General features: G+C 45.7%; 1 protein-coding gene and 2 long non-coding RNA genes across 5 annotated transcripts; all 3 read left to right on the top strand.

The window, feature by feature from the left end:
- The first annotated feature begins 4,884 nt into the window (after positions 1–4,884).
- LOC130540684 (uncharacterized) lies at positions 4,885–10,470 on the top strand. Its single transcript, XR_010108970.1, has 2 exons — positions 4,885–7,588; positions 7,938–10,470. It is a non-coding gene; the product is annotated as an uncharacterized LOC130540684 (long non-coding RNA).
- Positions 10,471–19,034: 8,564 nt separating this feature from the next.
- On the top strand, positions 19,035–29,722 carry LOC117975219 (uncharacterized). 2 transcript variants are annotated; one of them, XR_004665454.3, is made up of 4 exons: positions 19,035–22,130; positions 24,207–24,610; positions 24,951–25,008; positions 28,126–29,722. It is a non-coding gene; the product is annotated as an uncharacterized LOC117975219 (long non-coding RNA). The 2 variants fall into 2 exon arrangements; XR_004665453.3 differs by lacking the exon at positions 24,951–25,008.
- A 1,643-nt stretch (positions 29,723–31,365) lies between these two features.
- Positions 31,366–50,048, top strand: MAP1LC3B2 (microtubule associated protein 1 light chain 3 beta 2). Of its 2 annotated transcripts, none has more exons than XR_004665452.3 (2): positions 31,366–32,900; positions 33,344–36,093. XR_004665452.3 is itself a non-coding variant. In XM_003832422.5 (2 exons), the coding sequence occupies exon 2, from the start codon at positions 49,388–49,390 to the stop codon at positions 49,763–49,765; it is 378 nt and encodes a 125-aa protein (XP_003832470.3). In that variant the 5' UTR covers positions 32,847–32,900; positions 49,287–49,387; the 3' UTR covers positions 49,766–50,048. The 2 variants fall into 2 exon arrangements, 1 of the variants encoding a protein (XP_003832470.3); XM_003832422.5 differs by lacking the exon at positions 33,344–36,093 and adding an exon at positions 49,287–50,048 and having other exon boundaries at positions 32,847–32,900.
- The last annotated feature ends 21,450 nt before the right edge of the window (positions 50,049–71,498 follow it).

A 71,498-nucleotide genomic window follows, 5' to 3' on the forward strand; every position in this document is an offset into this window, starting at 1 on the left:
GTGTCTGGAGTTGGAAAAGGAAGTCCAAAATTGTTCAGAGAAACTAGCATCATCTGTTTTTTCTGGGAGCCTGACGACTTTGTATTTTTTCCTCCTTCTTCCTTTCTCCTTCTCTGTCTTTTCTCTAGGGATCGCCTACCCATTTTGGATTTAATGCATAACCCATGGGGAAAAAGCAGAAATTTTAATCCCCAATCCGGCCCATGGTAGGGGCTCCATAAATGTTAGTTGAGTTAAATACTTTTTTATAAAAGAAGTTGGGGCCAGGCACGGTGGCTCATGCCTGTAATCCCAGCACTTTGGGAGGCCGAAGCAGGCAGATCACTTGAGGTCAGGAGTTCGACACCAGCCTGGCCAACATGGTGAAACCCCTGCCACTACTAAAAATACAAAAATTAGCCGGGTGTGATGGTGCACACCTATAATCCCAGCTACATGGAGGCTGAAGTGGGAGGATCGTTTGAACGCAGGAGGCAGAGGTTGCAGTGAGCCAAGATCGTGGCACTGTACTCCAGCCTGGGTAACAGAGCAAGACTCTGTCTCAAATCATAATAATAATAAATAAAAGAAGTTGAAAGTCAACTTTTTTTGTTTGGTTCTGTGAAGTGTCTTGCCTGGGCCTGCAGAACCTGGGCTCATATCCCTCTGAAAGCACGGCTTGCATCCCATATAAACACTTGTGTCTGTTCTCAAGTTACATCTTGAGCTATTTGAGGGCAGGGACTCTTCTTCCCTCCTTGACTCTTTCTTTCCACAAATATTTATTGAACACCTACTGTGTGCCATCATTATCTCCCTTCCACTCCACCCTAACTCTTAGCATGTCTGTCTTTGAATGTTCGGGTCTCAGTGTTACATGAATAAATAAATGAATGGAAAAATGGAGTTTTAGGTGGGACTCCAGGAAGTGGACCAGGGTCTGAGGTTCTCCTGGAAGGCTTACATGTTGTTAACATCTTAGAATTGGGGCCAGGTGCAGCGGCTCAGGACTGTAATCCCAGTGCTTTGGGAGGTTGAGGCAGGAGGACTGCTTGAGGCAAGGAGTTTCAGACCAGCCTAGGCAACAGAGTGAGACTCTGTCCCTACAAAATTATAAAAATAAAATAAAATGAATTAGCCAGGCATGGTTATGTGTTCCTGTAGTCCCAGCTACTTGGGAGGCTGAGGTGGGAGGATGCCACGAGCCCAGGACTTCAAGGCTGCAGTGAGCTATGGTTGTGCCACTGCACTCCAGCCTGTGTGACAAAGCAAGACCCTGTCTCTGGAAAAATAAAAAAAATCTTAGAATTGGGATGGAAGGCAACAGAGAGACAAGCTGGTCTCGGGTAGGAATAAGGACTGATAGTGATCAGTACCAACTTGGCTGCCATTTTGCCTTATGACTGGAAGATGTAACTCTTTGGACTGCGGTTGTTCTATCCCTAAAACGAAAGCAACCTCAAGATTTCTTGCAGATTTAGAGTTCTAGGGTTCTCCAGAAACATTTACCCCTAAAACCAATAAAGTCAGATCCTTCCATAAAAGAATTATGACACCACCAGATTCGTTCCCTGCACTTTCTCTTCTTGGACTGTCTCTTCTTAGTCTCCCTTGGAACTGGATTTGTCTTTTCTTGTTCAAGAATCTATACTGGCTCCCAGTTGCCTATCATATCTAATGTGCCTTCCTCTCCTTGGCTTTCAAAAAATACACAGTCTGTGCACAGCCTACAAATCTCTCTGACATGCATCCCAGCACACAGCAGTGGAAATCCTCCATTCCAGCGAGGCTGTTTCCTCTCTGCCCCGACTTCCCTTCAGACCTTTACATGTGGTTCCCTCATGGAGTGCCCCTTCCTGTTCCTTTTATGATATCTCAATCCTCCTGATGTCATAAAGTTTCCAATTGGAGCCAAATTTAAGTTGGTTTTGAATAGAACATCCAAAACAAGGACTTACTCCAGGAAAAAAAAAATTTACTCATATTTCCAGGCTCAAAACAAACTCTGTGATTCTCTTGGTTAATTTCCTTCCAGTCTTTTTTCTTTGGAGATCTGAGCAGAATTTTAAAGGATGAACTCCACAGCTTACATAGCCATCACCTTTGGTTGGTTGGACATGGAGGTTGCTTCTAATCTTTCACCATAATCTACATGTCATGACGAACATCCTGTAACTAAATCTTTTTATATGTCTTTAATTATTTCCTTGGGCTAAATTCCTAACAGGTGAATCATCAGGATTAAAGGCTCTTTGATGATGGGGGTGTAGGGTTGGAGGAAGAGGAACCACGCTGTGATCTAAATCCTTCTGTGAGTCCATGGGGCACACTGAGTGAGAAAGTGACAACCTCCATCTTTTTCTTTGGGAACTGGCTGGTTGAGTGGGTGTCCCAGCACCTTTGCATCCCTGCCTATCATTTTTCTGCCCAACATCAAGTTTCTAAGACTTCTAGAAGGTTCTTCAAAGGCAATAGGTAATGGAAAATAAACAGCCAGCATAGCTTTAGTCAGTGGCAACATTTGCCATGCAGTGGCTGAGGATTCTGGAGCTGAGACTCTGCTGAGTCTGTCCCCTCCATTATCCCCACCCCCAAACACCCCCATTCCCCACTCTTGGGTTGATGGACTATGGCACTTGGACAGACACATGTGATTGACTGTGGTATTAAGAAAATATGTATGACACAATGGTTTTTAGCTTTTTCCAGAGATATTTATATCACACAAATGGCATGTTGGTTTCTTTTTTTTTTTTCCATCTCAACCGCTAAGAATGAATAAATCAATTGTCTTAATCAGGCTAATGGAGAGTGCATGGGCTAGAAAGATAGGTGGGAGGGGCTCTTCATCTGAGCCTGTTGCTCCCTTAGCAGGGGTAGAGGGGCCTGGCAAAGTCCCATCATTATCTCTGGGCCTCTGTTTCCCTGTCCTTGGGATGGGCATCTGACCACTCATGACTTTGCAGGATAAAGATTGTCAGAAGCATTTGGAGTTCCTTGGAAGAAAGTAGCTGCATGAATTTTTAATCCTCTATTTTCAGCTCTTTGGAGCCGTGTGTAGGAGCAGGGCTGTAAACACAGAGAACTCACCGCTACATTCTAGTTTATAAGGTTTTTGTCTCACACAATCCCACAGACCTGACCTTAAGAACAACTCAAAATGTGGGCGAAACGCAGTTTGTTGTGGTCGTCGTTATCACATAAAAATTAATGGCTTGGCAAACACAAGGATCATCCTGTCACGCTGAGGTCATGTTTACACCAAGCAAATATATTTCAAGGTTCCTAGAGTTTCAGCAGCACTGCGAGGCAGAATCAACACAATTCCCAAACAAGACTCAGAATCCGGTGCCAGATTCGCCCTGGTTCCAGAGGGAGACATTAGTGAGTATTAATTCTGCAACTAGAATGCCATCCATTTCCAAATTCCTTATGGCTGAAGCAGGTTTTTTTGTTTTTGAGACAGAGTGTTGCTCTGTCGCCCAGGCTGGAGTGCAATGGTGCAATCTCGGCTCACTGCAACCTCCATCTCCCGGGTTCAAGTGATTCTCCTGCCTCAGCCTCCTGAGTAGCTGGGACTACAGGTGCCCACCATCATGCCCAGCTAATTTTTGTATTTTTAGTAGAGATGAGATTTCACCATGTTGGCCAGGCTGGTCTTGAACTCTCGACCTCAGGTGATCCACCCACCTTGGATTCCCAAAGTGCTAGGATTACAGGCGTGAGCCACAGTGCCCAGCCTGAAGCAGGTTTTTTAGTTCCTAACTTATTGAGGCCTGCTAGTGCCACTGATCAGTGAAAAAAAGAAAAGGAAAATTCATAAGGTCATAGGATCCACACTTGGATCTCATTCATTGCTTATGCATTCATTCACCAAATATTTATTGAAGTGGGCCAGGGCCTGAGATTCTCCCGGAGGCTTACATGTGGTTAACATCTTAGAACTGGGGCTGGGTGCGGTGGCTCAGGCCTGTAATCCCAGTGCTTTGGGAGGTTGAGGCAGGAGGACTGCTTGAGGTTAGGAGTACCAGACCAGTCTGGGCAACATAGTGAGACTCCATCTCTACAAAAAAATTAAAATAAAAATAAATTAACCAAGCATGGTTGTGTGTTCCTGTAGTCCCAGCTACTTGGGAGGCTGAGGGGGGAAGATGTTATGAGCCCCGGAGGTCAAGGCTGCAGTAGCTATGATTGTGTCACTGCACTCCCTAAAGTCTCTACCAGGGACTGTGCTAAGTGCTGGGGACACAGTGGGTGGCAAAAGCAGAATGGTCCCTTCCTAGGGGAAGGCTGTAGTCAGGTCAAGAAGATGGACATTAATCAGTAATTGCAAAAGGAAATGTAAAATTACAACCAAATTCGGAGCTGTGAAAGGAAGGCTGGGGGACAGATCATTGTCAGAGGAGGATCTGAGGTAGCCTTGGGGTACAAGTGGGCAGAACCCAGTGGGAGGATGGGAAGGAGGAAGGCACTGCATAAGCCAAGGTCCATGGTAAGACGGAGGGGCAATTTGGGGATATGAAAGTCCAGAGTAGCAAGAAGGAAGGGGAGAGAAGTATAAGATGGATCTAGTCTATGGCCATACCACCCTGAACTCACCCCATCTCATCCAAAAGATGGAGCTAGGCACACCCACTGGGATGGCAAACATTATTATTGTTACTATTATTTTGAGACAGAGTGTTGCTCTGTTGCCCAGGCTGGAGTGCAGTGGCACAATCTCGGCTCACTGCAATCTCCATCTCCCAGGATCAAGCAACTTCTCCTGCCTCAGCCTCCCAAGTAGCTGAGACTACAGGCACACGCTACCATGCCCAGCTAATTTTTGTATTTTTAGTAAAGACGGGGTTTCACCATATTGGTCAAGCTGGTCTCGAACTCCTGACCTCAGGCAATCCACCCCGCTTGGCCTCCCAGAGTGCTGGGATTACAGGCATGAGCCACCGTGCCCGGCGCAAACATTTTTTTTTTAACGGAAAATAACAAGTGTTGGTTGGCAAGGATGTAAAAAATTGGAGCCCTGGTGCACTGCTGGTGAAAATGTAAAATGGGACAGTCACTGCGGAAAATAGTGTGGCGGTTCTTTGACAAGCTAAACACAGAGTTACTGCAGAACCTAGCAGTTCCACTCCTAAGTATGTACCCCAAACAATTGAAAACAAAGGTTCAGGCCAGGCGCGGTGGCTCACACCTGTAATCCCAGCACTTTGGGAGGCCAAGGCAGGGGAATCAGGAGTTGAGGTCCTGACTGAGGTCAGGAGTTCGAGACCAGCCTGGCCAACATGACAAAACCCCTTCTCTACCAAAAATACAAAAATTAGCCAGGCATGATGGCGCACTCCTGTAATCCCAGCTACTCGGGGGGATGAGGCAGGAGAATCGCTTGAACCCGGGAGGCAGAGGTTGCAGTGAGCCGAGATTGTGCCACTGAATTCCAGCCTGGGGAACAGAGGGAGACTCTGTCTCCAAAACATAAATAGATAGATAGATAAATAAACAAATAAATAAATGCAAATATTCAAATGAAAACTTACCCACAATTGTTCATAGAGCACTATTCACAATAGCCCAAAGGTGGAAACAACCCAAATGACCACTAGCCAGTGAATGGATCAACAAAATGTGGTCCATCCAGGCAATGGAACAGCACTGAGCCATAAGAAGAAAGGAAGCACTGGCATGCGCTACAGCATGGATGAGCCTTGAACACAGATGCTGAGTGGGAGAAGCAGACACAAAGGTTATACATCGTAGGATTCCACTTACATGAAATATCCAGAACAGGCAATCCATAGAGACAGAGAGCAGATTGGCAGCTGCCAGGGGCCAACGGGAGGGCAGAATGGGAAGTGACTGCTAATGGGTACCAAGATTCTGTTTGGGGTGATGGAAAACTTCTGGACCTGGCCAGGCATGGTGGCTCACCCCTGTAATCCCAGCAGTCTGGGAGGCCAAGGTGGGTGGATCACCTGAGGTCAGGAGTTCAAGACCAGCCTGGCCAACATGGTGAAACCTTGTCTCTACTAAAAATACAAAAATTAGCCAGGCATGGTGGCAGGCACCTGTAATCCCAGCTACTCAGGAGGCTGAGGCAGGAGAATCACTTGAACCTGGGAGACAGAGGTTACAGTGAGCCAGGATCATGCCACTGCACTCCATCCTGGATGACAGAGTGAGACTCTGCCTCAAAAAAACAAAACAAAACAAACAAATTTAAAAAAAAAGATGGTGGCAGCTCACACCTGTAATCCCAGCAACTGGGGAAGCTAAGGCAAGAGGTGTGGCGGCTCACACCTGTAATCCCCAGCAACTGGGGAAGCTTGAGGCCAGGAGTTCAAGACTAGTCTGGGCAACATGATGAGATTTGATCTCTACAGAAATAAAAATAAAAATTAACTGGGCATGGGGGCAAGCACCTGTGGTCCCAGCTACTCAAGAAGCTGAGGCAGGAGGATTGCTTGTGTCCAGGAATTCAAGGCTGCAGTGAGCTACGATCACACTGCTGCACTCCAGCCTGGGCAACAGAGGGAGACCATGTCTTTAAAAAAAAAAAAAAAAAAAGATGGCGCTAGAGAGACAGTTGATACAGGGTATGGATGGTGACCATCATTGATCATCATGGCTGCTGGTGGGGAGTGGATGGGAGTGGGAACAGCATTAAGAGGAAGGCCAGTGATGAGGCGGGGACAGTGGTCCAGGAGGAAGATGCAGGTGGCCTGGACCAGGGGGCACACAGTGAGCCACGTGTGTCAGGCAAAACCAAGAGGGCTTAGTGACGATCTGGATGCACAATCATTCAAAATAGACTCAACTCTGCCCCTCCTATTCAGCACCTGTATGCACTTATGGATGGGAGGAGAGTGTTGGAGGGAGAAAGTACATGTTCTCATAGGGATGCTGAAGAACAGGTCAGAAGACCCCTGGCTTCAAATTTTGACTTTTTCATTGCCAGATCCCGAGAGAGTAACTTCGTTTCTTTGTGCCTCTGTTCCTTCCCCTGTAAAATCAAGGCCCCAACATGCACTTCATAGGTCGTTGTGAGACGGGGACAACAGCACCTGCCCTGGCTACCTCCTAGGGCTCTTGGGAGACCCAAATGAGTTGTTAATCCTTCAAGGACAACACAGATCACGTTGCTAGGCTGATGTCATTGCTTTTGGAAAGCAGGTCCCTTGAACAGATTCTCCCAAAGCAGTGACTTTAGGAACATCTCGAAGGCGACAGATTCCAGTTGTTAAGGCTGCGATGAAATAGCAGAAGACTCTGGGAAGCAGCGTGCGACGAGTGGCAAAGTAGCCCCTAAGGCTCTTTCTTCTGTGTTCGCCCCGCCCCCTCCGGCGTGGGCCCCGCCCCGACTAAGCCCCACCCAGGCCCCGCCCCCTATGTTAGCGCAAGCCACGCCTCCTCAGCTCCCAGCCTTCTGGGTCGGAGGCTCCCACCTGCGCTAAGCGCTTGGTACCAGGGAGGGAATGGGAGGACGCTTGCGGGATAGGGAGGCGGGGGCTGGAAATTGGCAGGGTGAGAACTGGGGAAACTAGTTTGGGACGCAGCCCTCCTTGTCCCCCTTCTTCATTCACCCCCTTGTTGAGGCCCTTGGCTTTTGCATAATGTAAGTACTTATTTAATGCGTGTGCTGGCTCGAGAGCTCTGCATTTGTCTTTCTGTCCTTCATATGCCAGTGTACCTCCGCCTTCTGTCTGTCTAGGTGGGAGCTCCTGGAGAGGAGGGTGCTTCCCAGCAGTTCCTGTTCGACCCCCAGCCCCGGGCCAAGGGCACAGAGAGAGAGACAGAGAGGCTGGGGCTGCGGTGGGGGTGGGGAGGTGGGAGCTGGGGCGGGGCGGGGGGAGCGAGGGGGAGGAATGAGAGCACCATATGACAGGCTTGTGGAACCACATCTGATGCCAACTTGGATGCTGTCCTTTTCCTCCAATAAAAGGAACTTTTCACTTGTTTTTCAGACACCCTTTAAAAAAATGTATTTAAAGAGGCTGGTTCCTATCCATCCGACTGGAGGCATCTCAGTGCAAGAGCAAAGCTAAGTCCTGCACACGCACCTCCCCTCCTCCTCCTCCTTCTCCCCCCAGGTTTTCCCGAATGTATCTACTCCGGTTACAACTAGACGCGGCCCCTCCCCCACCTGCCTCCCCCCTTCCTTCCCTCGATCGTGGAGGGAGCGTTCTCTGTGCCTTCCCAAGTCCCCGTGGGGTCCTTCTATGTTGGAGTGGGGTGAGGGGGGGGAGGTTCATATAACGAAGGCCAGAAAGAACAAATTAGATAATCAAAAGAATTATAGTAATTGCTTTCACTTTCCCCCGCCCGCTCAGCGGATTCCCTCCCCCGCCCCTCCCCTGGTTTTTCTGTCTGTCGGGAATACTCGGTCTTTCCGACCCCCTCCCCTCCCCCAGGTTTCTCCTCTCCTCTCCCCTTGCTCGCGCGTTCCCTCTCTTCCTCCGTTTTCTGGTGTGCTGGAACGTTCAGCGGAATATGATGAATGATCACCTGTCACAGCTTGTTTATTATAATGCAGGCAATCAATTACACATCCCCAACGCTGGCCGGCCCGCAGGAAATTTATATGCTCAGCACAAACCAATGTGAAAATGGAATCTCATTTGCCAAATGTCTTTCTCCCCGTACAGCACGATGATTACAGTCTGTGTTTGTTTCAACAGTCGTGTACAACTGACAGTGCCATCATTTACTGCCTGGCTCAGGTCACGTTACTCTAAGGCTTTATTTATGGTGTTACGAAGGGCAGCACAGGAAAAGGACAAGGGTGTCTGTCAGGGATGGCACTGTGTTAAAAAGTGGGCGTGCAAGGGCCGCATTCCCGGGCAGCCGCTGCAACCTCAGCCCCTGGGCCCTTACCTCCGCAGCCTCTCCCAGCATCCAGCTACCCAGACTCCAAGGCCCCAGCCGGGAGCCAGCTCTCGGTACCTGGAGCTCCACAGGTCCCAGAATCGGGGTGGATCAGAATTCAAATTCTGGTTCTGCTACTGTCTAATTGCGTGCTGCAGGGACTCAATCTCTTCATCTGGGAAATGGGAGTAATAGCCCTTGGCAGGAATGTTGCGATCTCTGGGATGTCAGAGGTGTTGATGAATGTTAGTTCCCGGGACTTCGGAAAGAGGTCCCGTTGGAAGAGATGTGAATTGGAATTCACACCCTATATTAAAATCTCCTCCAATCTTCACCTCTGAGACATGGCTGTCTCAAGACTGTTTTGTTTCCCTTCCTGGTGGAATTTTGCACTTTTATGTCCTGTGTAGCAGCAGGTAGTGTGGCTTTGAAAAAATAAAATGGCCACCTTGCTCCGCTGTTCTTTCTTTGTAAAAAAAAAAAAAAAAAAAAAAAACCGCATAGCAATCTTGGCCTTTCTAGCTGTGTGACCCCAGGCCGGTCAATCCCTCCTCCTCTCCAAGCCTCGGATTCCTCCCCTGAGAAGTAAAGAAAATAACTCCTAAACTGCCTCCCTAGGCTTGCTGGCAGGATCCAAGGTGTCCAGAGATGTTAAAAAAAAAAAAAAAAAAAGCCCAGTAAATGGGAAAGTGAGGCTGTCACTGCTGAGTGGCATCCTGTTTTCAGGAGTTCTGGTTGGTCCCCAGAGTTCTGCTACACAAAATGTTGACCCAAATTTGTGCCCCCACAACACTTGGTGTCAAGTGGGAGCTCAGAAACTGAGGGGCAGGCAGATGCTTTTATGTGTATTAGGTTGTCTTTTATTGTATTGTATAGTTCCCTTTTTTTTTTTTTGAGATGGAGTCTTGCTCTATTGCCCAGGATGGAGTACAGTGGCACGATCTTGGCTCACTGCAACCTCCACCTCCTGGGTTCAAGCAATTCTCCTGCCTCAGCATCTCAAGTAGCTGGGATTACAGGCACGTACCACCATGCCTGGCTGATTTTTATAATTTTAGTAGAGACAGGGTTTCACCGTGTTGGCCAGGCTGGTCTCGAACTCCTGACCTCAACTGATCCACCCACCTCAGCCTCCCAAAGTGCTGGGATTACAGGCTTGAGCCACCGTGCCCAGCCTGTACTATATATTTCTTTATTATTTGACACGTGTATTTGTTTAATGGCCCTCTGCTCCACCAGTATGGAAGCTCCAAAAGGAAAGATACCAGATTGATCTTGATCACCTTTGCCTCCCCAGCACCTAGTCTTCCTTGGCACATCGTGAGTGCTCGGTAAATATCTGTGGCTTTAATGGATGAATGAATGAATGACTACATGGCTAAACTCCATTCTAGGGCAACATCTGTGGTGCAGTGGGTGGGCCCTAGTGAATGGATATTTAAAGGATATCGTACTATTCCTCATCTCCACAGGGTCAGGCTGTGCCACATCCACCCGGCCTTGCCTGGGGTCATTCATCTACATGTACTCAGATCACGTGAACTGGTGATGGGCCACCCATGTGCCTGCCTGGAGACTCCTATTCACCCTTCAGATCAATATCCCCCGAATAAACTCCCAGTCACTCTGGCATCCCATGTTGGTTTGTAATCTCTGCCTCTCTCTAGACCATTTGGCTCCTATGCACAGGCAGCTATGTCTTTTTCATATTTGGGTCCCCAAAATGCACAGTGCGGTGCCTGCCTCAAAACAAATGCTTTTCAATCCGTCAATCAATCAGTTGACATGGATCATCTTTTCTCAGCACTGATGTATGGACTACAACTTGGAATTCCATTAAAGCTCCTGGGGTCAAGAAAAAAAGTGATTCAAGTTTATTTATTTTTTTTTTTTTTGAGACAGAGTCTCATTCTGTTGCCCAGGCTGGAGTGCAGTGGCACGATCTTGGCTCACTGCAACCTCTGCCTCTGGGGTTCAAGCGATTCTCACTCATGCCTCAGCCTCCCAAGTAGCTGGGCAAGAGCCAGCACACCCGGGCTAATTTTTGTATTTTTAGTAGGGATGGGCTTTCGCCATGTTGGTCAGACTGGTCTCGAACTCCTGGCTTCAAGTGATCTGCCCACTTCAGCCTCCCAAAGTGCTGGGATTACAGGCATTTAATCACTGCACCCGGGTGAGCCACTGCACCCGGCCAAGTTCATATTCTAAAAGTGAAACATTAATGCTGCATTGTGTATTTTTTGGTCAAGTGCTTCAGATGTGTGGAAGGAATTTCTTTGTATAAATGCAATTATTCGTCACCATGATGATAATTATAACGAGGGTGACTGCACAGAACTGTGCCTCCCCAGCAAGCATGGGCTGGGCAGGGCCGGGTATTCCCTTCGCTGACTTGCTTCACTAGTTGACTAACAGACCTTATTCCCGGGCCTGAGCTGATGATATCCTGCCAATGCCAGCTTCCCAACATGGAGGGGACGCAAGAGCGAGCGCCATGGGATCCTGGGGGAAAAGCAGCCTGTGTTTGCTGCTGCTTTGACAGTTGAGGCTCTGAGAGGGACTGGCAAACAATGGGAAATGAAACATTTGAGTGGTTGCAAAAAATTCCATGGGAAATCTCCCCTGGTGGTATTTATGTGCGACGGCTGTGACAAGGAGAGCGCAGGGGTTTCGATTTCAAGGGTTCCTGAGCAGACCACAATGGCCTTCCAAGATGGCAATCCCCGGGAACAGCTCTCTCGGCCACAAAAGGCCAGTTTGTCTGTCCAGGGAAGATCTGGCCCCATGCATCAAGTTGGCCATGAGCTGCAATGGCTTCTTTGGGGCATGACCCACATTTATAGGGTCTGGGCCTCTGAACCTTCTGCTCCTAAGACAGATCTATCTCAGTTGTCCCTCTGGTTTTCCCAGGCCTCAAGGACCTGGGGGCTGATAGGGGCTGAGGGGTTTCCCTCGGGCTCAGCTTCCATCTGCAGAACTGTGGGAACCTCAGCCTCCATCAGACCCCTCCCCATTTTCTGGTCAGCACGTGGCCTCCTCCTGTTTCCTCCATTCCCGTTGGTAATGGACATTTATTTAACTTTTACTCCCCCTCCATTCTCATTTAGAAAAGAAAGTGAACTGATATTAACCAATCCTTGTTTTGCCTTCTTTAACACTAACACATATGCAAAATAGTTACCACTATTGATAATATCTTATTGCTGCTGTGATATATGTGTGTATATGTACAGATCTGCTTGAAGGTAAGCTTTATATAGATTTTTAGAGACACTTGGTAAATGAGAAAATGGAAACTGAAAGAGGTTAAATAAACTGCCCATGTGTATTGGTCATGAGGTTTCAGTTGCAAAGTGACAAAATCCTGACTTAGATGAACTTAAACCGGATGGAAAATGTACATTGTATTATTTGAGAAGCAAGGTCTGGATAAGCTTCAGGCATGGCTGGATCCAGGCCCTCAGTTAAGTCTTTAGGAATTTCCCTCTCTCTAGCTTTTTGGCTTTGCTTTTCCCTGTATTGCTTTCATGTTTAGATTGGCTCACTTCACCTGTTTTACATCTTTCCAGAGTCAAATCCAGCCTTTTTCCTGGTTGCCTCCATAAAAGTCCCAGGGTTAGGTTTAGTGTGCTCTGATAGATTCAGCTGCCCATTGCTGGAGCAGTGACTCTGGCAACAGGGATGGACTGATCTAAGTGCCCAGGTTCCAGTCACTGCTGAAGCCTGGCCAGACCACCTGGACACAGTAAGAGTGAGTGGTTCCCCCAAAGAAAACTGGGGTGCTCTTACCAGAAGGAGGAATCGACAAAAAGACCTGATGTCCTAAACTCCCGTGTCACACTGTCACTAATGGGCAGGCAGACCCATACAGCAGCTCCTCTGCATCTTCATGCTGCTAGAGACCACCACCGGGACCACCTCCCTCCTCCATGCTCTATCCTGCCCTGTGCCTCCAGCCCCGCCCCTGCTGCAGGAATTCACTCTAGTCAGTAGTTTTCAAAATGTGCGGGAAGGAGGAAGCCAGTGGAAGAGAGCAGGTGGCTGGGTGACCTGTGGCTATGGGATTCCCCTCCTCTATTTCAACCATCCAGCAATTCTTGTGTCTCTTTGTAGATTCAGTTTCCTTGTACACTTTTATTTAAACAAAGGACACCCCAGATTTTTTAAACTTGCAAATCAGCAATTTTTCTGGAATCTATGTCTACTTACCCTAAATTAAGGAACAATAGCTCAGAAAGAGGCAGGAAACTGACAACACGTCAAATGAGTGCCAAGTGGATCTGAGAAACCACACCTCCCGATTCCCATCTCTTGCCCTTTGCACCCGCAGCCTCGCAGATGGGGTCAAGATTTGTGGGCTTCTGATTTATTGGCCAAGGATGCAGAACTTAACATGTAAGTGGAGCAGCTTCCCAGAAAAGAGAAGGAAGAGGATACCTTTGCACAGTTTTTTTCTAGTCTCTGGGTTCTGTGCCCCCAGGGCAGGCAGCCTCTGGGGACTCCCTGTAGGTAGGATCCTGCCAGAATGGAGAAAAACAGCCCAATTCCTGTTATTCCCTCCTGGTCCTGGGAGCTTACATCACCATTCCAGGAGAACTTACATGAGCAAGCCATGTCATGCTTCCGTTTAGGAGGATGTTTACAAACCACTGTTCTGTCCTCTGAGTGTCTGGAAAGCTGGTGTCTGTGTACCAGGCCCTGCAATGCATTTCAAACACAGCTTTCTGCTGCACTGATCAGTGCTAATCCTCATAGGTAACCTTTCTGAGCACTTCCAGCATTCCTGGAACTGTGTGCTAAGTGCTTGACATGTATCATTTCATTGAATCTTCCCAACAACCCAATACCATAGGGAGCAGTATTATTTTCATTTTATAGCTGCAAATAAACGAAGGTGCAGAAAGGTGAATGAATTTGTCTGAGGTCCATCAGCCAGGTTCAAGCCCAGGCAATCAGAGTCAAGAGAATGAACTAGATGCTACGGTACATTGCTACGCTTAGATGCACCAGGAAAGCTTTGGACGAGGAAGATGTAGGTTGTTGCCAGCACCTATGCATGGACAGACAGAAAGTCCTCTGCTTCCTTCAGGCCCTTCCTTCCACTTCCCCGGGGCTTCCAGCTGAGCCTGCATTTTTCTTTGACTTCCCCCTCTTGCCTGGCGTTTTCAGCAAACACACACGGGATTACGGGGAGAAAACTATCATATTACCAAGTGGACATGGCTCCTAAGGTGCCAACTGAACACAGGTAAGTCGGGTAAGGAAAGGCACACAGTCTCATTACTTAGACTACCCCGCAGCCGCTTATTGAATTAGTGTGATTCTTAACATCTTCAACTTGGATCTCCTCCAGGCCAGCCAGCTGGTGCATTCAGTACGACTCAGCTCGCCTTAACTCAATTAACAAAGCCAGGCTGAGCTGGGCTGAGCTGAACTCAACAAGTTTTTCTTAAGCACTGAGCTGGCTGCAGAGGGGAAAAAAAAGCAACAAAGGAGAGCAAGACGCTGCCTTGGCCCTTTAAGAGTTGCCTTGCGCGCTTAGTGGATAATACAGTGCCGTATTTTCTCAGTATCACCTTGGTGGTTTTTGCCATACCTGCACTCCCTCTGTGCTATTATTTACTTCATATTTTTCTTTAAACAAATTCACTTCCTTTTTCAAACTTATTTTTTTTAATTATTGAGGTGAAGTTGACATACCATAAAATTAACCATTTGAAAGTGAATTCTTAGATCATGATGTTCATCTGAAGAAAAAAGTAAAAATAAAGTGAATTCGGTGGCATTTAGTACTTTATAGCGTTATGTGACCATCAGCTTTATCTAACTCCAAGACATTTTCATTACGTCAAAATGAAACTCCATAACCTTTAAGTAGTCACGCCCCATTCCCTTCTCCTCGACAACCCCTGGTAACCATCAACCTGCTTTCTGTTTCTGTGGATTTATCTATTCTGGATGTTTCATGTAAGTGGAATCCTACAGTATCCTTGTGGTTCTGACTTATTTTACTTAGCATAATATCTTTAAGGTCCATCCATGTTGTAGCATGAATCAGTGCTTCATTCCTTTTCATGACTGAATAATATTCCATTGTGTGGATAAACACAACTTGTTTACCCACCCACCCATTCACTGATGGACATTTGAGCATTTCCATCTTTTGGCTATTGTGATTAGTTAAGTAAGTTTAGTTTAGTTTAGTTTTTAAGATGGAGTCTTGCTCTGTCTTCCAGGCTGGAGTGCAGTGGCATGATTTTGGCTCACCACAACCTCCACCTCCTGGGTTCAAGCAATCCTCCTACCTCAGCCTCCCAAGCAGCTGGGATTACAAGTGTGTGCCACCATGCCTGACTAATTTTTGTATTTTTAGTAGAGATGGGATTCCTCCATGTTGGCCAGGCTGGTCTCAAACTCCTGACCTCAAGTGATCCACCTGCCTCGGCCTCCCAAAGTACAGGGATTACAGGCATGAGCCACCGTGCCTGGCCCAAATAAGTTTACTTTAAAAGGAAATTCTACATCACTACAGTAAACGGGAAGCCAATATTTTTATAATACACAATACAATACCTACATAACTATTAGAAGGACAAATTTCATCTTTGTAGGTCATAAAAATCATCCTGTGAACTATCAGATGCAATCGTAAAAAGGCTGGGCTCAGGGAGTGGTCGGACTTGAGTTCAAATCCTGACTTTGCCATCTGTGTGACTCTGGGCAAGTGTCCTGTCCTCCCTGAACCTCAGTTTCTTTATTTGTAAAATGATAAGACTTAATATTCCTTCCTCCTGTAGTGGTTATGGGAATTAAGAACATGAGTGGCCTGGCAGAGTGGCTGCCACCTGTGATCCCAGCACTTTGGGAGGTCAAAGCGGGAGGATGGCTTGAGGCCAGGAATTCAAGACCAGCCTGGGCAACATAGCAAGACCCCATCTCTACAAAAAGTTTAAAACATTAACTGCGTGTGGTGGCACACACCTGTGGTCCCAGCTACTCGGGAGGCTAAAGTGAGAGGATCACTTGAACCCAGGAATTTGAGGCTGCAGTAAGCTATGATCATGCCACTTCACTCCAGCCTGGGCTTAATAGGGCAAGACCCCATCTCTAAAAAATAATATTTTAAATAAATAAATACAACCATGTGTAAAGTGTTAGAACCATGCCAGGCACATAGCAAGCCCTTCGAAACACAAAAGCTGGTAGGTAAAACTACAGGTCATACACCCACTAGCGGTCAATATATTAGCAGCTAACAAAGTAAATATTTGTTGTGTGCCAGAAACTGGGTGAAGCACCTTCCAGGTGTTATGTCATCTCCTCAGGGTTCTAAGAGGCAAATATTATTATCCCCATTTCATAGATTGGAGAACAGAGGCAAAGAGAGGTGGAGCCAGTAGTCAAACGTTCATGAAAGATTAGGCCGGGCACGGTGGTTCATGTCTGTAATCCCAGCACTTTGGGAGGCCGAGGTGGGTCGATCACCTGAGGCCAGGAGTTCGAGACCAGTCTGGCCAACATAGTGAGACCCTGTCTCTACTAAAAATGCAAAAATTAGCCAGATGTGGTGGTGTGTAGTCTTAGCTACTCGGGAAGCTGAGGCAGGAGAATTGCTTGAACCCAGGAGGCAGAGGTCGCAGTGAGCTGAGATCATGCCACTGCATTCCAGCCTGGGCGACAGAGCGAGACCCTGTCTTGAAAAAAAAAAAAAAAAAGTTCATAAAAGTTCATACAGTGCAGGACTTGAACTCCAGGAAAGTTAAACGACAGTATGAGAAGTAACTAAGAATCACCTCCAGTGGAAAGTGGCCCCGGGGCAGGGGTGATTCATCGCAAAACGGCTTCCTGAGCCCCTGAGGTCCAGCCTGGGCAGTGGCAGTGCGTGGCAATCCTGGCCCAGTGGCTCTGTCCTTCTTGGATTCCTTCCAGCAGTGTCTCTTTATCAAGTCACTCTTTCTCGGGTCTGCCAAGACTAGTCTCCCTGAGAGACTGCTCTCAGCCTTCACATCTTTTCTAGTTGATATCCCTCTAGCAGTTAATGGCTTCACCTGCCCTTCCTGTATTCCATCACCCAAAGACAAATCCAGTGTCCCTAAAACCTCACCTGTGCTCTGCAATCTCTCTCACTAGTTCCACGCTGCATCTGAGCCCTCGAGACTGCCATACAGCCTCTTACTAATTATCCACCCTGGTGCAAAAATTAGCACGTCTCAGGTTCACATGTATCCATTATACCTTCACCGATAGGGATGCAGTCTGCATAATTCACAGTTTTAGTCTGCATGGGGAATCCTGTCTCACCCATTGGCAACACTAGCATGGGGGTTGTATTAGTCTTCTAGGGCTGTTGTAACTAATCACACAAACTTCGGGGGTTAAAACAACAGAAATTTATTTTCTCATGGTTCTGGAGGCTGGAAGTCTGAAATCAAGGTGCAGGCAGGGCCAAGCTCCTTCTGAAGGCTCTAGGGGACAACCCCTCCTTGCCTTTTCCAGCTTCTAGTGGCTCCTAGAATTATATTATTATTTATTTTTTGAGACAGAGTCTCACTCTGTTGCCAAGGCTGGAGTGCAGTGGCGCAATCTCAGCTCACTGCGACTTCTGCCTCCCAGATTCAATTGATTCTCCTGCCTCAGCCTCTTGAGTAGTTGGGACTACAGGCATGTGCCACTACACCCAGCTAATTTTTGTATTTTTAGTGGAGACAGGATTTCGCCATGTTGGCCAGGCTGGTCTTGAAATCCCAACCTCAAGTGACCTGCCCGCCTCGGCCTCCCAAAGTGCTGGGATTACAGGCATGAGCCACCGCACCCGGCTGGCCCCTAGAATTCTTTGGTTGGTGGCTGCATACCTCCAGTCTCTGCTCTGTCTTCACATGACCTGCCTCATGCATTTTTGTGTGTCCTTTTCTGTCCCTCGTAGGACACTTGCCACTGGATTTAAGGCCTGTCCTCATTCAGGATGATGTCATCTTGAACCTGGCCTAATTACATCTGCAAAAACCCTATTTCCTAATAAGATGACATTCTGAGATTCTGAGTGGATATGAATTTTAGGGGACAGTTTTCAACCCCCTGGATGGGGCTTTACAGAGAAGAGGTGCCTGGTAGTCTTTGTAACTGGCTTATTGTATATTTCAACATCCTGGACACACACATAAAAGGGTTCTTCTCTCAAGACAATTGTCAATGACATTCTTGCCAATCTCCTTTTCCCAGTCCTTTGTGGCATCATGAACAGATCCTGTAACTTTCTGGCCACTTCCCAATATTGAAAAGGCCAAGCCAGAGAGTCTGGCTCTGTCGCCCCGGCTGGAGTGCTGTGGCGTGATCTCAGCTCACTGCAACCTCTGCCTCCTGGGTTCAAGTGGTTCTGCTGCCTCAGCCACCTGAGTAGCTGGGACTACAGGCAAGTGCCACCATGCCCGCTAATTTTTGTATTTTTAGTAAAGCCAATGTTTTGCCATGTTGGCCAGGCTGGTCTTGAACTCCTGGCCTCAAGTGATCTACCCACCTCAGCCTCCCAAAGTACTGGGATTACAGGTGTGAGCCACCATGTCCAGCTGCCAGTTTACTTTAAAACAGCCACCTAGTCCCCATCTCCTAACTCAGGTTTGACGCACAGCCTGAGGAAACTGGAGAGGACCTGGCCACCTTTTGCTTCCTTCTCCCCATGTTTCTGGCTCCCAAAGTACACCAAGGAGGAGGATTTTATGGGCAAACAAATTTGGCCAATGCTGCATTAAACCAAGTTACCCAGATGTCTCTACTTTAGGGTCAGTTGATGTGTGAATGTTCATCCAAGAACAGGTGGTTTCCAAACTTCTTCAGCCCAGGACACTATTTTTCCACAGAGCATCCTACCTCCCTAGTGTTCCCCAGAGCACACTTTGTGAAACACCACACAATAAAAAGTACTGCCAAATATAAAGTATATCCACAACTATTACGTTTGCATAGCAATAGAAGATGAGTTTTTGAGTAAACACAGCAACTGTGGAACAGTTTTGTGATTTATTCAGAAAACTGGCTCCAAGATCACTGTGGACAAGACCCAACTTGGCTGGGAGATTGTAATCCCTCAGTAGAGCCACGTGGACAGTGAAGCTGGCCGAAGTTTACTCTGAGAAAGGATCAGAGACTGAAATTGCTCTGATTTTCCTAAACCCAGCTTCTGTAGTCAGGAAGAGGTAACTGTCATATTTAAAGGCAAGTACTTTCAGGAAAAATTTGCATGATAGTGTGGTCCTATAAGTTATGCAATTCTGTTATGCAAATTCAATGATAGGGACTCGGCAGATGATAATAATAATAATATAATAATAAGAGAAAATATAGAATTAACAAATGCAAGTGACAAGCAAAGCCTCGCCTTCTTCTCCTGGTATAGATCTCGGATCCACCCAGTAATCTCTGCTCCCAAGGGCCTCTCAGCCTCAAGCATGAGTCTAGTATTTAAATATCTGTTGTTTTCGTATCCTACGACCTCTAAAAGCCGACCGACTTCAGCTGGTCCTCAGCTGGACAATTGGCAACCTCTTCTGATGCTGGAGAAAACCAGGCTGCCCTGGACTGATGGGGAGAAATTGACCAGCTCCCAACTTAGTGTCTTTCTAAGGATTTCCAAGGATAATTTCTGACCATTGTCTGTTCTCCCTAGAAGCTTTTTTTTTTTTTTTTTTTTTTTTTTGAGGCAGAAATCACACCACTGGAGTCCAGTGACTCGATCTCTGCTCACTGCAGTCTGTGCCTCCCAGGTTCAAGCAGTCCTCTCACCTCAGCCTCCCGAGTAGCTGAGACTACAGGCATGCACCATCATGCCCAACTAATTTTTGTATTTTTGGTAGAGACATGGTTTCGCCACATTGCACAGGCTGCTCTCCAACTCCTGGCCTCAAGCGATCAGCTCCCCAGACCTCTCAAAGTGCTAGGAATACAGGCATGAGCCACTGCACTGGCCACCCCAGGAGTTTATCGAGTCACACGACCATGCCATTGAGGCTCCCCTGTAGTCTCAAAACTGAATTGAATCTAGTTTTGTCCATATAGTCAAGGAGAATATTTTCTGAAAGCCAGGATTAACCCAACAATTGGATATCGCAGGGGCCATCGAGGTGATAAGATGTGAGGAAAGTCAACCAAGCTCACTCCATGCCCCATTCCCAAACTCCCCCATACATACACAAGATAGCCTAGAGAAAAAAAATTGATCTGACTGTATTATCAGAAAGGGGTGATATTACTCAGCAGTCTAGCCAGGATAGGTTTATCCATGTAGCTAACAGGCTGCCAAAGACCAGAGGGGATTTGGAAAGCAGTGTGGGGGCGGGGGGTTGGGGGCAGATATGGAGCCTGTACTCCACCTCTCCAGCTTTCTCCTCCTGCATAACAATTCCCACTGCCCACGGAATGATGCCCAAACTCCAGGCCCTTTGTATGCGTCTCCAGCCCTCCTGAGCTGAGACCATCCCTGACCCTAAGGCAGGGTCTGGTTCTCAGTCATCTACCATTCTGCCCAGCCCTGAGCACAGATTTTGGCAGATAAGCCAGAGCTCAATGGATGAAGGTCAAATGAGTGAAAAAGGAACCCGCATAAAACTCAGGTACCCCGTGCTCCAGTCTCAGCACTGCGTTATGTCAAAAATAAAATAAAATAATTTTTTGGGGGCCCAGGTGGGGTGGCTCATGCCTGCAATCCCAGCACTTTGGGAGGCGAAGGTGGGCAGATCACTTGAGGTCAGGAGTTCAAGCACCAGCCTGGCCAACAAGGTGAAACCTCGTCTCTACTAAAAATACAAAAATTAGCCAGGTGTGGTGGCGTGCGCCTGTAATCCCAGCTACTAGGGAGGCTGAGGCAGGAGAATTGCTTGAACCTGGGAGGCAGAGGTTGCAGTGAGCCAAGATGGTGCCACTGTACTCCAGCACTCCAGCCTGGGAGACAGAGCAAGACTCTGTCTCAAAAAAAAAAAAAAAAAAAAAAAAGTATATAAACTGGAGAGCAATTGAAATCTTTACATTTCTCTGGGAACACCAAAAAAAATTTCCAATTTATATAAAGTAAAGCAAAACTTTTGAATGTTTAGATCTCACCTCCATGGCAGTTGGCTCCAAAATCTCTATTAAATTCCTTCAAACTCTCCTTCAGATCTCACTTCTCTCTTCCCCTTCCAAATATAACTTTCACTCTTTCCTGGGAGTGCAGGGAGGCTGGTTAAGCACACGGGCTTCGGGGCACAACTTGCTGAGTTTAAATTTAGTCCTGTCACTGTCTAACTTGGGCAGGTACTTGGCACATGGTAAGCACTCAATACATGTAATCCATTGTTGTTACTGTTATTAATATTCTTCAAATTCTGTTGGCTTCTCCAATATTTTTTTTTCACTTAGCCCACTTTTCCATCCATGCAGCAAGGAAAGTGTATTCATTTCCCAGGGGTGCCATAAGAAATCATCACAAACTTGGGGGCTTAAAACCACAGAAATCGATGTCCCCACAGTTCTGGAGGCCAGAAGTCCAAAATCAAGGTAGCGGCGGGGCCACGCCCCCTCCAAAGGCTCTCCCTGAGATTCAGTTCCTCGCCTCCTCCAGCCTCTGTGGCTTTTAGCATTCCTTGGGTCGTGGCTGCGTCGCCCTAGTCCCTGCCTCTGTCTCCACGTGGCCTTCCCCTGGCCTCTCTTGTCTGTGTCTCTTCCAAAGACACTTGTCGCGTTGGAGTTAAGGCCCACCCAGATAATCTGGGATGATCTCATTTCGAGAACCGTAACTTAATTACATCTGCAAAGACCATTTTCCCAAATAAGTTCTTATTCACAGATTCTGAGGAAGGATGGGTGTACATGGATATATTTGTGGGGGTGCATTTATCCCGCTACAAAATGACACTGGGTCCTTCTACTTGTGGATGGTGGGTGGGGAGAGGGTTGAACATTCCTGTAATTCTTTCTTTTTTTTTTTTTTTCCTTTACTCCTTGTCATGCTGAATATATCGAGTCAGCAGCCAGCATCAGGTACCTGGGAATGAGGAAGGAAAGACAGGCAGATGGCAAAGGGGCCTGTCAACTTCTCCTTTTCACTGACACTCACGCCACTCTTTCATTTACAACCACAGAATACCTAACTGCAAGAACTGCCGCATCCCTGGTGGTCTGACCGTGTCTCTGAGCTAAGTAGCAGATTTCAGCCACAGGGTCTGACTCTCAGGCAGACACATCCTGTCCAAGGACTGGAGACAGAGCATCCGTTCTCCCACCCAGAGCGGTCAGCTGCATGTGGCTGGTTGGGGGCGGTTCAGGTTAGTTAGTTATTGATATCCTGTGTTAAGATTCCTGCCTTGGCGGCACTGAAGGGATCCGGGAGGCAGTGACTTCACTCACTCGACTCAAATTGCAATCAGCCAGCCTCTTGGCTCAGGCATTCATCTACCCAGAACTATTTTTGGTGTGTGTTCATAGACAGCACACACCAAAGTATTTGGTATTTGAGATGCAAGCGCTAAGGATGATTAAAGTTAGTTGCTAATGAGCATGCCTAGAATAGATATACACTGTGTGTATGCGTGTGTGTGTGCGCGCGCTCCATGTGTGTGCTCTGTTGCGTGTCTACAAAGCAGATGTCTACACACCTGCCCTTAGGTGACCTCACCAATGTCCATGAACTGGTGCTGCTAGATCAGCTAAGAGGTCCCTGGACGGAAGACGGAAATGGATAACAATTGACCTGTCTCAAAATACTGCCTTACTGGGTACCCATGCTCCCCCATCAGAATCCAATCTACCTTTCAACGTCTAGCTCAGCCCATCTTACCAGGAAGCCTCACTTGACCACCTTCTGAACTTAGACCAAGGCTAGAAAATATGTTTTATCTCGAGTTCCTTGGTTTGTGTCTGCATCACTCCAACCTGTGGTTCCATCTTTACACAGCTGTCTTCCCTCTGTGTCTGTGTCCTCACATGGCCTTATCCTCTGTGTGTGTGTCTGTATTCAAATCTCCCTCTCCAGCTGGGCACAGTGGCTCATGCCTGTAATCCCAGCACTTTGGGAGGGCGAGGCAGGCAGATCACTTGAGGTCAGGAGTTCGAGACCAGCCTGGCCAACGTGGTGAAACCCCATCTGTACTAAAAATACAAAAAATTAGCCGGGTGGGGTGGCGAGTGCCTATAATCCCAGCTACTTGGGAGACTGAGGCAAGAGAATCGCTTGAACCCATGGGGCAGAGGTTGCAGTGAGCCAAGATTGCTCCACTGCACTCCAGCCTGGGCCACAAAACTCTGTCTCAATAATATAAAAATAATAATAAAATTTAAAACATCTCCCTCTCCTTATAAGGACACCAGCCATTGGATTAAGGTCCATCCTCATGACCTCATCTTCACTTGATTACATTGGAAAAACCACATTCATAGGTACCAGGGGTTAGGATTTTAACTTATCTTTTGATGGGACAGGGGGTGGGGGTAGTGGGGAAGACACAATTCGACCCATAATGAATGCCATAAATAATTAGGGATATCCAGCATTGGTGAGGGAAGGGAAAGGGCCACCTATCTGCTAAATCTGCTCTATCATGTTTAATTTTGGTATCATTTAGTTGGAAATCAGCACCACCTGCTATGACAATTGGTTATTTCTCTCTCTCTCTCTAATCCTCTAATCTACCTATCTTCCTACCTGCATGCCTACCTATCTATCTATTCTCTATCCTCTATGTATAATCTATCATCTGTATCTATTTATTTACCTTCTTAAATAGATTGAAAGTTCCACGAGGGCAGGGATTGTCATTTACACCCCTTGTAAATTTCTCCACTGGCTAAGCCAGGATCTAGACAGATGTAGTAGGCACTCAATAAATACTTTTTCAGTCACTAATTTTCATTGTTTGGACTCTGAAATTAAATCAGGAAGAGGTCTCTGACACACAATCCTCTAGGGACTTCTGAGGATAGAGTTGGCTCATTCACAGCTTGCCCACCTGCACTCTGTCTTCCCGGCTCCCCTCAATGTTCAACAGATCTCGTCTACCAAATCTTATGTGTGTACTGGGGTGTCTCCCGCTAATAGGACAGCCCTGTTCAGTGAGATTATAACGTCAGCCTCATCCATCAAGCTCTCCGCTAAGTAGTTTTGTTTTCCTAATGGAAAGCAGTGTCCTAAACAAGAAGGGAAGCGTCCTAATGTGGGGTTTTATGTAGGTTGGTTTCTAGCTGTGAGCTAGGGACCTGAAATGATAGTTAAATCGATGGAGAGGCACTAAGCTATAGCCTGTGAATCTGGGCATCCGTAAAACCCAATTATTAACAGCCCTGAGTGGATGCGTTGCACGCTGGCTCTCCCAGCTTTGACTGGGGCTCTCTCTCTCTCTCTCCAGACAGAAATGGCCCAAGAGAAATGGAAATATGATGGCTGGTTGATTGTTTCGCAGTCTGCATGACAGACCACCCTCCTAACAAGACTCTAGGTCAAGTGCTCTTCTCTGCCCTGTGGATCTACTGGGGAGAAATTAGCTCTCGGTGGTATTTCCAATTATGGAGAAAAGCGATTCCTCCCTGGTCTGGCTATCATGTGTTTTGCAGTGGACCAAGAGACATGAAGCCCATTTTCCACCCTCGCCTCTTTCTCGATCTAGCTGCATGACCTTGGGAGGTGGCGTGACCTCTCGGCTTCTTTGCTGCCTCATCTGTCATGATCCACCTTCACTACTTCATAGCCATGTTCTAGGATAAATGAGAGAAGCCTCTACATCTTTTAGTCTCCCAGAAAGACTGGAACCAGGTAAATGCAAAGTGGAGCCGTTTCCTTTGTTTTTGCTGCCTGAGTTACTAACGTGTGGGATATTTTTTAATAATGGCAAAAATGGATGGATTTATGCAATTACTTTTGTTTTTGTTTTGTTTTGTTTTGTTTTTCCTCTGGGGGGAGTCTTGAGGCATTCTAGGCATTCTATACATTATTCTCTTGTATAATTGTTCATCTCTTCTATGGAGTGGATATTGGTATGCCCCTTTCTTAGCAAACTGATGGAGGCTGGCCTCAAAGTGAGCCACAGTGATGGGCTATAACTAATTCCTACTCATAACTCCTAACTAAGTTTAATGTCTGTCTTCCCTACCAGTGATAAGTTCCATGAAGACAAAGACCTGTTTATCTTGTTCTGCTCCAGCACCGAGCAGGTACTCAGTAAGAACTTGTAGAATTAGTGGATGGATGGATAGATGAACAGATGAATGGATGGATTAACAGATTAATAGATGGATGGATAGACAGAGGGATAGATGGATGGATGATGGATGGGTAAGTGGGTGGATGATAGACAGATGGTTATGATAGAGGGATGGCTGATTGGATGAATAGATGGATGGATAGATGGATGGATGAACAGATGGATGGGTGGATAGATGGACAGATGAATGGATGGATGGATGGATAAAATGATGCATGATAGATGGATGGATGAAAATGGAAGGATGGCTGGATGGATGAACAGAAGGATGGATGAATGCATAGATGAATGGGTGAATATAGTTTGTATATGAACATGAATCACATTACCAGTACTTATCACTGAGAGAAAGTTCTAAGTTGCAGATGTTCAGAGAAATTTAAAGATGCAGACCTAAGATACAGGCCAGAAGGGCCATGCTGTCTCTAAGTCCCTGGGTAGAATCCTTCCTTGCCTCTTCCTAGCTTCCAATGGTGGCCATAAATTCTTGGTGTTCCTTGGCTTGTAGCTGCGTCTCTTCACTCTCTGCTTCCATCACCACATGGCCTTTCTCCCTGTGTGCCTCTGTCCGCTCATTGTTTTCCCTCTTCTTGGAAAGACACCAGTCATATTGGATCAAGGGCCCACTCTACTCCAGTATGACCTCCTCTTAACTAATTATATCTGCAATGACCCTGTTTCCCAACAAAGTCACATTCTGAGGTGTTGGGAATTCGGACGTCAACATATCTTTGGCAGGGGACACAATCCAACCCATAACAATCTGTGACATGGCAACCCCTCTCCCGGGTGTGTATCCTGGGGAAACTCCTGAATAGGATCATAAGAGGACATGTGTGAGAATGTTGGTGGTGGCCAAGTTTGTCCCAGCAAGGAGCCCAAGGTGACCTACATGTCTATGACTGGAGGAAATGAGTCAGCCAGATTTGAAACATGCAGATGATGAAATAATACACAATACCCTGAATTTGCATACATCATCATGGATAGAGCTTAAAAATACAGTGTGAAATGAAAAAAGTAGGAACTAGACTGAGATTGATGACACAATACCATGGACATAAATTTAAAATATACACTCACAGAGCAAGACTATATATGTTTCATAAGCATTGGAAAGTGGGTTGGAAGGATTTATTTTGAAGATACTGGAGTCACTGCCTGTGGGAGGCAGTGAGAAATGCTAACAGCAGACGCAGGCGAAAAATAATACAAGAAGGCACAAGGAGGGCCTTGAACAGACAAATAGTGAATGTGTGGCATAAACTGAGAAGTGTGATTCTACGAAGGCGCCCACCCGGGGTCCAAATTTTGCAAAGAGGGGAGGAATCAGGAAAGGGATTAATGAGTGACAGTGGCGCCCAGGGCTGGGCGGAGTCCAGGTCCTGTGAGCATGCGCAGCAGGGCCTCTTGATCCACGCTGAGCTTCAAGAAAGAGTGCGGAGAAAACCGCCCTAAGCCCAGACCTGGAGGGGAATTGGAGCTGTGCAAGTCAAGAATTAAGCAGACAGGGCCGAGCAGAAGGAATGGATGGTTAATAAGCCCCCAGGAGAGCCCAGGCTGGTCCAAGTGCATCCGCCTGGGGAGAAGGAGAAGGGTACGGTCCGCATGGCCCCGCTGAGGAAGGAGTGGGGACAGGGCTGGCTGTGTGTGTGTCACCCACTCAGACGCCCACAGGGACCAGGTGGCGGAAATGAGCGAATGACCCAGGCGCATACTAAACACTTCCACAAATAATGATGGGCCTTTCTATATTTAAGAAACCCAGGGCCCCCCCCAAGTCTGTATTTCTTTTCCTCCCTTTTGATGGAGACACGGGGGCTGGCTTCTTCTTTAAGAAAAACAATAGCGGCGTGTGATGAGAAGTGGTAGCCAACTCAGCCATGGGGGAGACATTAGAGGGGTAGGGCTTGGGGAGGACAGGAAAGGGATGTCCCAGCTCCATGGGAGGGCTGCTGCCTGGTAGCTTCAGAGGATGCCTCCGCCCGAATGTGGTCCCGATGTTGACAGATACTTCCTTTTCCAAGAGAAACTGTGAAACTGGATTTTTATTGGAAATCTTTTTATTTGACATAGTAAAATCTAACTGAACGACAATGAGGTACCACATCACACGCACTAGGATGGCTATAATAAAATAGAATGGAAAATATGAAATTTTGATGAGGAAGTGGAGCAGTTGGAACCCTTGTACATTGCTGGTAGGAAAGTAAGGTGACCCACTCACTGTGGAAAAGTTTGGAGGTTCCTCAAGAAGTTAAACATAGCCTTATCATATAACCCAGCAATTCCACTCCTAGGTATATGCCCAAAAGAATTGAAAGCAGGTACTCTACATGAAGACAAGTACATCTACATGCATGTTCCTAGCAGCACTGTTCATGATCACCAGGAGGTGGAAACAACCCAAATGTCTGTCATCATGTATGCTACAATGTAACTGAATCTTGAAAAGGTTATGCCAAGTGAATGAAGCCAGACACTAAAAGTCATACATTGTATGATTCCATTTATATGAAATGTCCAGAATAGGCAAATCCATAGACGGACAGCTGACAAGAGGGTTGCCAGGGGTTGGAGGGATGAGGGTATGGGAGTGAATAAGTGCTGGGTAACGGGTTTCCTTTTGGAGTAGTGAAAGTGTTTTGGAACCAGATAGAGGCGATGGTTACACAAGATTGTGAATATTCTAAATGCCACTGAATTGTTCACTTTAAAATGCTGAATTTTTGCCAGGCACAGTGGCTCATGCTTGTTATCCCAGAACTTTGGGAGGCCGAGGCAGAAGGATCACTTGAGGTCAGGAGTTTGAGACCAGCCTGGCCAACATGGTGAAACCCCATCTCTACTAAAAATACAAAAATTAGCCAGGCATGGTGGTACATGCCTGTAATCCCAGCTACTCAGGAGGCTGAGGCAGGAAAATCTCTTGAACCCAGGAGGCGGAGGTTGCAGTGAGCCAAGATCGCGTCACTACACTCCAGCCTGGGTGACAGAGTGAGAGTTGGTCTTAAAAAAAAAAAAAAGAAAAACAAAACAAAAACAAACAATGCTTAATTTTTGCCAGGTGCAGTGGCTTATGCCTGTTATCCCAGAACTTTGGGAGGCTGAGTCAGGAGGATCACTTGAGGCCAGTTCAAGACCAGCCTGGGAAACATAGCAAGAGCCTGTCTCTATTGGGAGAAAAAAAAAAAAGGTAATAAATAAAATGCTTAATTTTATATTATGTCGATTTCACCTCAATTTTTAAAAAACTGGAAAATGTAATTCAAATATATAAGGAAAAACATGTCAGCCAAATGGATTCAGGCTGTAGGCTGCATCTGAACCCCTGGGGTGCCAGTTTCTAAGTTTGATATGGGGCTTACAGTCAGCAGGAGCCCCATAATCTTGTACAGATCTGTAGGAATAGGAACTGTTTTACTGGCAGGGAAACTGAGACTCCAAAGAGGTAAAGTGATGGGATCAGAGTCAAGCGCAGGAGCTGGAGCTGAGCCCCAGAGGGTGATCTCCCAGCACAATTGATCCTGTGCTCTCTGCAGTTGGGGCCAAGGGCTGTAGAAAGCATTAGAAAGGTGGCAGCTATTGAAGCAGGTGGCAGAAGGAGGATGCCTGGAAGTTCAGACAAGAACTGTGCATCGAAGCCGGGCACGGTGGCTCGTGCCTGTAATCCCAGCACTTTGGGAGGCTGAGGTGAGTGGATCACTTGAGGTCAGGAGTTTAAGACCATCCTTGCCAACATGGTGAAACTCTGTCTCTACCAAAAATATATAATAATTAGCCGGGTGTGGTGACGCACGCCTGTAGTCCCAGCTTCTTGGGAGGCAGAGGCAGGAGAATCACTTGAACCCAGGAGGCGGAGGTTTCAGTGAGTTGAGATCGTGCCACTGCACTTCAGCCTGGGTGGCAGAGTTGAGACTCCATCTCAAAAAAAAAAAAAAAAGAAAAAGAATTGTGCATCCAGATCTCCTTGGAGTTGTTACCTCCTCTCACACAAGGCCCAGAAAACTCTATCAATTGAAGCCCATTCAGCAAGCCTGGATTGAGTATGTACTGTGCATGTGGCATGCACCAAGTGAAACTAATAAAAGTAGTCAGTGCAAAGGCTTAAGAGTTCACCTTGTGCAAAGCACATTCTGTTGAGACCTCCTCTGATGCTCAGGGTAATGCTGTGAGGTGGAAACAGCATTGCCACATGGATTGCATGCATGCATTTAACTTTTATACCATGCATGCATTTAACTTACATAATGCATGCATTAAACTTACATAAATTCAACTAACTGCAGTTGGCCAAAAGGAAAGGAGAAAAATCCTCATTGAAAGGGGGTAGACCTGTCGTGTCCCCGTGCGAACTTGCCACACGGGAAGCATGGAAATGGAATATATGGATCTGTTCTCATTGTCTCCAATCCTGGCAGCCTTTCCTAGAATGAGCAGCTCTCTGTGCTGAGTGGGATTCTAGCTGAGGATTTCTCAGCCTTGGCACTACTGACATTCTGGGTTGGATCATTATTAGTTGTGGGGACTGTCTAGTGTGTTGGAGGATGTTTCGAGGCATCCTTGGCCTCCATCCACTAGATGCCAGGAGCGTTTATTCCTACCCCTAGTTATGACAACCAAAAATGTCTTCAGGTGCTGCCACACATCCCCTGAGGGGCAAAATCGCCCTGGCTGAGAATCACTCATCTAGAGTTTAAAATGCATATTTATTGGTGCTCAACTAAGGAGCAGGATTGGAGGTGGGGGATGGGGAGGATGGGGAGGTGGGTAAATGGCTGCATTATGATGATAGTATTATTGTTACAGGAAAGTGGTCCCAATCCAGACCCCAAGAGAGGATTCTTGGATCTTGCTCAAGAAAGAATTCAGGGCAAGTCCATAAAGTGAATGCAAGTTTATTAAGAAAGTAAAGGAATCAAAGAATGGCTACACCATAGGCAGAACAGCCCCAAGGGCTGCTGGTTGCCCATTTTTATGGTTATTTCTTGATGATGTGCTAAACAAGGGGTGGATTATTCATGCCTCCCCTTTTTAGACCATATAGGGTAACTTCCTGACGTTGCCATGGCATTTGTAAACTGTCATGGTGCTGGTGGGAGTGTAGCAGTGAGGATGACCAGAGGTCACTCTGGTCACCATCTTGGTTTTGGTGGGTTTTAGCTGGCATCTTACTGCAACCTGTTTTATCAGCAAGGTCTTTATGACCTGTATCTTTTGTTGACCTCCTATCTCATCCTGTGACTTAGAATGTCTTAATCATCAGGAATGCAGCCCTTTTTACCCAGCTCCTATTCAAGATGGAGTTGCTCTTGTTCACAAGTCTCTGACATTACGACAATTTGCTGACACTTGTGGCTGTGCCATACCTTGTGGAAGGGGGCGGAGTTAAGGGATTTTCACGGAAATGTTTTCCTTCACCTTGACTTTAGAATCTAGTACCCATATATGCTCACTGCAACTCAAGTCCCACAGGTGAGAAAATGGGGGCCCCAGGGAGTTAGTCACTTGCCTAAGGTCTCAGAGCTCATGAGTGACAAAGAAGAGATTCAAGCCCAATCTACTTTACTAGGAAACCCGCTCCCTTTTTTTCCCCCCTTTTCTCTTTCCCTTCTCCCATTGTTTTGCCTTCCTGTCCACAAGAGGGGTCTAAGGGAAATCAGCGTGCCAGAAGGTAGAGTCTCACCACAGACTCTCCAATACTGCAGGTGGCACTGAGTGTCATCGGCCTGCCTCACAGTTCTGGATGAGGCCACAGGTAAATTGAGATTCCAAAGGTTTATGAAGCTGGTATGACTTAGGACTTTTCTAGCTGCAAGAGACAAAAGCCTAATTCAGACTAGCTCAAACCAAAAAGGAACCATATTGACTCACATAACTAGCAAGTTGAAGGGGTGATGGCTTCAGGCATGGCGGGATCAAGGGGCTCAAATGGTCATCAGCATGTGATCTCTCCATTTTTGGTTTCATCTCTGTTAGCTTCATTCTCTGAACAACTCTTCCTTCCATTATACAAAGAGAGCCAATGGCAGCACTGAGTGTAAAACTTGAGCTTTTAGAAATCCAGCAGAAAGATTTCCTCCCTCCTAAGAGATTCATCCAACATTCCTGAAATTCACTCTGATTGTCCCAGCTTGAGTCCCATGGATGTTTCCAGAAATGAATCACTATGGCCAGGGGCATATGAGACCCCATGATCAGGCCTGGGCCACCTCCTCACTTCCAGAGTTTGAGAGTAAGTTGAGCCCCAAATCTTATGGAAAAAAGAGTGGGAAGAGGAAGAGTAGTATTCTGTGGCCAACCTAGAAAACCACAGAAATTCCTCCCACCTACTGCTCAGGCCTGTGGGAAACTTGTAAGACAGAGTCCCAGTCCATGTGAGTGGCGAGTGGGGGCATCTTGGGAGGGGCCTTCCAAAGGCAAAGCCAGGCTGGTTTGGTGGAGTCCTTTCCAGAACCCATCTGCTTGTGTAAAGCCTAGCAGAGGCCACCTTCAGCAGCCCTCCCGCATACTGGTTAAAGTGTTGTTGTTGTTGTTTGAGACAGGGTCTCACTCTGCCACCCATACTAGACGGCAGTAGTACAATCTCGGCTCACTGCAACCTCCACCTCCCGGGTTCAAGCGATTCTCCTGCCTCAGCCTCCTGAGTAGCTGGGACTACAGGCATTGAGTAGCTGGGACTACAGGCATGTGCCACCGTGCCCCGCTAATTTTTGTATTTTTGGTAGAGATGAGGCTTCACCATGTTGGCCAGGCTGGTTTTGAACTCCTGATCTCAAGTAATCCACCCACCCTGGCCTCCCAAAGTACTGGGATTACAGGCATGAGCCACCTCACCTGTACAGCTTCTTTGGAGAATGGGCCTGGGCAGGTCAAACAGGGGCCACTCTACACTAACACGGCACAGCAAGAGCTGGGCTATGTAGGTTCAGTATTCTTTGTCATTTAATCCTTGTGACAACCTCGTGTCATCATTGCTGTTTTACAGGTAAGGAACTGAGGCTCAGAGAGGTTCAATGTCACAGCTAGCATTTCACTTACGTTTCACAAAGAGAGCAAAGGCTCTCTTTGTCCAGAGACAACGTGCCTTTAGGTGATAGAGCTAGGACTGGAACCCAAGTCTATCTGACTCAAAGTCCACACAGCTTGTCCCCCATCCCGCAGGGACCTCTCCACGCTAGTGAGCCCCATGAAACCTCCTCAGTGCTTCGTTCCAGTCTTTTAACTTCAAGCCCAGTCAGCGAGTTCTTTATTTCCACAAATGGTGCTATTAAACTAATGGCTTCGGGAACTATAGGCTGGCCTCGGCACAGTTACACATCTCTCCACCCACCATGTTCTGGCTTCCAAATAAATACACTGGAAATTCCAGGAGCCGAAGCCCATTTGGAAACGTTTCCGGGCCACCATTTTGCTTTGGGATGGGCAAAAAGAGACACCCTAAACTTGAACTCCTGTCTGTGCAGCCTCCAGCCGGCCAGGCGCTAAATAAGGCCACGGCCCGTTTCCTCCTTCAAAAGTCCCTTGTAAAGGGCGATAGCAGACCCCATCAGGCAAAAAGCTGAGAAGCCAGGGTTGAAATAGAGGCCTCTTTCTGTTTGGTCAATCAGCAGCTGCAAAGGATGCGTAGGATGGAGCTAAATTTATTTGTTCCTTTCTTTCTCAGCAACAGCGACGAGGCCCGAGGTGCAGCTGTCTCGCCTCGCCTGTCTTTTGCAGGCACCGGCATGCACAGAAGATGGCTCTCCCGGAGGAAGATTCCTTTCCATTTTGCTCGCTCTCTGCCTCCGCAAGGCTCCCAGCCACCTCTCGGGAGTGCAGGGCCAGATCCTGTGCCAGCGGGTAGGAATTTGTAGCTGCCTCCCAGCCCCAGGGTGGAAATCATGACCTTTGAGAAGCAGGCAAGCTGCACGGCATAGATACTCAGGCCTGGTGAAGGCAAAGTGGGGCCACACCCTAGAAAAACCACAAAAGTCCCCACAGCCTCTGCTTTCACTAGTCAGACCTGTGGGAAACTTGTAAGACACAGTCCATGTGATCGGCGGGTGAGGGCATGTTGGGAGGGGCCTTCCGAAGGCCACAGCCAGGCTGGCAGGGCAGAGTCCTTTCCAGAATTTATCTGTTTGCTTAAAGCCCAGCGGAGGGGCCACCTTCAGTCAACCCTCCAGCATACTGGTCCAAGTAGTTTTTTCAAAGTGCTTTGTGAGACTTTCAAAAGGTACCCATGGGGAGGGAAGTGAGAGGAGGAGGAGGGGACGGGGAAGAAACAGCTTCTTTATTTCTAGCCTTGCTTGAATGGCTTCTTGACGGTTACTGCTCCAGTTTTGCTGAGTCAGAAGAATCCCACAGCCGCTCACCGGAAACACAGCTGTTGGGCAAAAATAACCACAGAGCTGAGCATCATGCACCTTCCAGAAAAGATGGCAGAAAACCTCAAAACAAAAGAGAAATACAAAACAATAGGAGACACTGTCAAGAAAAAAAAAAAAAAAACCACCGCAGCTCACTAACCGATCCAAGCTGGTGGCGCTCTCCTGATCTCTCTCCACTCCCAGGCCCAGCAACGGCTCTGAAATAAAGCTAAGTTTGGCTGCATATATATATATATATATATATATATATAGAGAGAGAGAGAGAGAGAGAGAGAGAGAGAGAGAGAGAGAGTCTTCCTCTGTCGCCCAGGCTGGAATGCAGTGGCGCGATCTCGGCTCGCTGCAACCTCTGCCTCCTGGGTTCAAGCGATTCTCCTGCCTCAGCCTTCCGAGTAGCTGGGATTACAGGTGCACCACCATGCCCAGCTAATTTTTGTATTTTTAGTAGAGACGAGGTTTCGCCATGTTGGCCAGGCTGGTCTCCAACTCCTGACCTCAAGTGATCCGCCCACCTCGGCCTCCCAAAGTCTTGGGATTACAGGTTTGAGCCATCACATCTGGCCTACTTTTACACTGTAGTGGGTTTAATAGTGTCTTCCCAGTCACACCTCCACCAAAAAAAGAAAAGATATGTCCACAGTCTAATGTGCTCCAGCACCTGTGATTGTGACCTTAATGGAGAAAGGATCTTTGCAGGTGTAAATTAATTTTAGGATCTCAAGATTGAATCATCCTAGACTACCTGGGTGGACCTCAAATCCAATGACAGGTATCCTTATAAAAGCAAGGCAGATCCAGCTTGGGCAACATAGGGAGACCCTGTTTCTACAAATAGTTAAAAAAAAAAAAAAAAGGCTGGGCATAGTGGCTTACACCTCTAATCCCAGCACCTTGGGAGTCCAAGGTGGGCAGGTCACTTGAGGCCAGGAGTTCAAGACCAGCTTGCCCAATATGGCTTAACCCCATCTGTACTAAAAATACAAAAATTAGCTGGGCATGGTAGTGTATGCCTGTAGTCCCCGCTACTTGGGAGGCTGAGACACAAGAATCACTTGAATCCGGGAAGCAGAGGTTGCAGTGAGCTGAGATCGTGCCACTGTACTCCAGCTTGGGCAACAGAGCACGACTCCATCTCAGAAAAAAAGCTGTGGGGGACAGTGGTGTGTGCCTGTGGTCCCAGCTACTTGTGAGGCTGAGACAGGAGGATCTCTTGAGCCCAGAAGTTCGAGGCTGCAGTGAGCTATGATGGCACCACTGTACTCCAGCCTAGGTGACCAAGTGAGACCCTGTCTCAAAATAAAAAAAAAAAAGAGTGTGGCAGAGGTAGATGGGTAGATTAGACACACAGAGAGGAAGTCCCAGGGGAACTTGGAAGTGAGGATTGGAGTTTTGCAGCTACAAACCAAGGATATTAGGGCACTCATAAGAAACTAACAGAGCCACCCCGGGCTTCTGTTTACCAGGTCCTCCCCTGGCCATCTCCTTCCCCTTGTCTGGGCTGAAAACATTCACAGCATCTTGTTTGCGTGGACACCGAGTTTCCCTTTCCCCAGACTTCGTAACGATCAGGAAGCAGGATGGGGCCTTGAGGACTCCCGAGACTAAGGGAGGAGTCGAGGGTCCCTGGTTGTAGATAAGTCTTGGCCACAGGCCAGGAGTGTGACCTCATTAACCAGCAGCCATTAGCCATTCACTGAGGCAGCTGGATCCTGGTTCTGCCCCTTACTAGCTGTGTGGCCTGGGGTAAGGTATTTACCCTCCCTGGGCCTCTGTCTCCTCATCTGTCCAATGGAGATAATTAGAAAACTTCCCTTACACAGTTGTTGTAAGGATGGAGCAAGTACATGCAAAGCTGTTCTTGAACGAGGCTGGACTCTGTGCTTCTTATTGTCCAGTGCTTTACACAAGTGTAGTAAGGCTATTGTTTTTCCCTGTCAGCATCTATGACACTATCTTTTGCTTCAGCATCCTGGCTTGCCTTCGGGAGACCATCTCTCTTCCACCCCCTCATTCCAGGAGAGGGTATATCACCCAGACCTGACCAGTCAGACTCAGCTCAGTTCAGGGATGGGAATGTGATCCAAAGTGGGTCCATCAGAGCAAATAGTTGCCGAAACTCGTAGGGAAAAGAAATTCACTTTCTCTTGGTTCCACTATGTGGTGGGATATGAGTGTGGAGCATCTCTGCTGCTACCTAGGGAGAGGCTGCTTGAGACCGATGCCAAAACCCCAGAAAGCAGAGATAAAGGATAGTGGGAGAGTCCTGACAACAATATTTGTATCCCTGGATCCACCTGTGCCTGAAACCATCTGTAGCTCCAAACTCGCAAGTTCCGTGAAACAATAAATCTTCTTTATGTTTAAGACAGTTTGAGTTGATCACTTGTAAACAAAGGCATCCTGACTCATGCAGTATCTTATGTGATAATCTGAGCAGGAGGTAGACCTCTTATCCCTATTTCATGAGAAGAAACTGAGGCTTAGAGTAACTTAATCACTTGCATAAAATCACTAGTAAGTCCAGGGGTGTCGTCTGATCCATGTAGCCCTGGGAAGGTAGAACGATGATGTGCTTGGTGCATGCCTTGGGAAAGTCACATAAATCTCAAGGCTTTGAGTAGCCAATCTGTACCATAAAAGAGTTGGTATTTTTTAAACTTTCAAATGTATAGCCGATTACAAAAGTGACTATGACAATTAACCATGTATTTGCTCTCCATAACTGACAGATGTTGGCATTTTCTCACAGTTGCTTCAGAGATGAGCTGGTATCTGAAATACTATATAGTTCCTTGTTTCTGTGTCTTGATTCTGGATTGTAAAACACCTAGAAAGTCTGACTCGGCAAAACTTGAAAAAATTTCAAAGATACAGAAGCATTTTATATCTACTCACTTATTTATGATTTCTGGCATTCTTCATTTCTTAAATAAATCTGAGTTTTCACCCTGTATTATTTTTGCTCAGCCCAAAAAAGAACTTTATTTTATTTATTTATTTTTTTGAGATGGAGTTTCGCTCTTGTTATCCAGGCTAGAGTGCAATGGCACGATCTCGGCTTACCACAACCTCTGCCTCCTAGGTTTAAGCGATTCTTCTGCCTCAGCCTCCCGAGTAGCTGGGATTATAGGCCTGCACCACCATGCCTGGTTAATTTTGTATTTTTTTAGTACGGGGTTTCTCCATGTCGGTCAGGCTGATATCAAACTCCTAACCTCAGGTGATCTGCCCACCTCGGCCTCCCAAAGTGCTGGGATTACAGGCATGAGCCACCACACCTGGTAAAGAACTTCTTTTAATATTTCATATGGTGTAGGTCTACCGGTAATAAATTCTACCACTTTTTGTCAGTAAAACATTCTTTCACCTTCATTTGAAAAATATATTTTCACTGGACACAGACTTTTGGTTGACAGTTTTGTTTTTGTTTTCAAATGTAATGCATTAAGGGTGTTATTCCATTGTCTTCTGTGTCGCATTGTTTCTAAGGAGAAATCAGTGATAATTCTTATCTTGGTTCTTTGTATGTAATATGTATTTTTACCTTGGCTGCTTTTAAGATTTTTGTCTTTATTGCTGGTTTTAAACAATTTGATTAAGATGTGCCTTGATGTTCTTTTCTTTGTGTTTATCTTGCCTGGGCTTTGCTGAGCTTCTTGGATCTGTAACTTTATAGTTTTTATCAAATTTGGAACATTTTTAGCCATTATTATTTCAGGGTTTTATTTTCATCGTCTCCTCCTGGAACTGCAATTATTCGTAGGATAGATCTTCTGTTATTGTTCCATAGGCCCCTGACACTCTGATTATTTTTTTGGCCCTTGTTTCTCCTGGTTCTTTAATGTGAATAACTTCTATTATTATGTCATTGGATTTGCTGATTTTTTTCTTCTGCAGTCTTTAATATGCTGTTAAACTCATCTAGTAAATTATTATTTTATTTTTTAACAAATGGGATCTTGCTGTGTTGCCCAGGCTGGCCCCAAACTCCTGGGTTCAAGCAATTCTCCCACCTCAGCCTCCAAAGTAGCTGGGACTAAAGGTGCATGCCACCACACCCAGCAAATTTTTATGTTAGGTATTGTATTTTTTATCTCCAGAAGATACATTTGGTTCTTTTTTATAGCTTCCACTTTTCACTATGTTTATATTCTTTAGATCTATGAACATATTTATAATAACTTTTAAAATCTTTGTCAGTTAATTACATCATCTTTGTCATTTGGGGTCTGTTTATATTGACTGGTATTTTTCATGATAATGGGTCACATTTTCCTGCTTCTCTAGATGTCTAGTAAGTTTTCATTGGATGCTAGACAATGTAGATGCTGTGCAGCTGAATGCCTGGGTTTTGTTATTTTCCTTTGATGTTTGTTTTGGGAGGCAATTGAGTTACGCATTGACCAGCTTGATTTTTTTTTTTTTAAGGCTTTTTTTTAAGCTTTATTGCAGTGGCTCTAGAGAAGCTTCTTATCTAAAGCTGGCTTAGGCCTACAAGAAAGGTGTAGCCTCACAGTGGTCTCTAATGAATGCCTTGGATGTTCAACAAATTATTCCCATTCTGGCTTGCTAAGATTTGAATGTCCCCCAGTCCCATGAGAGCTCTTGGAATTATTCAGCTTATACCTCTCCAATAGCAGTTCCTTGACAGTCTTGTATCATTTTACCCAATATCTGAGCAACTTAGTATTTAGCCAGTGACTCAAGTGGTCCCCTGTGCAGATTTCTGGCACTATGTGTCCATATAACACCATCTTGCCTGGGACTTTGCCTCACAAATTTCAGCCTTTTCAACCTCCGTATATTATAATCTCTCTCTTCAACTCAGAGAGGCCACTGTGCTCTGCATGGGATCCTCCTCCCTGTGCTGCAATCTAAAAAGCTCTTCCAGGCAGAAAGCCAGGGTGATCACTGGGCTCACTTGATTTGCATCCCTTCTTTCAGGCCTCATAGTTCTACACTACCTGTGGCCCAATCTCTGAAAAACAATTGTTTTATATCTTTGGTCTGGCTTTCCAGTTGTGTACAGCTGGAAAACAACTTTGGTACCAATTCCTTCATCATGGCCAGAATCAGAAGAAGTTCACCCTGATAATTTAAGAAAGAAAAATTTTAAAAAAGGAACATATTGGAAGGGCCTAGGGGAATTCACCAAAAAGAGGTAATAGCCAAAGAATAGTCCTCAAAAGGGACAGAGACCACAGAAACTCTGGAGATCCAGGGTGTCTTAGTCTGTTTTCACACTGCTGATAAAGACATACTCGAGACTGTGCAATTTACAAAAGAAAGAGGTTTAATGGACTTACAGTTCCACATGGATGTGGAGGCCTCACAATCATGGTGGAAGGCAATGAGGAGCAAGTCATGTCTTACATGGATGGAGGCAGGCAAAGAGAGAGAATGAGAAATGAAGCGAAACAGATTTCCCCTTATCAAAACATCAGATCTCATTCACACATCTTATTCACTACCACAAGAACAGTATGGGGGAGCTGCCCCCATGATTCAATTATCTCCCTCTGGGTCCCTCCCACAACATGTGGGAATTATGGGAGTATAATTCAAGATGGGATTTGGGTGGGGACACAGAGCCAAACCATATCACGGGAGAACTAAGAAACAGTCTCTTCAGGACATAGATGACTGGACAAATTAGCTCCATGCCCATGGGGTCCTTCAAGACTCAAATTTCTGGGAGGAGATATATGGCCTAGTCACAGTCATGGGCTTACCTCTTGGCCAGAGGAGGGCAAGACACTTTGGTTAATGATTCTATCAAGATGATATACGATGGTGGGAGGACAGATTCCAAAGCAAAACTGGGATGCTCCTTCCAGAAGCAAGGAGATTGGCCCCTTGGCAGGCAAAAACAACAGAGACACATTACAAAATATTTATGAAAGCAATATTTACAAAAGCACAAAATCTTTAAGTAGGGTTGGCTTTTGAACTCAGAGCCTTGGGGTTTCTTTTTGCTATTTCACCACAAGGCTGCATGAATTCGTTCTTTCCCCTGACATCTCTGCCTTCCCCTCCAACACAGACAGACTTTCTCCACAACAAATCCATTTTATGAGCAACATCTAGACAATAACAAACTTCTCATCAGGCCAGAAATGCCAGTTTATAGCTCATCGAGAACAGAGATTCTCTGAGCCTGCCAATGTTCAAGGAAGACTTCCAGAGAATAAAACTTGCTTGGGGGTGAAGGGCAAGCTTGAACCTGTGTCCTGGGAACAAAACATGCAGCAAAATGCATTTCTTCTTTTCCCACTACTCATAACTACCAGGAGTTGGAAGCACCTTGCCTGAAAGAGAAGGTTGTGTTTTGTGTTTCAAGAGTGAGTCTGAGGTAGCTGCAGGCTAGATTATTAAGCAGATTAATTCAACCAAATATATTGACAAATGCACCAGCAGGTAAAGGAAGAAGATGTTCTCTGCTTAGATTATTGTGAGGAAGTTTCTGTGTCCCCACTCTGCCTAGAGGCTAATCAGATGTGTGTGTGTGTGTGTGTGTAACCTCTACAAAACAAAACACCCCAAATCCTTAAAATATCCACAAATGTTGTTTTCTTGTATGATCATACCCATTTCAGAGATGAAAAATCTGAGATACAGTACATGGAACTGTGAGTCAGTGATTAAAAAAAAAAACAAAAACAAGAATTGAGGCCAGGTGTGGTCACTCATGCCTGTAATCCAAGCACTTTAGGAGACCAAGTCGGGCAGATCACCTGAGGTCAGGAGTTCGAGACCAGCCTGGACAACATGGTGAAACCCTGTCTCTACTAAAATACAAAAATATGCTGGGTGTGGTGGTGGGCACATGTAGTCCCAGCTACTCAGGAGGCGGAGGCAGGAAAATTGCTTGAATCCAGGAGGTAGAGGTTGCAGAGAGCCAAGATCGTGCCACTGCATTCCAGTCTGGGCCACAGAGTGAGACTCTGTCTCAAAAAAAAAAAAAAGAATTGAGTTCAAAACTGCAGGATAAAACTTTTCTGTATGCCTTGAGAATAATTTTGAAAGCAAGAGAAACGGAAAGGGAGAGAAGGGAGAGGGAGGGGAAAGGACAAAGGAGGTAAGGAAAGCAAGTTAGCTCTTTGGCTAATTCATGTCTTCAAAGGTGCCTGGGTTTTTGGAGATTTAGAGTGCTGAGAGATGCTGTTTGCACACCACCAAGATTCAAATTGAAATTACAGGCAAGTAAAAGCACCTCCTATCCCATGGCTAACTCCTTTCTCCAGCTTTACATTTTAGCTATGTCCACCCTCAGGTTCTCAACTTAGAAAGAAGTCTTTTTATTCCTTGAGGGGATTTATTTCTTTCTCAAGAAAGAAATCATGGTAATTTCATGCTGATTGAGAAAAGACCAAAATGAGGTTATAAAATTAATTCCTGGGAGGGTTTTAGTCACTTATATCTTGTTGACTGCTTTGCAAATCTTTTTTTTTTTTTTTTTTTTTTTGGCCAGGCACGATGGCTCACGCCTGTAGTCCCAGTACTTTGGGAGGCCGACGTGGGTGGATCACTTGAGGTCAGGAATTTGAGACCAGCCTGGCCAACATGATGACTCCACGTCTCTACTAAAAATACAAAAATCAGCCAGGTGTGGTGGCACATGCCTGTAATCCCAGCTACTCAGGAGGTTGAGGCAGGAGAATTGCTTGAACCCCAGAGGTGGAGTTTGCAGTGAGCCGAGATTGTGTCACTGCACTCCAGCCTGGGTGACAGAGTGAGACTCTGTCTAAAAAAAAATAAATAAATATATATATATATGTAAACCCTCTAAGGGTTTTGGTTGCCAGGAGAGAAGAAAATGGAACCCAAAACACTTAGAGGAGGAATGACAGACTCATTTTATAGGACAGTGGGAAGGGATTTGGGGATTAGGAAAACCTTCTGGGGAAGTGTCTGGAGCCTGAGAGGTCTTGAAAAGGACAAATGATCATGTTCCCCATTGTATTTCAGATGCCCAGCACAATGCCTGATCTGCAGTAGGTGTTCAGTAAATTATTTGTTGAACGAAAGAATGATTTAAGTGAGTGAATGTGAATCTCCAGTCAGGCCTAACCTATGTTTTTGCCAAACCAGACTCCAATGCCTTGATAGCTTTGCACCTCTTTTTCCATTCTTTGTCGTCCTGGCAATTGTCTCTGATCCTTTCAAGGCAATAGATGCGACCCTTTTGTGGATTATGAACATCTCTGAGAATCTGCTGAGAGTAACAGGCCCTTTTCTCAAAAAAAAGAATGCACAGACACGTACACACAATTTGGCATATCTTTTCAAGTGAGCAAATGCCCTGAACCTCACATGTGGCCACAGCCTAACAATCTCTGGAGCTTTTCCCACTCTTCTTCCTGTCTCTCTGCCCTGCAGACTTATTTGCTCCTTCACTGGGTCCTCATAGCACTTTTAAAAATCTTTTCAGTTTTTAGCTTAAAACAATATGTACTTTATTCACAAGTCTGTAATTTGTGCAGAGCTTGGGGGATGCCCTCTGGCTCCACTTCAGGCTGGGGCTGGAATCACCTGAAGGATTACTGCATGGTTTGAATGTGTCCCCCAAATTTCATGTACTGGAAACTTAGATCTCCAAGTTCATATGTTGATGGTATTTGGATGTGGGGCCTTTAGGAGGTAATTAGGATTAGATAAAGTCATCAGGGTGCAGCCCCCATGATGGGACTGGTGGCTTTATGAGCAGAGGAGGAGAGGCCTGAGCTGACACACATATTCTTGCCCTTTCATCATGTGATGCCCTCCACCATGTTATGATGCAGCAGGAAGGCCCTTGCCAGACACTGGCACCTTGATATTGGACTTCCCAGCCTCTAGAACTGTAAGAAATAAATTTCTTTTCTTTTTTTTTTTTTTTTTTTTTTTTTGAGACAGAATCTCGCTCTGTCTCCCAGGCTGGAGTGCAGTGGCACATCTCCGCTCACTGCAAGCTTCGCCTCCTGGGTTCACGCCATTCTCCTGCCTCAGCCTCCTGCGTACCTGGGACTACAGGCACCCGCCACCATGCCTGGCTAACTTTTTGTATTTTTTTTAGTAGAGATGGGATTTCACGGTGTTAGCCAGGATAGTCTCGATCTCCTGACCTCATGATCCGCCCGCCTCGGCCTCCCAAAGTACTGGGATTACAGGTGTGGACTACCGCGCCCGGCCAATTTCTTTTCTTTATAAATTTCTTTTCTCTAGAAATTACCCAGTCTATGATATTCTGTTATAGTAGCAGAACACAGACTAAGACAATTGCTCACTCACCTGTCCAGAAGCTGTCCAGAGATTGATGCTGAAGAGACCTAAACAGTGGGGAGCTAAAATAGCTGGGGGTCCTCAGGCATCTCCTCCTGTCTCTATGTGGTCTTTCTATGCATTCTCTCTGGCTTATCCAGAGCACTTTAAACATACCTCTCTTACTACTTAACCCACAACGTAGTAGTTGTTATTTGGGCCTGTGGATTGTGGCAATGTACTTAACGTCTGTTTCATTGGCAAAACTGTAAATCCTTCAAGGACAAGGACCATAACTTGTTCATCTCTATTTCCTTAAGACCCTAGCAGCTACCTTGTATGTAACTATGTATTTAATATATGCTAGTTGGAATATGCACGTAGGTATGTGTTTATTTTATCATGATGTCCCACTACATTTCAACAAAGAATTAGAATGGAGCTTATATACATAACTCAATACAACAAAATAAAAATGCAAATCAAAGAAATGGGGATAAAGTAAAAATAAAGCTAGGAAAAATGTTAAAATAAAAGATAACAGGCCAGGCATGGTGGCTCGCTCCTGTAATCCCAGCACTCTGGCAGGCCTAGGTGGGCGGATCACAAGGTCAAGAGATCGAGACCATCCTGGCCAACATGGTGAAACCCTGTCTCTACTAAAAACACAAAAATTAGCTGGGCATGGTGGCGCGCACCTGTAGTCCCAGCTACTTGGGAGGCTGAGACAAGAGAATTGGTTGAACCCAGGAGTCAGAGGTTGCAGTGAGCCGAGATCGCGCCACTGCACTCCAGCCTGGCGACAGAGTGAGACTCCATCTCAAAAATAAAATAAAATAAAATAAAATATAATAAAATCACTACCCAAAATGCATACCCACAAAGTTGTATATCATTATTGGCAGTGGCTCAGAAGAAGGGGCAAAGAGGGAAATACCCTCATTACTAAAGTTCACAGGGTTGCATACAGATGATCCTCAATTTACAATGGCTCAACTTATAATTTTTCAACTTTATGATGGTGCAAAAGTAACATGCATTCAGTAGAAAGTGTACTTCAAGTACCCATACAGCCATTCTGCTTTTTGCTGTTAGTACAGCATTCAATGAACATGAGATATTCAACACTTTATTATAAAATAGGCTTTGTGTTAGATGATTTTGCCCAACTGTAGGTTAATATAAGTTTTCTGAGCTTGTTTAAAGTAGGCTAGGTGATATGGTTGGGCTGTGTCTCCACCCAAATCTCATCTTGAATTGTAGCTCCCATCATTCCTATGTGTTGTGGGGGAACTCAATGGGAGGTAATTGAATCATGGGGGCGGTTTCCCCCATACTGTTCTGGTGGTAGTAAGTCTCACGAGATCTGATGGTTTTATAAGGGGTTCCCCCTTTCACTTGGCTCTCATTCTCTCTTGCCTGCTGCCATGTTAGATGTGCCTTTTGCCTTCCACCGTGATTGTGAGGCCTCCCCAGCCATGTGGAACCTCTTTTCTTTATAAATTACCCAGTCTTGGGTAAGTCTTTATCAGCCACATGAAAACAAAGTAATACTCTAGGCTAAGCTATGATGTTTGGTAGGTTAGGTGAATTAAATGCATTTTCAACGTATGATAGGTTTACCAGGATGTATTAATAAGTCGAGAAGCACCTGTGTAAGGCAACTGATCACTTGGGAAAACACAGTTTGTGTGAGTAACAAGGTATACAAGAAATGTTCTTCTATCGGTTGCAATTTTATTGCAACTTCCTTGTGATAAAAATGATAGCATATTTATACAATGAATTCTCTGTAATGTGCCTCAATTCAGGTTAAGGGAGGTTCAATACAAGAAAATCTACAAGTGGCCAAAACAAAGGGCTTAAAGCTGCAATTCTGTAAGGGTCTGATTTTATCTAAGGACATATTTAAGACCATGTAGTCCAGCTTTTTCTGAAGAGTACACTATGGAATAACAATCTTGGAAAAGCTCTGCCCATAATGGCTTCTGTGGTTGAGGAAAGGTGGGAAAGCCACTCATGTCTTCCTCTTGGAAGTGCACAGTAAAACACTAGCATTTTAAAGGCTCTGAGAAGTCCTGCAGTAAGGAAACCCAGCATTTGCCAGGTTTCTCTGACTACTGTTGTGCAAGAACCTTGGGGCAGTCTCAAAATGCGACCTAGGTCCACTGATCCTACCATGAAACCATGAAATGAATTTTTCCTTCTCGTGAGAATAGATGGGAGTAAGGGACTGCTATTCTTTTTTTTTTTTTTTTTTTTTGAGACGGAGTCTCACTCTGTCGCCCAGGCTGGAGTGCAGTGGGGCGATTTCTGCTCATTGCAAGCTCCGCCTCCCAGGTTCACGCCATTCTCCTGCCTCAGCCTCCAGAGTAGCTGGGACTACAGGTGCCCACCACCACAGTCGGCTAATTGTTTTGTATTTTTAGTAGAGACGGGATTTCACCGTGTTAGCCAGGATGGTCTCGATCTCCTGACCTCGTGATCCGCCTGTCTCGGCCGCCCAAAGTGCTGGGATTACAGGCGTAAGCCACTGCGCCCGGCCACGGACTGCTATTCTTAGGGACGTTATTCTGAACTGTCTCTCCTTTGTCCTAAAAAGACAGGAGAGAAACAAAGTAATGTCCGCGAATTTCCTGCTTAAAGCAACTGTTTGTTTGTTTGTTTGTTTGTTTTTAATGGTCATAGCTGTAGAAAACAACATCCTTCTTGTTTGTTTTCTATAGCTATGACCATTACAAAAAAAAAAAAAAAAGGTTAGGGAGAAACTTGTCCTCTTACATTGCAAATAAAGGAAAAGAAAGGTGTGATTGAATGTTACCGAGAGTTCACAATTTCTGCCGCTAAGAAAATAGAAAAGAGTCCTCTCTATAGACATCAGACAAGACCTTTAGATTATCCATAACCTTGATCACAAAATGATCGATACTTGCTCAGGCCAATCAGAAAACCAAAGAGTTGTACCTTCAGCAGATAGATTGCCAGAAGCAGCACGGGCATCGTCTATTTGTTTTGGTATTGCATATGAAAGGAAATCAAGGGTATCTGTTACTCTTTGTCCAGTTCCTGTCTCCTGGTACACTAACATTTTCATCTCAAAAGAATCAAAACGTATCTAGTCCAAAAAGGAAAGGCATGCCTCAGTTCTTTTTTTTTTGAGATGGAGTCTCGCTCTGTCGCCCAGGCTGGAGTGCGGCGGCGTGATCTCAGCTCACTGCAAGCTCCTCCTCCCAGGCCCACACCATTCTCCTGCCTCAGCCTCCCGAGTAGCTGGGACTACAGGCTTCCGCCACCACACCCGGCTAATTTTTTGTATTTTTAGTAGAGACAGGGTTTCACCGTGTTAGCCAGGATGGTCTCGAACTCCTGACCTTTTGATCCGCCCGCCTCAGCCTCCCAAAGTGCTGGGATTACAGGCGTGAGCCACGGCTCCCGGCCAAGGCATGCCTCAGTTCTACATGCCATAGAACAATCCCAGAGTCTTTTCTTCACAGAATACTTGTTAATATCCACTTAATATTCTGTGGAACACACTGGAAATCGGTGATTAAGTACATAGAAGGACTGCAGAGTCTTTAGGTCAATGGTTCTCAAACTAAGTTCCACAGAACAGAATCTCAGAGGCTGCTAGGGAGGGATGGAGAGGCCCTTGGCAGGCAGAGGTCTGGGCCCTCAGCCTCAATTCAATTGTGGCGGATTTTTTTTTGTTTGTTTTTCCTGAGACAGTCTGGAGTCTGGTTCTGTCTCCCAGGGCCAGTGGCACGATCTTGGCTCACCGCAACCTCTGCCTCCTGGGTTCAAGCGATTCTCCTGCCTCAGTCTCTTGAGTAGCTGGGACTACAGCACGTGCCACAACGCCCAGCTGATTTTTGTAGTTTTATTAGAGACAGCGTTTCACCACGTTGTCCAGGCTGTTCTCAAACTCCTGACCTTAGGTGATCCTCCCACCTTGACCTCTTAAAGCACTGGCATTACAGGCATGAGCTACGGTGCCCAGCTGAATTATCCTTTTTTCTACATAAAAACTTGTTAGGAAAAAAAAGTTTCTGTTACTTAAAATTAGAAAATATTTGAGAGCCACTGCTTTAAACAGAGCTCCATATACATTATTTTTCACAGCTGAGATTCTGGTAAGGCAAACGATCTTAGTTATATTCTTAGCAAGAACCTGGGGGCAGAAATTTAATTATTTTAGATTAAAAGCAGAACCATGGCAAAACAGCATAAACAAATAAAAGATTTGCAACTATATAATTCATAAAGGATTAATATCGTCTTCCTTTTTCTTTTTCTTTTATTATTTTTTTGAGACGGAGTCGCTCTGTCGCCCAGGCTAGAGTGCAGTGGCGTGATCTCGGCTCACTGCAACCTCTGCCTCCTGGATTCAAGCAATTCTCCTGCCCCAGCCTCCCAAGTATCTGGGATTACAGGTGTGCGCCACCACACCTGGCTAATTTTTGTGTTTTTAGTAGAGATGGGGTTTCACCATGTTGGCCAGGCTGGTCTCAAATTCCTGATTTCAAGTGATCCACTCGCCTTGGCTGCCCAAAGTTCTGGCATGAGCCACTGCGCCCAGCTGATATCCTTAATTTATAAGACAATCTTACAAAATAAAAAGACCAATAGCCCAGGCAAAACATGGGCAAGGCTGCAGCTTTCACAGAAGTAGAAATGCAAATGGCCAACGAGCATATGAAAAGATGCTCAGCCTCACTTGTCAGGCAAATGCAAATGAGAACAATGAGATACTATTTTTTACCCATCAGATTGGCAAAAATGGAACATATGTGTAACATCCAGAGCTCGTGAGGGTGTAAGAAATCCAGTTCCTTTGAACACCATTGGGGGAGGTCTGTAAATTATTATAACGTGGTGGAAAATCAACTTGGTATTTTTGAAAATTTAAGCTGTGGCCCAGGACTCCTATTTCTGAGAATATATCCACCAGAGATGAAAATGTCAGTATACAAAGACATAAATCTATAAAGAAATTTATTGCAGTATCGTTTGTAATAGTTAAAAAAAAAAAAACCTGGAAGCAGTCTGAATGTACATTAACAAAAACATGGTTGAGCAAGTCATGATATATTTATATTAAGAAAAACAGTGCAGGTATTAAAAATTACAAAATAGGCTGTCGCAGAGGCTCACACCTGCAATCTAGCACATAAGGAGGCCGAGGTGGGCAGATCTCTTGAGCCCAGGAATTCAAGAGCAACCTGGGCAATATGGCAAAACTCCACTTCTACAAAAAATAAAAATAAAAAAAAAATAGCTGGGTGTGGTGGCGTGCCCCTGTGGTCCCAGCTATTTGGGAGGCTGAGGTAGGAGGATTGCTTGAGTCCAGGAGGTCAAGGTTGCAGTGAGCTATGATCGTGCCGCTGTGCTCCAGCGTGGGGGACAGAGCGAGACCCTGTCTCAAAAAAAAAAAAAAAAAAAAAAAAAAGCATACAAACATATACACATTTTTGTATTTTTTAATTTTAGTAATTTTTAGTATTTTTCTATTTTTAGTAGAGACAGAGTTTTGCTATGTTGGCCAGGCTGGTCTTGAACTCCTGACCTCAAGTGATCCACCAGCCTGAGCCTCCCAAAGTGTTGGGATTACAGGCCTATATATTTAAATATAATACATCTGAACATAGTGGCTGGGAGATAGCCCTGCAACACCTTGTTAAATATTAAAAAGGCAAATGTCGGCGGGCGCAGTGGCTCACATCTGTGATCCCAACACTTTGGGAGGCCCAGGAGTTCAAGACCAGCCTGACCAACATGGAGAAACCCCGTCTCTACTAAAAATACAAAAATTATCCAGGCTTGCTGGTGCATGCCTGTAATCCTAGCCACTCAGGAGACTGAGGAAGGAGAATCGCTCCAACCCAGAAGGCGGAGGTTGCGGTGAGCCAAGATGGTGCCATTGCACTCCAGCCTGGGCAACAACAGCGAAACTCAGTCTCAAAAAAAAAAAAAAGCAAGCAAATATTATTCAATTTTTATTTAAAAAATAAAGAAGAAAAAAAGTCAAACTCTGAAAGGGAGTTTCTATATGTTTTTGTAAATGAAGAAAACAGGAAGGAAACATTTATATCAAATTCTTAGCAGTGAATGAATCAGGGAGTTGCATTGGAGAGCAGTGGAGCAGCTATTAACTTTATTTTAGATAATTCTTTATTGTTTGAATTGCTACAAAAGATATACATGACTTTCATAATTCAAATGATCAGTATCTTTAAAAACAGAATTAGGGGTAAAAATTCAAAGCAAATCATATTACTTTGACAATCACTCAAAGGCAGGGTGGGCCTGCCTTCCTGGAACTAAGTCTTAGAGACCCAGCTGAGGTTTGTGTCTTAATAGAAGGCACCCCAGTTAGGCATAGAGTTAAGTTGAAGGAGTGCTTTTCAATAAAGCCAAGATTTCCCTTGAAAAACAGTCTTGACTCTTCTCTAATACATGCCAAAGGCTTGAATAAGACCCCAAAATAATGTACTATAGAACAGGTGTCAGCAGATGTTTTCTGTAAAAGAACAGATAGTAAATATATGATGGTGTGTGGCTGTAACATATACAGTTTCTGCCACAACTACTCAGCTCTGTTGTTATTGTGCAAAAATAGCCTTACACGGCCAGAGTCGGATTCGCCACCGCAGCAGCCGCCGCCCCCAGGAGCCGCCGGGACCCTCACGTCGTTGCCGCAGCCGCCCAGATCCCCACACCATGCCGTCGGAGAAGACCTTCAAGCAGCGGCGCACCTTCGAACAAAGAGTAGAAGATGTCCGACTTATTCGAGAGCAGCATCCAACCAAAATCCCGGTGATAATAGAACGATACAAGGGTGAGAGGCAGCTTCCTGTTCTGGATAAAACAAAGTTCCTTGTACCTGACCATGTCAACATGAGTGAGCTCATCAAGATAATTAGAAGGCGCTTACAGCTCAATGCTAATCAGGCCTTCTTCCTGTTGGTGAACGGACACAGCATGGTCAGCGTCTCCACACCAATCTCAGAGGTGTATGAGAGTGAGAAAGATGAAGATGGATTCCTGTACATGGTCTATGCCTCCCAGGAGACGTTCGGGATGACATTGTCAGTGTAAAACCAGAAAAAATGCATCTCTTCTAGAATTTTTTAAACCCTTACCAAGGAAAAAAAAAGGGATGTTACCAACTGAGATCGATCAGTTCATCGAATCACAGATCATCAAACAGTAGTGTTCCCACCTAGGAGTGTTAGGAAGTTGTGTTTGTGTTTCAAGCAGAAAAACTGAGCTCCAAGTGAGCACATTCAGCTTTGGAAACTATATTATTTAATGTAGGCTAGCTTGTTTTCAAATTTTAAAAGTTTAAAAATAAAATACTTTGCATTCTAAAAAAAAAAAATTGCCTTACACAATGTGTAAGTGAATGAGGATGGCTGTGTTCCAATACAATTTTATTTATAAGAGAAGTAGCTGGCCAGATTTGACCCGGGGCTATAGTCTGCCGACCACTGGTATAGAACATGGGCATAACGATCTTTTAGAAGCAAACTTCTAAGGCCGAGTGAGGTGGCTCATGCCTGTAATCCCAGCACTTTGGGAGGCCGAGGTGGGTGGATCACCTGAGGTCAGGAGTTCGAGACCAGACTTACCAACATGGTGAAACCCCATCTCTACTAAAAATACAAAAATTAGCTGGGCATTGTGGCGAGTGCCTGTAGTCCCAGCTGCTCGGGAGGCTGAAGCAGGAGAATCGTTTGAACGTGGGAAGTGGAGGTTGCAGTGAGCCAAGATCCTGGCATAGCAGTCCAGCCTGGTCGGCAAGAATAAAACTCTGTCTCAAAAAACAACAACAACAACAACAACAAAAACACAAAACAACAACAACAACAAAAAGAAACAAATGGAAGTATATGTAATTTTAAATAGAAGTATATGTAATGTGCATACAATAAAAGTATACAAATAATTTTTAAGAAGGGAACACCTCTTTGTAAGTGGCACCCAGATGAAGATATACAATGTTACCCAATCCCAAAAGTGTTCCTCCTGCGCCTCCGAGTCATCCCCATCACCACTGCCAAAGCTAACCGCAGATTAGACTTAGAGCCTCCACATTTGTTTTCATTAGTTTTTAACCTTATGTAAATGAAATCATATAGCTCGTTCTTTCACTCAGTGGCATGTTAGTGAGTGTATGTGTGATTGTATGGGTTTGTCCAACTTCAGGCTATATTGCATAATGCCACATGCAGTGTTGCATTTATAGCATTGAACAAATATGCCACACTTTACTTATCTTTTCCACTATGATAATATTTGGGTGATTTCTAGTTTGAGGCTATTATCAATAATGCCACTATGAACATTCTTGAACATATCTTTGGACCCATATTTACACATCACTACTAGGCATATTCTTGGAGTGTGTATGCTTATGTTCAGCTTTAGGAAATGCTACTAAACAATTTTCTGAAGTGGTTGTACTAATTTAGACTCCCACCATCTGTATACAAGGGTCTCAGCTTCTCTAAGCATTAACAACACTTGGTATTAACAGGTTTTCTTTTCTTTTTTTTTTTCCTGTAAACTTAGCCATTTTTACATGTGTAAGTGTAAAATTTATATATAGTAAGGTGCAGAAATCTTAGCTAAGTTTTATTTACATATGTAAAAATCTCACTGTGGTTTTAATTGCATTTAATTGACTAATGATATTGACTCCTTTTTGACAGGTTTATTGGCCATTTGGATTTCTCTTTTGTAAAAAGCTTGTGTGTTTTGCCAATTATTTTTTAATTGCATTTTTTTCTTATTAATTTGCAGGCATCCTTTTTAAATATTCTGAATATGAATCCTCTGCTTGATATCTTTAGTTCGACTATCTTCTCCCATTCTGTGGTTTGCATTTTTGTTCTCTAATGGGATATTTTGATGAACAGAAGTTCTTAATTTTAATGAAGTCCAATTGATCAACTGTTTGCCCTTCCTTCCCTCCCTCCCTCCCTCCTTTCTTTCTTTCTTTGTTTCTTTCTTCTTTCTTTCTTCTCTTTCTCTCTCTTTCTTTCTTTTTCTTTCTTTCTTCTTTCCTCTTTCTCTCTTTCTTTCTTTCTCTCTCCTCTCTTCTCTTCCTCCCTCTCTCCCTCCCTCCCTACCTTCCTTCCTTACTTCCTTCAACAGGCTCCTGCTCCATCGTCCAGGCTGGAGTGCAGTGGTGTGATCTCAGCTCACTGCAACCTCTGCCTCCTGGACTCAAGCCATCCTCCCGTCTCAGCCTCCCAAGTAGCTGGGGCCACAGGCAGGTGCACTGCCACCACACTCCGCTAATTTTTGTATTTTTTTCTGTAGAGATGGGGTTTCTCCATGTTGCCCAGACTGGTCTCAAACTCCTGGCCTCAAGCAATCTGCCTACCTCAGCCTCCCAAATTGCTGGGATTACAGGCATGAGCCACTGCACCCAGCCAGCTGTTTTCTTTATGGTTAGTATTTTTTTCTTTTTCTTTCCTTTTTTTTTTTTTTTTTTTTTTGATAGAGTCTGTCTTAGTCACCCAGGTTGAAGTGCAGTGGCATAATCTTGGCTCACTGCAACCTCCGCTTCCTGGGTTCAAGCGATTCTCATGCCTCAGGCTCCTGAGTAGCTGGGACTACAGGAGTGCACCATCATGCCTGGCTAATTTTTGTGTTGTTAGTAGAGATGGGGTTTCACCATGTTGGCCAGGCTGGCCTCAAACTCCTGACCTCAGGTGATCTGCCTGCCTCGGCCTCCCAAAGTGCTAGAATTACAGGCGTGAGCCACTGCGCCCAGCCTATGGTTAGTATTTTCATGTCCTGTCTTAGAAATGTTTCCCCATCCTGAGGACATAAGGATATCCTCCCATGTCATATCCTAGATTTATTGTTTTAGTTTACACATTTCAGTCTACAACCATCAGAGTAATCATAACCAGAAATACATAATGGGTAGACATGACCCATTGCAATATATTCAGTCCCTCATGGTCTTCCAGAACTTTCTATTCCCCATGAGAGGTGGAGTCTATTTCCCCTTCCCTTCAACCTGGGTTGGCCTCTATGACTGTTTCAACCAATAGAATAAAGTGGAAGAGGCACACGTATCCTTCCAAAGATAGCTCAGAGAAGGTAATATGGCTTCCACCTGGCCCTCTCTCATTCTCTCAGGACACACGCTTTGGGTGCTGTGATCATCACATAAGAAGTATGATTCTAGGCCAGGCATGGTGGCTCACGCCTGTAATCCCAGCACTGTGGGAGGCTGAGCGGATGGATCACCTGAGCTCAGGAATTCGAGACCAGCCTGGCCAACATGGCAAAACCCTGTCTTTACTAAAATTAGCCAGGCATGGTGGAGCATGCCTGTGATCCCAGCTACTTGGGAGGCTGAGGCACAGAATCGCTTGAACCCAGGAGGCGGAGGTTGCAGTGAGCTGAGATTGTGCCACTGCACTCCAGCCTGGGCAATAGAGTGAGTCTCAGTCTCAAAAAGCACAAAAAAACAAAGAAACAAATCTGGTTCCCTGAAGCCACCACAATGGAGAGATCACATGGAGAAACCACATCGAGATAGAGAAAGAGACGCCCAAGGAACCAGCACTTCTGGCCACCAGCTCCACAGGTCTTCCTGATCCATACACCAGACTTGAGTGTGAAGAAGCCTTCTAGGTGACCCCAATGGTAGCCACATGTGATATCCTGAGCTAGAATTGTCCAGTCAAGCTGCTTATGAATCTTTATTCTACAGAAACCGTGAATGATAACAAATGAATCCAGCCCGGAATGGTGGCTCATACCTGTAATTCCAGCACTTTGGGAGGCTGGGGAGGGAGGATCACCTGAGGTCAGGAGTTCAAGACCAGCCTGGCCAATATGGTGAAACCCCGTTTCTGTAAAAATACGAAAGTCAGCTGGGCATGGTGGCAGGAACCTGTAATCCCAGCTACTCAGGAGGCTGAAGCAGGAGAATCACTTGAACCTGGGTGGTGGAGGTTGCAGTGAGCCGAGATCGCACCACTGCACTCCAGCTTGAGCAACAGAGCAAGACTCCATCTCAAACAAACAAACAAACAAACAAATGAACATTGTTTTAAGCCACTATGGTTTGGGCTTATTCGTTACCTGGCAATAGATGATTGCAACAGGAGGCAAGAAGACCAGCCATCTCTCCACACTCTAACCTGGCACTAATTTGGAGGGGGATAGGCTTGGTCTCCACCCCTGCTCCTTATTTCAAGGGTGTGTTCTCAACCCCCAAAGGCAAAGAAGGCCTTGACTTTCCCTTAGAGAGCCTCATTTCCATCTTAGTGCCTATGCAAGTAGCAGAGCACATTCATGAAAAGAGAAAGAGTCCTGGAGATTTAAGAGATGGGAAAGATGAGATAAGAAAGATAAGAAATCCCCCTTGGCAACCCCTGAAGAGTAGTGAGGTTTTGGTGCTCATCCAGAGAGATTAGCAAGGAACACTTGAGGAGTATCAGTCAGAAAGATCCATGAGAGGCTTGGGGGACACTTTATTCCTCGAAAAGAGGAAATAAGGCAGATTTCACGGAGATCTCCTGGCTCTGGAGCGCCTGCCTCTCAGCTTTGGCTCCATGGAGATTCAGCAGCTCAGGGTGGAGAAAGCTCATTCCAAGTGGGCCCAGGACCTACAGGAAGCCTCTCTGAAACAGCCCAAGGGAAACGCTGATTCTACTTACTGGTGGCTGAGGGAAATCAAGGTGGTTGCTTCATTTTTAGGACTATACTTCTCCCTTTTTAAATACATGCTGATATAATTTGGATATTTATCCCCACCCAAACTCATGTTGAATTGTAATCCCCAGTGCTGGAGGTAGGGCCTGGTGGGAGGTATTGGGATCATGGGGACAGATCCCCATGAACGGCTTGGGCCATCCGTTTGGTGAGAAGTGAGAGATCTGATGGTTTAAAAGGGTGTGGCCCCTTCCCCTCACTCTCTCTCTTGCTCCTGCTTTTGCTCTTGACATGACCCCCTTTGCCTTCTGTCATGATTGGAAGCTTCCTGAGACCTCCCCAGAAGCAAATGCTGCTATGCTTCCTATATAGCCTGCAGAACGGTAAGCCAATAAAGCCTCCTTTCAGGATGCAGTGAGCTGAGATCACGCCACTGCACTCCAGCCTGGCGACAGAGCGAGACTCCGTCTCAAAAAACAAAATGAAACAAAACAAACAAGCAAACAAAAATTACCCAGTCTCAGGTATTTCTTTTGCTGTTGTTTTTGGTTGGTTGGTTGGTTGGTTTCGGAGCATGGTCTGACACCTGGGCTGGAGTGCAGTGGTGCAATCATGGTTCACTGCAATCTCGACTTCCAGTCTCAGGTGATCCTCCTGCCTCAGCCTCTTAAGTAGCTGAGACTACAGGTGCACACCACCATGCCCAGCTAATTTTTGTTTTTCTTGTAGAGACGGGGTTTTGCCTTGTTGCCCACGCTGGTCTTGAGAACTCCTGGGCTCAAGTGGTCCACCTGCCTTGGCTTCCCAAAGTGCTGGGATTACAGGCATGAGCCATCGTGTCTGGCCCAATCTCTGTGTCATCATTGTCATATGGTGTTCTTTCTGTGTGTCTCTGCCTAGACGTGGCCATCTTCTTACAAGGACACTAGTCTTATTGGATTAGGAGCCTACTCTGCGTCAGTAGAACGGCCTAACACACATGCTTAACCTGCTAATAATGACAAGAACGCCTACCTCTATCTACAGTCATGTGATTTACTTGTTTGCCTGTTTATTCCCTGCCCCCACCCCCACCCTCACCCTGCCAGAGCAGCTGTAGGAGATGGGAGACTTTATTCCTGTGGCTCTTGCCACCTCCTCTGCACCTAACCCAGTGACAGGCACAGAGAGAGGCTCTGAAATTATTTCCTGAATGAATGGGTAAATGAATGAATGACGAAGTCAGTACATGATAATAGCAATCCTTGATGAGTGCCTGCCTGATGCAAGCACTGTACATAATTTTCTTTCTTTTTTTTTTTGAGACAAAGTCTCACTCTGTCACCCAGGCTGGGGTGCAATGGTGCAATCTCGGCTCACTGCAACCTCCACCTCCCAGGTTCAAGCAATTCTCGTGCCTCAGCCTCCCGAGTAGCTGGAATTACAGGCATGCACCACCACACCCCGCTAAATTTTGTAGCTTTTGTAGAGACGGGGTTTCGCCATGTTGGCCAGGCTGGTCTCAAACTCCTGACCTCAAGTGATCCAGCCACCTCGGCCTCCCAAAGTGCTGGGATGACAGGCGTGAGCCACCACATCCAGCCTGTACATGATTTCCTGTCCTCCTTCAGCCTTGCCTCCAGGGAGGGATGGTTTCCTGGTTTTCCAGAGGTTAGAAAACTTGCTTGAAGTTCCAGAATCACTAAGTGCAGAATCCCATTTCAAACTCAGCCCTTCTGAACTCCTGGGCTCAAGCCATCCTCCCACCATGCCTGGTTTATTTTAAAATGTTTTGTAGAGACTGGGCCTTGCTGCATTGCCCGGGCTAGTCTCGAACTCCTGACCTGAAGTGATCCTCCCACCTAAGCCTTCTAAAGCTCTGAGATGACAGGCGTGAGCCACAGCACACGACCTTTTTTTTTTTTTATTATTTTTGTATCAAGCTCTTTACTCCCAAGCGCACTCTTAGCCACTCTTAGTCTGCAGGGAATCCACCCACGCTTTTTCCTTTCTTGAGATAAGACAAGAGTGTTTTCCCAAAGGGCCTTGAGCACCAGAGAGCAGAACTCCAAGCTGCTGTGCTGGGCATGGACCAGGCCCGGCATGGAGCCCACAGAGAGCCTCTGACTTAGGCCGGGGGTTCTCATCCCATTTCCGTGGCCTGGGAACTCAGGGGGAAAGAGCAATTAAATTAGAGGGGTCAAAGAAGGAGGAGGAGGGTGGGGAGCTGGTGGCCAGACCCAGAAAGGCCAGATTTCAATTTGCATAATAATTTTGTTAGCAACAATGGTCATCCAGGACATCTCTTTAAAGGCTGTAATGTTAATTTAATGGGAAAAAAGCTAATACAATTCCCCCAGAATTTTTCAATTAAATTAATGTGATGGGCTTTAATGGATAGCTTAAGTAGAGAGCGTGAATAGGAGAAATATTGCATAAATTATCCATACATTTATATATGTGCTGCCCGTATATATAATCTCTCCGCTCTAAGGTTTTGACATATGAGAGGTCTTATGCTTAAATCTGGCAACAAGTTATGACTCTATTTCAATTAAAGTGACCCTTTTATCATTCAAAGAAGCGGGGGGATGCTCCTTCCCATGGAGCTTCCACACAGCCCTTCCTTTCAACAACACACCAGAAGATTCCAGTCTTAAAGAAACAGAAGGCTCGTGTAACAATAACCCATGAGAACACACATGTGCCCAGAAAGTCGATGATATGAGAAATCTGTAGATGCAGAATCTCGTTCCCTGCTCTCTGCTCCCCAAAGACACTTGATGGAGCAGAAAATAAAATGGATTAAATTTCAAGGACCCCTTTATCTTCTTGAGCCTGTATTTATTTGTTCCTATGTTCCATTTAGCAGATGTTTACTGGACACCAACTAAATGCTGAATGCTGTTCAAGGTGCTTCAGGGAATCGTGCAGTGAGCAATCAGATGTGATCACCGTCCACAGTATACTGTCCCTCTTGGTCAAATCTCATAACCATTTACGAAATGGTGCTGATTTGGTTCTGTAAAAAATGCAAGATAATATAAATTCAGGTAGCCTTTTCGTGCCTCCGTTTGATTCTATTTTAACTCCCTTCATTTAATTTAATTATTTTAATTTTTCTTTTTTTGAGACAAGGTCTTGCTCCATGGCCCAGGCTAGAGTGGAGTGGTGTAATCACAGTTTACTGCAACCTTGACCTCCCAGGCTTAAGCGATTCTCCCACCTCAGCCCCCTGAGTAGCTGAGACTACAGGCATGTGCCACCACATCAGTGAGCGCTTTAAAATTTTTTAAAATTTAAAAATTAAAAAAAATTTTTTTTAATTTTTTTGTAGAGTCAAGCTTCTGCTGCGCTACCCGGGTTGATCTTGAACTGCCAGGCTCAAGCAATACACCTGCCCTGGCCTCCCAAGATATTGGGATTACAGGCACGAGCCACTGCATCTGGTCAAATGGAAGCATTGATTTTAAATTTTTTAAGTTTTTAACTGTTATGGATACATAACAGTTGTCTATGTGATATGGCTTGAACATATGTCCTTGCCAAATCTCATGTTGAAATGTGATCCCCAGCGTTAGAGGTGAACCTGGTGTTTGGGTGGTGGGGGTGGATCTCTCATGGCTTGGTGCTGTCCTCACAATAGCAAGTGAGCTCTCACGAGATCTGGGTAAGTGTGCGGCATCTCATCTCCGACTCTCTCCCTTCTTGCTCCTGCTTCCCCCTTATGACTTGCCAGCTCCTGCTTCACCTTCCACCATGAGTAAAAGCTCCCTGAGGCCTCCCCAGAAGCCAAGCAGATGCCAACACCACGCTTCCTGCAGCCTGCAGAACTGTGAACCAATTAAACCTCTTTTCTTTATAAATTACCCTATCTCATGTATTCCTTTATAGCAATGCAAGAACGGCCTAACGCACCATGCCTTTATTTATCACTTGTAAAATAAAGATAATAATTGTGTTAGCCTTAAATCAGTGTCCAAGATGGCCCCAACCATCTCGCTGCCTCCTATGGGCCTTATTCACATCTTTGCATAGGACCCTCCCACACTGAGTAGTGTACCGGGTAGCATGTTGTAGAAATGGGAGGCTGTGACTTCTAAGGCAAGGCTATGGAAGACATTGCAGCCTCTTCTTTGCTCTCTCTTTTGGCTCATTTGCCGAAAGAGAGGGAGGCCAGCCACCATGTTGTGAGGACATTCCAGTAGCCCTGCAGGGAGGTCTGTGTGATGAGGAACTGAGGTCTCCTGCCAATGGTCAGATCACCTTGCCAACAGCCACATAAGCGAGTCACCATGGAGCAGATCCTCCAGCCCCCAATGAGCCTTCAGATGAGACTGCAGCCCCAGCCAACATCTCAACTGCACCTTCACAAGAGAATAGCCAGCTAAGCCACTTCCAGTTTCCTGACCCGCAGAGACCTCACAAAGTAGTGTTGATTGTTGCCTTAAGCTGCTAAGTGTCAAAAATAATTTGTGATGCATCAATAAATAAATGAGATGGTTTTCTCCCTTTCCTGCTGGCCGTAGGTGAAATTACGGTGGAGGCAAAGTAGGTTTTCTCATTAAGGTCCCCACACCTGCTTTCTGCTTACCTTTCCTAAAGCAGCACGCTCCCTTGCTTAAGCTTGTAGCTGATGCAAGTTTAATATGACCACTGTCAGAGGTATTGTCATTTTAATTACAGTCTCTTGAAAATCAAAAAAGGATTTCAAGCCCAAAGAAATGAAGGTCTCCAGGTAAAATCTCTGTAAACTGGGAAGCTGTTAGGTGATGGGAGCTTCCAGGGATCCTCAAATCACCTCTCTAGGGATCCATGCTTTTTTACTCAACTCCTAGCATGTCAGCAGCCGAGACAAAAAGGGCACACAAGTGCTGGCACTGACTTATTTCCAGTTTTTTTTTTTTTTTTTTTGCATCAATCTTTGTTTCCAGAGGCTATTTTCCCCTATCTTAGGCTATGATGGTTCATGATCTGCTGATAGGAAAAATAAAAAGCTAAGTGAGGTTTTCACTGATTGAACTCCAAAACTGGGCTGGGTGTGGTGGCTCATGCCTGTAATCCCAGCACTTTGGGAGGCTGAGGTGGGCAGATCACAAGGTCAAGAGTTCAAGACCAGCCTGGCCAACATGGTGAAACTGTGTCTCTACTAAAAAAAAAAAAAAAAAAAAAAAAAATTAGCCAGGCGTGGTGGCAGGTGCCTGCAATCCCAGCTACTTGGGAGGTCGAGGCAGGAGAATTGCTTGAACCCAGGAGGCAGAGGTTGCAGTGAGCCGAGATAGTGCCACTGGACTCCAGCCTGGGCAACAGAGCAAGTCTCCATCTGAAAAAAAAAAAAAAAAAAGGAAAAAGAAAGAAGAAAAAAAACCTCCAAAACTGACCAACAGTGAGCATTCATGAAGGCTTGGCCACACCAGCCCATGGAGGTAGCTGCAGACTTGCATGGAGCCCCATGTTGGAATCTTGGCTCTGCCACTTACTGGCTGCAGAAGAATGAGCAAGCCTGTTGACCTCTCTGAGCTTTGTTTTCTCTCCCGTAAAGTGGGGATATTAATAGTTGTCTCATAGCCTGGCACGTAGGAGGAGCTGAATGCACGCTGCTGCTGCTCTTATATGGCACCCTATAGAGAGTGTGTCAAAGGCAGCAGGAAATAGCATTTCTGCTCAGCATCTCTCAAACTATTTAATTTAACCTTTCAAGGACTGACACCTAAGGGAGATGACGAATCTACAGCACTAGGTGGTGAGCGCTTTCTGTCCAGTGAGCCCACCTACCAAGAACTCCACTGCCTGCCAGGGTAGGTGGCTCGCTCTGTGCTGATTTCTCAAGACAGTGTCCCTCTGAAACTGACTACTGTGTTGGTCCCTTTCCCGGGAGGCATAAGGGTGACAGCAAGGGGGCAGGGGAGCCAGAGCTCCTTAGGGGAGCAGAGGAATTCTCTCCTTGGTGGGATCAACTCTGATTTGAAGTGGAGACAGGCTGAGAGCTTGAGTCTCCAAGGGCAACACATTTAGGGGAGTCATGGTGTGTCTGCCTCTGGAGCAGCAGAGCAGAGAATGCGGGACACTTGGTTTGTACAAGGATGTGACTCAAGGGTTAGCCCAGCCATCTTCACCACCATGTGGACAAAGTCAGTCTGCAGGAAGAGAGAGGGACACACACAGCTTCTACTTCTTAACCATTTCCTTCTGTTTCTGAGCAGACACCTGGATCCTTGTCCTTGACAACATGGTTTTAGACTACCCTTGATGATATACAGCAGAAACAGAATGGGAATTAACCAGGCAAATGAGCATTAACTCCTCTGTATTGTAAAAGAAAGTGAGCAGGCAGTGTCACAGAAATCATGTAGCCAGATAAGAGCCATCAATGACCCATGTTTGCCCTTGATAAGAGCTGCTCTTTGCACCTATAAAGGAGAAAAGAGGTGGTGACTGAGCAATGATCAAGAGAGCATCCATTAACTAGTCCCTCCATCCATGCGTCCATATATCAACTCAACCACTCATTCATCCATCCACCCATCCATCAATCCATCAGTCTGTTGATCCAGTCAGCCAGCCAACCATTCATCCATCCACCCACCCACCCATCTTTCCATCCATTCATCCATCCATCATCAACTCATCATCCCTTCATCCATCTACCTACCCCTCCATGCATTGTATCCATTCATCCATCCATCCACCCATCCAACCATTCACCCATTCACTCAGCAAACTGTCATGGAGCACCTTTCATATCCTTGGCCCTATGAGAGATTTCCAATTCAATGAACATTTATTAAAACAGTATCCATCAACTTATGCACCCCATCCATCCATCCAGTCACCCATCCAACCATCCACCGACCACTCCACTACCATATCTTCCAACGTGCAAGAAATGTTATCTGGCAAAGCAGTAACAGCCCTGCGCCTGCTCTGCTAGATGCTGAGGATGCAAAGAAAAATAAGCCAGGGTCCCTCAAGGAGTTTACAGTTTGGTTGTAGGTGGGGGATAGAAATGTAAACATCCAGTAGAGGAAGGAAAGTACTGAAGGAACACAGAGGAGGCCAAACCGTCCATAGTTTACATTGGCCCACCACAGTGGGATTGGGGTTGCCCAGAGCTGAGCAGTGTCCTCACTCAATCACCACCATATATAACTGCATATTTTGTGGGGAGTCAGTGAGGTGGGAGAAGAGCTAACTCATCACAGTGGACAAGTTTTATTTGACTAACACCTTTTGAGAGAACCACTGCTCTCCACTTCTCAGTCATTGTAGTTCAGAGACAGCTGAACCCACCCATCTGCTCCAGGCCTGGCTAAGGAGAAAACCAAATACGCCTGGCCACTGGAACAGGCTCTGAGAGGTAGCCATTGAAGCCATCCTGGGGACCTTGGCTGTCCTGGGGGAAAGGGCAGAGTCTCCTTCTAAAGCTGATGAGCCTGGAGCTGCTGGGACCCATGCTTCCCACCATGAAGAAGGAGGGTGTCTGAGAATGATGCCCAAAGGGAAGCATTGCTGAGAGGAGAGAGAGCAGGGGATGAAGGCATTGGTTGAGCTTCTGGATCCAGCTGCGCTGAAAGCCACAATAGAGACCTCGCCTGATACATTAACAGAAAAATCCCTCATTTGGTCTCAGTTAGTCTATGGTGGCTTCCTCCACAAACTTGGGGACATTTGGAAAGGAGCAGGAACTGCTTTGCCAGGTAATGATGCTTGCATGTTGGGAGATACAGTGGATGGATGAATGGATGGATGGATGGATGGATGGATGGATGGATGGATGGATGTGGTGGATATATTGATGGATACTATCTTAATCACCAGTCACTCACAGCTTCAAGTACAAAAAGCGACTCCTATCAAGGGCAGATAGTGTTCACTGATTCTCTCATTCAGTCAATAATTGGCCTGAATTTTAGTTTCAGCCCTGCCTCTAACCAGCTGTGTGACCTTGGGTTAGATGCTCTCCCTCTCTGGGCTTCAGACACATCAACTGTAAAGTGAATGAATTATATTACATCACATTTCTTGAAGCATAATCAGAACAGTAGTCCTTTGGGATACACTGGAAAATAAACTATATTTATGGGTTGAATTGTGTCTTGCAAAAGAGATATGTTGAGGTACTGCCGGTACCTCAGAATGAGACGTTATTTGGAAATAAGATCATTGTAGTTAGTTCAGATGAGATCATACTGAAGTAGAGTGGGCCCCTAATCTAACAGGATTGGTGTCCTTGTAAGAAGACGGCCACATGTAGACAGAGAGACCCAGAGAAAGAACAGCATGTGACAATGATGAAACAGTTTGGGCCAGGCACGGTGGCTCACACCTGTAATCCCAGCACTTTGGGAGGCTGAGGAGAAAGGATCGCTTGAGCCCAGTAGTTTGAGACCAGCCTGAGCAACACAGGGAGACCCCATATCTACAAAAAATAAAAATAATGAGCCAGGCATGGTGGCAGGTGCCTGCAGTTCCAGCTACTCGGGAGGCTGAAGCAGGGGAACTGCCTGAGCCTGGGAGGTCGAGGCTGCAATTAGCCATCTTCTTGCCACTGCACTCCAGCCTGGGTGACAGAGCAAGACCCTGTCAAAAAAAAAGACAAAGGAAAAGAAAAAGGAACCGAGATTGGAGCAATACAGCTACAATCCAAGGAACACCAAAGATTGCTGGCCACCACCAGAAGCCAGGAACAGACAAGGAAGGATTCTCTACAGATTTCAGAGGGAGCACAGTCCCATCAACACCTTGATTTCTGACTTCCAGCCTCCAGAACTGTGAGACAATAAATTTCTGTTGTTTAGAGCTCGCGCACCTCCAGTGTGTGGCACTTGGTTAGAGCAGCCCTAGGAGACTAATCCAGGAGTCAAGGACGCTTGCTAATTCTGCATACTGTACTCCTCTGAGATCCATCATGCACACTATCGTATTAAAGGATCTAAGAAGTCCTCCCGTAAAGACCCATTTAAATGCGTCTAATCCAGCACTTCCACAACTTCTTTGATGACTCCTAAGATTAGAAGATCTCTAAGATCTTTTGCGCCTGCAACTGCGTGGGGTGTTAGGAAGCGGACAAGCAATGAATGTGGGTGAATCTGGCTGAATGTCTATTCTTTTTATATTTCAACTTTTTATTTATTTATTTTTTTTTTCTGAGACGGGGTCTCACTATGTCACCCAGGCTGGAGTGCAGTGGTGCAATCTCGGCTCACTGCAATCTCCACCTCCCAGGTTCAAGCAATTCTCCTGCCTCAGCCTCCCGAGTAGATGGAATTACAGGCGTGTGCCCCCACGCCCAGCTAATTTTTTTGTATTTTTAGTAGAGATGGGGTTTCACCGTGTTGGCCAGGCTGGTCTCGAACTCCTGACCTCAGGTGATCCACCCACCTTGGCCTCTCAAAGTGCTGGGATTACAGGCGTGAGCCACCGCGCCCCGCTGTTTTAACTTTTTAAAGAATACACGTAAAGAATGTGGTTTAAAAATATCCAAACAGTACAAAAAGCTGTATAGGAAAAATACATTCCTGTCCCATACCTCTCCCCCAGGCCCTTCAGAAGACACAGCTTCCCATGTTCTTATTTATTCTTCCAGAGTGTTTTACACACATATACACCCATATAGAGATACGATTCTTATTTTGCACAAATGGTCATCTAGTATATTTATGATTTTTCTACTGTGTTTCTTAAAAAATTAACATATCTTAGAGATTTCTGTATTATAAGTACAAATCTGGTGCTTATCCTTGTCTGGATAATTCTGTGTTGTGGGTTTGTTCTGTGCACTGTAAGATATTGAGGAGCATCCCTGGCTTCTACCCACTAGATGCCAGTAGCACCCTGCTAAGTTGTGACAGTGAAGAATGTCTTTTGATGTTGCCAAATGTCCCCTGGGGCAGTAAAGTCACCCCCTGGTGAGAACCATTGATGTAGATCTAACTCATTCTTTGTAAAGGCTGTCCAGCCTATGGTGTATGGGGCACTACAGTTCATTATTTATATAACCAGTCCCTCGTTGGTGGATATTTAAGCTATTTCCAGTCCCTCATTAGTATAAACAATTTTATTTTTTTGAGATGGAATCTTGCTCTGTTGCCCAGGCTGGAGTGCAGTGGCACAATCTCTGCTCACTGCAAGCTCCGCCTCCCGGGTTCATGCCATTCTCCTGCCTCAGCCTCCCGAGTAGCTGGGACTACAGGCACCCGCCCCCATGCCCGGCTAATTTTTTGTATTTTTTTAGTAGAGACAGGGTTTCACTGGGTTAGCCAGGATGGTCTCGATCTCCTGACCTCGTGATCCACCTGCCTCGGCCTCCCAAAGTGCTGGGATTACAGGCGTGAGCCACCGCGCCCGGCAACAATGTTATAATGAACGTTCTGGTGTCTTTGGCACATAGGTAAGTTTATCTGTAGGATAAACTGTTGCACATTTTCTTGTTCACCACTCAGTAAGTGTTAGTTAAGTAAGCAAAAAAATGGAAAGAGAAAGGCTGGGAGCGGTGGCTCATGCCTGTAATCTCAGCACTTTGGGAGGCTGAGGCAGGTACATCACTTGAGGTCAAGAGTTTGAGACCCCCTAGCCACCATGGCGAAACCCCATCTCTACTAAAAATAATAATAATAATAATAGTAATAGGCAAGCATGGTGGCGCATGCCTGTAATCGCAGCTTCTTGGGAGGCTGAGGCACGAGAATCGCTTGAACCTGGGAAGTGGAGGTTGCAGTGAGCTGAGATCACACCACTACCCTCAAGCCTGAGTGACAAAGCAAATCAAAAAAAAAAAAGAAAAGAAAAAAAAAAGGAAGAAGAAGAATGTGAGATGAGAGCTTCAGTTCTTATCTTTTACACCAAGTCGGGGGAATCCTACCTGTTGTTGGAGGAAATGAGGTCAACCCACTGAGAAAGACAGGACCAAGAGATGGAATTTTCATTTAAGCCCCTTGATCCAGTTGCGCCTGAAGCCACCTACTCCTGGCTTTACTCATTCTGTGATCCAGTGCATTCTCTTTAAGGCTTAAGCCTGTTTGAGTTGAGGTTTTATAAACTTCAACTTAAAGACTCCTGGGTATAAACAGAAGCATGACTCCTCCAAGAAGCCTGTCTGAACTCAGCCCTCCTTTCTGGCTCCCGCAGACCCTGTGCTGTCTATGCTGAGCCAAGTACCTCCTCTGTGAGAGTCACTGTTCCCTCGTCGGTCTCCTTGCCCCTGTATCTCCAGCACCTGGATCAGAGGGGATGCTCAAAAGGATCCACTGAATGAATGAGTGTTAGTATCTTACAACTCACAGCCTCGACGCCTCTGCTCAGTGGGGGCTCAATAAATCCACACAAGAAACCTTCTGGCAGCCAGACGAACTTTCTTAACTTGATCCAGGAAGTTCTGCCAAAGGAGCAAAACAATACTCACTCCAGGGCAGGGGCTGCCCGGCAAAGGGAGGCGTTCCTGGGGTGCAGGGAGGGGCGGTCTTCCAGGAATCTCTGCCACCCTAAGCCGCTGGCTGGACATCCCTGGGCAAATGGCCCAGTGGCCTCTGAGGTCTCTGTGCTTAAACCTCCCACTCCCTTCCAGAACAGGTTTGGCCTTATTCAGAACCATCTTATTTCAGCAAATCCTGCCCCAGCTGCTGCACACAAAGCATGCTATTTACAAAGTTAATGTTTACAAAGTGTTCTGAGGGCCTGTGCACAAGTAGGACACTTTATAGGCCAGCAAAAGTGATAAGAACCTCCCCGAACGGCTTCCAATCTGTAAAGGGCCCGAATGCACACAAGTTAACATGAGGAGATCCCAAAAGACTAAGACAGAAGGGCAGCAATAAGAATGTACATTTAGGCCTGGGCCAGTGGCTCACACCTGTAATCCCAGCACTTTGAGAGGCCGAAGCAGGAGGATTGCTTGGGCCCGGGAGTTCAAGGCCAGCCTGGGCAACATAGCGAGAACCTGTCTCTACAAAAAAATTTAAAAATTAGCCACACGTGGTGGCTCGTGCACATGGTTCCAATTACTCAGGAGGTTGAGGTAAGAGGAGGCACTGCCCAGAAGGCAGTGGTTGCAGTGAGCCATGATTGCACCACTCCAGCCTAGGCAACAGAACGAGATTCTGTCTTAAAGAAAAAAAGAAATAAATGGGCCAGGCACAGTAGTTCATGCTTGTAATCGCAACACTTTGGGAGGGTAAGGTAGGAGCATCGCTTGAGCTCTGGAATTTGAGACCAGCCTGGGCAACATATCAAGACTTCGTCTCTACTAAAAATTAAAAAAATAGGCCAGGCGCAGTGGCTCACGCCTGTAATCCCAGCACTTGGGGAGGCTGAGGCAGGCGGATCACGGGGTCAGGAGATCAAGACCATCCTGGCTAACACGGTGAAATCCCGTCTTTACTAAAAATACAAAAATTAGCCAGCATGGTGGCATGTACCTGTAGTCCCAGCCACTCGGGAGGCCAAGACAGGAGAAACGTTTGAACCCAGGAGGCAGAGGTTGCAGTGAGCCGAGATCGTGCCGCTGCACTCCAGCCTGGGCGACAGAGCGAGATTCCGTCTCAAAAAAAAAAATAAATAAATAAATAAAAATAAAAAAACAAAACTTAGCCAGGTGTGGTGGTGCAACCCTGTAGTCTTAGCTACTTGGGAGGCTGAGGTGGGAGGATCACTTGAGCCTGGGAAGTAGAGGCTGCAGGGAGATATGATTGTTCCACTGCACTCAAGCCTGGGGGACAGGGCAAGACCTTGTCTCAAAATAAAATAAAATAAATGCACATCTAAATGCCAGCCACATTCATGAGCATGTCATACTGACTGTTAAATGAGCACCTACTATGTGCCAAACACTGTTCTAGGTCCTAAGTGCCCAGCAATGAACAAAAGCCTTCTTTCTAGCGGAGAGAAGCGGGCAAAGAGATAAATAAATACGTTTTTTGTTTTTTTTGAGACAGAGTCTTGCACTGTCACCCAGGCTGGAGTGCAGTGGCACCATCTTGGCTCACTGCAAGCTCTGCCTCCCGGGTTCACACCATTCTCCTGCCTCAGCCTCCTGAGTAGCTGGGACTACAGGCACCGACCACCACACCTGGCTAATTTTTTGTATTTTTAGTAAAGACGGGGTTTCACCCTGTTAGCCAGGATAGTCTCGATCTCCCGACCTTGTGATCTGTCTGCCTCGGCCTCCCAAAGTGCTGGGATTACAGGCATGAGCCACCGCGCCTGGCCAATAAGTTGTTTCAAACGCAAATAAATGTCATTTAAAATAACAACGCAGGCCAGATAAGGAGGGACTTGGGAGGGGCTTTTGTTGGGAAGTCACTTCTGTTACCTACTCAATCTTCACAACCACTGGATGTCCCTGTCCCCATTTCATGGAAGAGGAGGCTGTAGCTGGGAGAGCACAGTGACCTGCCTCAGACCCAGACAGAAAGAGTAGACTTCATTAAGGGTACCCGGAATCTGTTTTAATCAAGGCTGGTAAGACACACAGACACGGAAACGACTGTCATGAAGGAAGAAGTTGATGATGTCCACAGATGCCTAAAACAGGAAGCATGGCACACCACGCAGGGCTGCACGAGGCAGCACTAGGGTGGGGCAGGAGGCAGGGGAGGTGGGCAAACATGGGCCAGCGCCTTTACTGTGGTTTCCCCAGGAAGAAATAAGCAAGGCAGGGTAAGTGGGTTTAGGATTGGCTCGTTTGAATAATTTCAGCAGGCTCTGGAGGTATAGGGGCTGTCCCTTAGTTGTCTGGTTCCTGGCTCTGGGGTGACTATGGCAGGTATGTAGTGACCAAGATTATGAAAGTCTAATGAAATAGGCTGCTGGGGGTAGGGTGTCTGGAGGGATTGGCTTGCATTTGAAAGGCATGCTCTCCGGTGACCTGTTCACTTTCTCCAGGAATTGGACAGCTCTGGGAGGGGAAGTCCTTCCAGGGTCACCAAGGCCCCAAGATGTCAAAGCATCAGAATACAGAAAACAAAAGACATGGTTGATACACAGACCCAGCCTAGGGCTTGAGCCGCCCCTTGGGCTGTCCGCAGTCACCATGGGGACATAGACCCTGGAGGACCCTAAGAGGGACCCTCCATCTGTGGAGAGAATGCAACAGGTGGGCTTCAGCTACAAATGGAATTTCTCTTGTGCCACTCAAGATGGTCTCTTGGCATGGGCTCATTAATCCTCATAAGCCTGCGGACAGAATAAAATAAGATATAGAGAAGCACTTACACTGTGGAGCTGATGAGAAGGAAAATGAGTTTGTGCCAGAATACCTAAGAATTGTTTTATTTTCTTATAAATTCTCCCCCATTTCAATTCAGAGTTTGTTATGGAGGGTGGGAAGGGTGTCCTTGATTAAAACAACAAAAACACTTTTCAAAAATGTAGCTGGCTGGTGCCCATGTTGTTTTAATTTGCTGGGACCAGATTGTCCAGCCCTCATGGATTTGATCCCAGGCAGGCTAGTTTGACTTATTCAGAGAAAACTCTGTTTTTCAGCCACAAACTGTACCCCTAACCCTGGCCAAATATGTTGCAATTCCTGCTAAAGCTTCCAACAGTGGTTGTCCAGGAATCCTGAGCCCACATTCTGAGTCCCATCTCCAGACTCTCCTTGCATGCCCTCCACATGCCACTGGCCCCTGGAGGAACCACCCTGCAGAGAGACCACAGAACTGCTCTAGGCTTAGCCTCACAGTAAAACAAGACCAGGTACAAGCATGTGGTAGGTACTCTGTAGTTGTTTGCTGAATGAATGAGTGAATGATTGGAGGGGTGGAGAGGTGGATGGGTGGATGGATGGATAGGTGGGTGGATGGATGGATAGGTGGATGGATGGATGGATGGATGGATGGATGGATGGATGGATGGATGGATGTGTGGGAGGATGATGGTTGGATGGGTAGATGGACAAATGGATGAAAAGGAAAATAAGTGAATGGGTAGGAGGATAAGTGGCTGGGTGGGTGGATGGATGGATGGATGGATGGATGGATGAAGAGATGGAAGGGATGGATGGATGGTTGAATAGGTAAATGGGTGGATGGGTAGATGGCTGAGAGGGTGGATGGATGGAAGAGTGGATGGATAGATGGATGGACAGATGAATGGATGGATGGATGTATGCATGGATGGATGGGTGGGGAGATGGATGGATGGATGAATGGTCTTACTGATCATGAGCCTTTTGCATTTCAGGATGAGCTTCAGAACTGAGAGACAATGTAGCATAGGGATGAACGTGCTGGAGTTAGACAGATCTGAGACTCCAAATTAAATTAAAGTGGTATCTAGTTTGTAGGGTAGTCAAAAGAAAGATGATGTGTGCACCAAGCACAGCACCTGACCAGGGAGGGGCTGGTGACTGTTTTCATGGACAAGGGTGAAGCCTGTTGTAATCTAAAAGATACTGGGAAAATAGCTTTCTGCTGAAAATGTCTTTAGCCCAACCTTATTCCCTGCAGGTAAAAAAATTTCTACCATCAGAAATGCAGATCTTCAAGAGTCATACAAATGGCCAATCATGTGGAAAAGATTCAAAGTTACTAATAATCAAATAAATGCAAATTTAAATAAATAGATACCAAATTAGCAAAGTTTTTTTTAAATTAAAAAATTCACTTAGTTTGCAAAGTGTTCAGAAAGGAAGACCCCAATATAGTATTTATGGGAATATTAATTGGTATAACCTTTCTCAATAGCAATTTGGAAATTCGTACCAAGAGCCTCAAGCCATACCCTTTGACCCATTAAACCTACTTTTAGGAAATTTTTCTAAAGAAATAATCGGAGAGATAATCAAATGTCTAGGTGCAAGGAAATTTATTGCAGTGCTATTTATATTAGCAAAAAGAAAAGGGGAAGGGGATGGCCCTTCTCTGTTCAACTGACTTATGATCAAGACAGCATCCATCAATATATCCATCCATCCATTCAATCATTCATTAATTCATTCAGCAAATAGTTATTGAGTACCTACCATATGCTTGGCCCTATGAGGGATTTCCAATTCAGTGATTAGATAATTTATAATATACCTATATAATGGATTATTATCCAGACAATAAAATGAATTTTCCCAAAATATTAAATAAATTATTTGTTTATTTATTTTTATTTTTATTTTTATTTTTTGAGATGGAGTCTCACTCTGTCACCCAGGCTGGAGTGCAGTGGAGTGATCTCAGCTCACAGCAACCTCTGCCTCCCGGGTCCAAGTGATTCTTCCACCTCAGCCTCCCGAGTAGCTGGGATTACGGCGTGTGCTGCCACATTTGTCTAATATTTGCATTTTCAGTATAGATATGGTTTTAGCATGTTGGCCAGGCTGGTCTCAAACTCCTGACCTCAAGTGATCCACCTGCCTTGGCCTCCCAAAGTGCTGGGGTTACAGGCATAAGCCACCACACCTAGCCTTAAACAATTTTTTTAAATGCTTAAAATGTAATGTTGAAAACAAATACAGGCGGGATGCAGTGGCTCATGCCCTTTGGGAGTGAGCCACCAGCACCCAGCACTTTGGGAGGACAAGGTGGGCAGATCACCTGAGGTCAGGAGTTCGAGACCAGCCTGGGCAACATGGTGAAACCCCGTCTCTACTAAAAATACAAAAAATTAGCTGGGTGTGGTGGCAGGCGCCAGTAATCCTAGCTACTTGGGAGGCTGAGGCAGGACAATTGCTTGGACCCAGGAGTCAGAGGTTGCAGTGAGCCAAGATCGCACCTGTGTACTCTAGCCTGGGTGACAGAGCGAGACTCTGTCTCAAAAAAAAGAAGAAATACAATATGAAATTTTATATATTAGATGGTCTTATCATTTTAAATGTATGTACATACATACACACACACAGGAAAAAACACATGGTGATAAGTTTCAGTGACTTAATTCTTCCTTTATTTTTCTGTATTAATGAAGTTTTTTACACTGAGCACGTCCAGAAAACAAAGTTATCAGAGTTATTTTTTCTGGGTTGTTTGAAAGTTTTTACAATGAACATGAATTATATAATTAGAAAAGAATAAAGCTATTGTCACTGAGAATAAACTAAAACCAAGAAAATCAATTAAACCTTCAGGTTGGTTCATACATTCTTTTATACCTATTATGTACTAGGCAGTGTGCTGAAGATGACAAAGATACAGGCTCCCATCTCTAGACATTCATGCTAATAGGTAATTGTCCTAAGTTC

This window comes from Pan paniscus, chromosome 10, assembly GCF_029289425.2.
Source record: "Pan paniscus chromosome 10, NHGRI_mPanPan1-v2.0_pri, whole genome shotgun sequence".
In the NCBI taxonomy this organism is placed as follows: domain Eukaryota; kingdom Metazoa; phylum Chordata; class Mammalia; order Primates; family Hominidae; genus Pan; species Pan paniscus.

Excerpts from the sequence above, each read along its gene's own strand:
- MAP1LC3B2 (XM_003832422.5), top strand. The coding sequence starts at position 49,388 with ATGCCGTCGGAGAAGACCTTCAAGCAGCGGCGCACCTTCGAACAAAGA.